Raw genomic sequence first — 72,089 nt, 5'->3', positions numbered from 1 at the left:
ACAACTCAGTGCAGGACAATTCAACAATTCAATTTAATTATTTAAAATAATTAAAACAAATATTTTATTTTTTTGTCATTCACATTTCATTTTGCTCCTCCTTTGGCATCCTTTTTTAAATGATTCTGTTCCAATATTTCTTTGCTATTAGTGTAACTCTTGTCCTGCAGTGAATTGTCCCATGGTGAATGGTGAGTTGTCCTGTGGTGAATTGACCACAACAAGTTGACTGCAGCAAGTTGGTCACAGTGAGTTGGCTGTGGCAACTTGTCCCGTTCCACTGTCCATATGCCTGAGGTCATAAGGAGTTCTTTAACACTATACTGAGGGCCATCAGGGTCCCTGGCAGAATGCTGTTCTACATCTCAGGCACAACTCCTGGGACCCACAAAATGACACTACTTAATGGAACATGCTCATCCACTCAGTTTTGGCAGGCAAGTGGAAATAATTGGAGACACACAGTGCCACAAATAACCTGATAATGTGCCATGTAGGTTTTAATAGATTATTGCCAGCACCTTTAATTGCACCTGGGAGTTCCCTGGAGGAACAGTTCCCAGCTTGTGGAACAATAATGGTGTATGGGTATACTGCAAAACACCCCAAATTAGCACACACAAGTTGATCCAACTGGAAGATTACTATGTTATGAGTTACTTATGAATTGTCAGAAATGAATGCAACTAGTATATAAGATGAACCTATCCAAAGACTCTCCTAGCCATGGCTACTACCTAGTCTTTGAGCAGGAACCATAAATCCAAGAGGACACACACATATGCCAACTTGTTGCTATTCTCTTCATTACCAGAACCCCTGATTGTGCTGCTGTCCAACCACAAGCCAGCCTGTAGCCATATTCAGCTGAAATGTAGCTTCAATGTCCTTTCAGATCTTTCTGTGATATTTCTTCAGAGCTTCAAGCAGCAATGTTGGGCAAAGTGCAAAGTGCAATCTTGCAGTGTCCAGACACTGCATGGACACAGTTTAACACTGGGCAGCAATCAAATTTTCATAGTGGAAAAATGCTTCTTTATACAGCTTCTTTATACAGTGCTCACTGAAGTATACAGTATACTCACTGAAGTATATGCTCACTGCATATACAGAGGAGCCTCTTGATGCAATTCCATATTCATATTACTTTTTTTCCAGTGACAACTGTATTCTTGGCTGTCTTAATCTGAACATTACTTTTAACCAATTTAGCCTCTGTCTGATTTTTCACTGGAAAATAGAAAATGCATTTTTCTGAAGGAAAACTAGAATTTCCCCGATACAATGTACCATTAAAAGGGGAACATCATGTCAGATTTGATGAAATTATGGCAAAAAAAATTGTGGAGGGGGTTTCTTAAATTCAAGTCACCTATCCGTCTAATATATAAAATATTTTTAATGTTTGTTCTTTCCTGAGGAAAGCAAAATATATCACTTCTTTTTATATCAAAAAGTAAAGCACATAAAATGAGCGAGATAATACTTTTTCAAAGGTAGAAAGACCACATGTCAATAACAGGCAGTTTGAAATAATGGTAACAAGAAAACTGAACAAAGAATCAAATAAGGAAAGATGCTAAGAATCACCATGTAGGAAGGTAACTGGTTGCTATTTTGACAAATAGAGAAGCTCCTGTCCCCTCAAAATATGTTACCTAGGTAGAAATGCAATAGTGTCATGGAGAAAAAATCCTCTGCATCATTTCCAATCGCATGTAAAACCATTTAATGGGAAAGAATTTGCTTTTGACATGTTTTAAAAAAAGAAAAGAGTTTTTTTTCATTTTTTTTACTCATGGAGCATTATTTAAATACAAGTATGCTCAGATACCTGCAAGGGTGATCAATGAAGTCAAAATGGTAAATGCAAGCTGGGAATTAAAGCCAAACCAATTTTCAATGTGCCTTGCTTGCTTCTAACACTTGTAAAATAGGGTAGAGCTTCAACTATCTGGGTGTGTTTCTTGTTTTGATGACTATCCCCAAAAGGTGCCCTAAGTAAGCCAAAGTGATTGTGAGCATCTGGTCTTTCATTCTACAAAGTACAACAATAAAGTAAGCTCACAAATATCATGTTGTTGTTGTTAACTGCGAAGTCGTGTCTGACCCATCACGACCCTATGGACAACGTTCCTCCAGGCCTTCCTGTCCTCTACCATCTTTTGGAATCCATTTAAGCTCATGCCTACTGCTTCAGTGACTCCATCCAGCCACCTCATTCTCTGTCGTCCCCTTCTTCTATTGCCCTCAATCTTTCCCAGCATTAGACTCTTCTCCAGTGAGTCCTTCCTTATCATTAGGTGGCCAAAGTATTTGAGTTTTAGCTTCAGGATCTGAAATATCATGTAGATAAACTCAAAAAAAGAAAAGAAATAAGCTTGATAACATTTCAGAACATGAATTTCTTTCACAGGAAGAGGAAAATTCTGAAAGACTGGAAGACAGATCTTGCCAATGCATTCAGTTTAGTGCAAATCTGCAGGGTCTGAGAAACAGGAGAAATTGATCTATTTAACGCTGCTGACAAAGGCTATTACCAATTTTCAGATGCTGATAAGAATGACAAAAAGTGTAGAGAACACATTAATGTATCCACTGAGAACAAGGGAACTTATGGCTGAGAGGCAAACATGCTTTGTGTGGAGGATCAAGAGTAAAATTCACAGCCGTACACCTTCCCCCGCCCCCCAATTTTCCCATTCATTATCTTCTCTTTAAATATATTTGGAAAACACCGCTGACAGCCTTTTAGTTATAATAAGCAAAATGTATGCCGAACACTTATTGAAGAAGTTTTATGATTGAATTGAAGTTTGCAATATGCTAGCTGAAGAACAGGCTGGCATTAGACCAGGAAAATCTACCATTGACCAAGCAATAATATTACAACACCTAGTGGAAAAATATACTTATAGATCCAAAGGATCTCTATGCAGCTTTTATAGATCTCAAATCTGTATTTAACCCAAGGGAACCATTGTGGAAGAAGATGCCATCCACCTACATAGATTAACAATTATGTTTAATAATATATAAACTTTATAGCAATAGCAACCTGAGGGGAAGATGTGGTCCCCATGGGCAACTAGCCAACATAGTTATAACAGCACCAGGCATAAAGCAAAGTTGGAGAAGTCAGAAGAGGATATAGTAAAGCCTCCCAGTCCCCACACTGATGAGTAGAAAGAGGACAGATATTTTATAGCAGGCATGTCAAACTGCTGGCCTGCAGACCGGGTGCGTCATGCCGAAACTGTGCCTACTCCATTGCTGGCAATGGGGGAAAAAGTTGTAATATGTCACATGACATCATGTGACATCACAAGTTTGACATGCCTGTTTTATAGGCTTCTTGCCAAGCAAAGGAACAAATCACTTGATTAGTGACAGCTGGCTGCAGTCTGCTTTAAGAGGTAGCCCTTACCTTACCCATGTTCCCTTTGCTGGAAGCAACCATCTGGTATTTAATTCTTGTGTACTATTCCTGTGAATCTTGTTTCTGTAAGAAATCTTGAATTTCTGATCTTTGGATTGGATGACAACCTTGATCCAGCTCTTGAAACCTTGGACTGATTTTGGACTATTTTTCTGCACACTCCTATTTAAAAACAAAGCATTCAAGCAAGAAACTGGGACGGTTTGATTTGCATGGTCTGACTGTTTATTTCTTGACCGTTGAGTAAACTGTGAATTACCACAGCAACTGTGTGTGAATCCATGGTCAAAACCAGATGCAGGACAGTCAAGATCTGGATAATTATCTTTAATTACTGACTACTACTATTTAACAGTAGCTGGCACATTTTATTCACAGACATAACTGCCAATCTATATGGAAAATATCCATTAAAGAAACACTGGCAGCCTATGGCTTCTTCAATGAAGCAATATAAAGGATGGATATGACCAGTGGTGGGATTCAGTTGGTTCGCACCACTTTGGCAGAACCAGTAGGCTATATGAATAGACTGTATTTCACCACCAAGCAATGTATTATGGACAATCTCTAATAAACAATAGACATTGTAGAGTATTTGCTGTGGTTATATTCAGTGCTTTCCCTTAAGCAGTTATTGATGGTAAATATAAAAAACCCCTTGTCCACAACTGATTTTGCCTCTTTGTCTTCCACACCATAGAGCAGGGATGTCAAACTGCCGGCCCAAGGGCTGGTTTCATCATACCGAAGCTGCGCCCACCTCACTGCCGGCAATGCAAGAAGAGTTGCGATACGTCGTGACACATCACATGACGTGGAAAGTTTGACACCCATGCCGTAGAGGATGATCTGTTGTACTGTAATTTCTATTTGAACCTGCATGACATATTAATCCAGCCAAGAAGAGATGACCAATAGTACATATCCTAACTTTTAGCAGACAATAAGACCATTACTGTTAATGTTTTAATGTTTTCCTTCCTCTTTTTTCTTCTGTTTTAACACATTTTTCTTCTAATTGCCATTTTAATGTATACTTAATGTATTACACGCACAAAGACCACAATAAAGATTTGTTTGGGATAGATGAGTGATGTGGCTTCTATTTTGCACTAATAGATGAGAATTATAGCACTAATGATGGTGATAAATATGATTACAGGGTTAGGATGATGGTGCAAGGAAAGTGAAAGTTGTTATATCTAGAAGCATGACTGAAATATAGTCTTCTGTGTAGGTAGTTGTTGATCTGTATCCCCTCCCAAAAAAAAGGTGATCTCAACCAGAGAGTTCTGACCTTTTTCAGGCCATGGAACCTTCTAAAAAAAAAATCTCAGAACCTTAGTCAAGAGCAGGCATGTCAAACTCGCAACATCACGTGACATGTCACAACATATCTCAACTTTTTTGCCATTGTCGGCAATGGAGTGGGTGTGGTTTCACTATGATGCATCCAGCCCACGGGCCAGCAGTTTGACACCCCTGGTCAAGAGAGCAGAAATGTATTAAAAAACTAGTAATAAAATGAAAAGTAAACAATTAATCCGGAATATGTTCATCATACATGAAAGAATCTTTAAATTTCCCAATTATTTGGAAACTAAATCAATGTTCAGTGATTGCTGTGTGATTGTTTGCCTTGAATGAAAGTTCAACATTTAGAGCAATTGATGTTACTTGTCAGCAGAGATCATGTTCTATATTTAGTCTATTTCTATACTTTTTTTTGTTGCTGCATAAAAAGAGAAGGTTCTGTCACAAAGGTATATTGCTGTAAGCGACAAGGTATTTCAGTGCTCCAGGAGCAATTTCAGGATGCTCTGAATTTCTGATATTTGTAAGTTCTCTATGAGGAAATGTAGTTTGTAATGTGAAATCAGTTGGGTTTAATTTTAACTTCTCAAAAACTGTGCCATAAAAAGTATCATAACTGTGCTGCCCCACTCCCACCCACCCCCCACACACATGGACATATGGCAAGAATTCTATAGGTGTTTATTCAAACCCCCCCCAAACAGGTCCTCAGAAAGCACCCCTGTTGTGCAAGTCCAGATTCCAAGCTCAGTACAGCAAGAGTCACTAGATAACTGAATCCAATGGGCACACACAAAGTCCAGGAAAGCAGTCCAGGAGTCAAACAGGCTAGGATACATGGTACAACTGGGCATGTTGCTCCAGCAACACTCAAGTCCTCAGGGCAGGGTTAAGTGGGCAATGCCAGTGCAGCCTTTCGTGAGAGACAAGGTTGCCTCCTCATGAGTAGTACAACTAACCAGCATTGTGCCTGTCTCCTCTCTGTTCTACATGTTCTTGGATGAGGAGGAGGTGAGTTACAGCTGCAGCAACTTGGCCAGGAGACTCCGGGCAAAGACAGGAGCAGCTGCCACCCATTAGCAATGAGGAGGTGTGAACTCCACTTCCTCATTGCTAATGGGTGGCAGTTGCTCCCTGTCCTTGTCTGGATCCTCCTGGCCAAGTTGCTGCAGCTGTAACTCACCTCGCTCAGCCTCAGGCTATTGCTCTCCAATTGACCCAGCTGAAGCTGCTCTGTCAGGCTAGCAGTCTCTGAGTCCTGACCAACACTTGGGTCTGCACTTTCTTTTTCCTCTGAACTCATATCTGGAGAGGGGGGAGGTTGGATCCATGACAACAACAATTGTACCAGTTTTAGCCAATGATTCATATCTGCAAAAATGATCACATTATATAAACATTTATTAGGCCTATTTTTTAAAAAAAAGCAAAATAAAAAATAGGTGTAGAAGGATGGGTCTATATCTAGGATGAGTGTTAATGGCATGGAATTTTTGCATTGTTTTTATCTGGTTGAAGCCAGTGAAGCATCCATCTTCTCTTTTTAAAATAGTTTTTATTAAAAGATTTTACATATATAAAAAGTACATTTACAAATATATCATAAATGTGAAAGAGAAAAAAGAAAGAAAAAGAGATAAGAAAAAAGATAAGAAAAAGAAAACAGAAGAACAGAAAACATGAAAAGAAATATTAAAAAATGGCTTCTGATCTTTTCAGCAGATTTATACAACTCTAATCCAACTTCTCTCTCTAAGGTTACATCGTAATTCCCTTTTTTCTACAACCCATTCTTTCTTATCATCAAAACAATAAGTCAAAAATTATGTCCTTTTCTACACAAAAAGTTCATATCAGATTTCCAATAATTAATGAATATCAGTAATGACATTTCTCTAGTCAAAGAAGTCAGGTTTACCATCTATCCCAATTTTATCAATTTCAGCAATCATTTCTCCATAGTGGTTAGTGCAGAATCTGTCCTTCTTTGTGCATATAATAATCTTTCCATAGTAATCATAAATGAAATAGTTTTCCATGACTTTTTTCCAACTGTATATCTATCCTAAAAGGAAAAGTTCTGGCTTCAGTTGAATATCAATCTTTAAACATCTCGATATCAATGTATGCATTTGAATGTAAAATACTCTTAAGAATTTTACATGTCCATCAAGTATGATAGATAGAATATCCCTTCTTGTTGTTCATATTTCCAACATACATCTGGAATGCCTTTATTCATTCTAGATAAGTTCTCTGCCATCATGTACCAATGACACATCATCTTAAAATATTCTCTTTAAGATAATAGCACAATGTAAATTTCAACCCTCTTGACCACATATTTTTCAATTAATCCATCTATATATTATAACCAAAATACTTAGCCTACTTTATCATATGTTCTTTAATCTGTTCTTCTTCCATTTTAAATTTCAATAAAGTTTATACTTTTTAGCTAGTATATGTTCATCAATGATACGCAATTGCACTTCAGATTCTGTCTGAGTTTGCTCCATACCATAAGTCTTTGTAGTGGTCAGTGCTGGTGGGAGTGGTCTTTGTAGTTCCTTAATTGGACTGTTGTTAGTTTATTTGTCTGAGTTGCTCATTCCTAGATTGGCATATTTTTTGCTTCCTGATTGTTGGTTTAATGTTAATATTGGTGTTAATCTCTGTTCATCTGGGTGTTGATTGCTTGTGAGGAGGTGCTTTGTTCTTTTTGTTTCCTTTTTTTGGCTTTTGATTGTCTCTTTTGAATGGCATGTAGATGTTGTTTACCTCTACGTGCCTGTTGATGACCAATTTGTTTGAGTCCCAAGCTTCCAGGAATTCTCTAGTGCAGGGCTGTCAAACTGCCAGCCTGCAGGCCGGATGCATCATAGCGAAACTGCGCCCATCCCATTGCCGGCGATGGCAAAAAAAAGTCACAACACATCGTGACACGTCACGTGACATTGTGAGTTTGACACCCCTGCTCTAGTGTTTTTGGACTAGGATGTTTTCAGGTTAAGTTTGTCCATGTGTTATGAATTTACGCTGTATGTTGTAGATGACTGCTGTTGTTTTTTCCTAGGGATGCTGGGTCTTTTTGTTTACTTAGGATGTTTTGGAGAGCTTTTAGTTGGTGTTTGTGCTACAATGATGTCATGCATTTGTAATAGTCTGTTGGCTTCTGAGATGTTTTTGGTGTATGGTAGTGCTATCTTTTTCACAACTTGTGCTGCTTGTGCTGTATTAGGTTGAGTGGTCAGGCACTTTCTGAAGAAATCACATGAATATTTTGTTGGAAGATGTTGTACAGATGATGTTTTCTGATGTTCAGAGTTGCTACAGTGTATTTGTGATAATCTAAATAATATTCTTATATAGCTTTTCTTGTGGGAGTTGGGTTGTTACTTTGGTAGTGGTGCACTTGGTTGATGTGGATAGTTTTATGATAGATTTGTCTTTTCAATTTGCCATCACTGCCTCTGCTGATGAGGATATCCAGAAAGGGTAGCATGCTATTGTTTTTTTCTTCCCTAGTGAATTTTATCCCTTTGAAGACGTTGTTGATGGTTTCATGTGTGTTCTCTAGTTGGTCCTTTTTATGATGGCAAAGGTGTCATCTACATACTGGATCCATATTTAGGGTTGTATGCATGGGATGCTTCAGATTCTAGGTACTGCATTACAGTCTCTGCTATTAGTCTTGAAAGCAATGATCCCATGGGTGTCACTTTGATTTGTTGATATATTTGTCCATTGAACTGAATGTGTGTGATTAGGCGGCAAAGGTTGATAAGGTCCGTGATTCAGAGTATTTTAATTTTGGAATGTTTTGTTAGGTCAGGTGTGCTGTGTAGTAGTGTTGTCGTGGATTATTTGGCTAATGCTGGGTCTATAGATGTAAAAAGTGCTGTGACATCAAATGAGACCATGATTTCATTTTCATCTATTGTCACATGTTTGATTCTTTGGAGGCACTATAGTGGGGAATTAATGGCATATATGCTTACCTTGCAATGTGTTCAGTCTTTTTTGTTTATTCTTTAGCAATGTTGCAGGTTTGGTAATGATACAGATGAATGGAGAGGTGTGCCTGGCTTTGTGTGTTTTCTATCAGAATTCAGATCTCAAAGAAAAGCTATCTTTCCTCCCTGCAGGAAACATAGAAAGAAAAAGGTTGATACAGGAATAAAAGTGACATGGATTTTGAAGTCCAACATATTTAGAGAACATTAGATTAAGAAAGGCAGCAATAAACAACTGTTAAATAAATCAAATTAAAAGTGGTTGATTCTACTAAGATACAGTGCATTTGCAAGTTCTTAAAAGTGTAGGTTTGGGGCAGAATGAAGTAATTCAAGGGAATCTATGAGAAAAGGAGTCAGCATATATAATACTGGGTGTGGTATGGTGTTACAATGCAAGCCTCATTCCTGTGGTTTGTATGTTGATGTTGCACACACACGCAAAAGGGATTGGGCTTGCATTGTGACCATGCATCCACTATTGTGTTTGCTTCCATTTCCCCCAACCATTCAGACTTCACTGAGCTTGTTAGCTCTAGTTAATCTTGGGGGACACTGATTAGTTAGGGGTTTTTTCATGATGTCCTCCAGATTTACTGGACTACAAATCCCAGCAGGTAATGCTCTCAGCCAGGAGAACAACTTGTTAAAGGTTGCTTTAAGGACTGTCAAAATGAGCACCTACTTAAAATGACAGCTTGATGGGCAGGTAAGTTCTATTGTTTTGTCAGAATATTCTAAACCTGGAGCTCTATGATATGCCCTAAAGCCTCGCCCGCTTCGACTATCAGGTGGAAATGGGGATGGAGAGAGAGAGTGTGTGTTTTCCATTTGCTGAAAGCAGTTTTTTCCCCCCATAATAGACTATAGGAAGGAATAGCTTTCAATTAGCTTTTGAACTAATCTAAATAAACATAATAAATAAACAAAAATATTCTTCAGAATTGTGCAGAAGATCATCCCAGACAACTCCCTGACTTTGGCAGTTTCCAGAAGACATCAACAAGAAAAGGCAGCGGACAAATGTTATAATGTTATGTTTTGGCCATTCCCTAGTTTTGCAGATTTGTTGACATGGTGTCCTATCTTTAGGAATAAGCCAACTATGTTCTATGTCATTCCTTTCCCTTTTTCAGGATGGAGGCTCAACCTGTTTATAGAGGAATCCTGTTCTGTATGGTTATTGTCTAAACATCTATCTCCCACTGCAGAGCAAAGTATTCAAAGAGAAGACGTGCAGTCCACATGAGTCCATACACAGCAACATTTCTTGTGCTGCTAAGCAGCCATGTTGTTTTCGGTGTTTGGGTAGCTACTTCAGAAGCTCCTTCCAGCTGTCGACACATTTAAGTGTGGAAAAAAAGCACACCAGTAGAAATCACCAGGACAGATTCTGAAAGAGCCACACAACCTTTGCAAAGGACATGTCCGCAATAAAGATTTGAAAAGAGAAACTTTGTACACACTTCTATACATTGTGAATCACCCCATTCAGGGATTTTGTAAAGCTCTATTTTTATTCTGAAAAACTCTAAAACAAACAAATGACTATTTTTAAGAACAGTTGATAACAATAAATGGTTGCATAGTGTAAAAAAAACAATAAAACCATAACATTGGGAAGCAAACAATAACTGAGGAAAGCATTTCATATAAATATTGCATTTGAAATGATGATGCATAGACTAAATACAAGCTGTTGAACAAGGACTTATTTTTAGACACATTTAAGTTCTGGGCTTCAAAAGGTATTTGATTCTCGTGTTCAGCTACATTGATTAAATAAATGCCTTTCAATTCTCCAAATGCTCCCTCATGTGGCTTCTTTGTACTAATACTGGAACATCTTTGACATCATGGAGATTGCACCTCTCTGACAGAAAGTAAGCCTAAATAATACGATGTCGATCTGTCATATGGACCTCCTTAAATTCAGGGTTATAATATGAAGCCTTTGTGGGACTCTGTGTAACTTTCACTCCTCTGCAATTGTGAGAAACACAAAGTTCACCTGACTGCAAGTTCCTTCTGACTACAGATTAAAGCACCTACTTTCAAGAGATGTACAATAGTGTATATAGATATTTAACAAACAATGATCTTTTTTAAATAGAGGAACATACTTTCACTCATTTGAAAAGGGATAAACTTGGAATTAAAATAAGCATTAAAAATAAGGCAATGAGAAGAGAGGTAGTCTCTTCTGCAAAAGGAACAGAAAGAATATTCTCAGAATACTAATGAAAATCAATATGTCTATGAGGTGTTGGAAACAGAAATGAATTTTGGCTTTTGGGGAAAGAAAGATTTATTATGTGACAAGCAGTTGTGGTAGGAAAAAGGGTTTATTTCTTAACAACAACAACAACAACAACAACAACAACAACAACAACAACAATAACAATAATAATAATAATAATAATAATAATAATAATAATAATAATAATAATAATAATAATAATAATAATAATAATAATAAAGTTATAAGGGACCTTGGATGTCATCTAGTCCAACCCCCTGCTCAGGCAGGAAACCCTATACCATTTCAGACAAATGGCTGTCCAGTCTCTTTTTAAAAACTTCCAGTGTTGGAGCATTCACCCCTTCTGGAGGCAGGTTGTTCCACTGATTAATTGGTCTAACTGTCAGGAAGTTTCTCCTTAGTTCTAGGTTGCTTCTCTTCTTGATTAGTTTCCATCCATTGCTTCTTGTCCTGCTTTCAGGTCCTTTGGAGAATATCCTGATGACCTCTTCTTTGTGGCAGCCCCTGAGATATTGGAACACTGCTATCATATCACCCCCTAGTCCTTCTCATCATTAAACTAGACATACCCAATTCCAGCAACCGTTCCTTATATGTTTTAGCTTCCAGTCCCCTAATCATCTTTGTTGCTCTTCTCTTTACTCTTTCTAGAATCTCAACATCTTTTTTACATTGTGGGGACTAAAACTGGATGCAGTATTCCAAGTGTAGCCTTACCAAGGCATTGTAAAGTGGTATTAATATTTCATGTGATCTTGATTCTATCCCTCTGTTAATGCAGCCTAGCACTATGTTGGCTTTTTTGGAAGCTGCAGCACACTGCTGGCTCATATTGAAGTGATTGTCCACTAGGACTCTGAGATCCCTCTCACAGTTACTACTATTGAGCAAGGTACCTCCTATACTATACCTGTACATTTAGTTTTTCTTGCCTAAATGTAGAACCTTACTTTTTTCACCATTGAATTTCATTTTGTTAGATAGTCTGTCCAGATCCTTCTGTATCTTAAGCCTATTTTCTGGAGTGTTGGCTATTCCTGCCAGCTTGGTGTCGTCTGCAAATTTGATGAGTTCCCCATCTATCCATTCGTCCAAATCGTTGATCAAGATGTTGAAGAGCACTAGGTCCAGAACAGAACCCTGGGGCACCCCACTACACACTTCCCTCCATGTAGATGCGGTTCTATTGAGGACCACATGCTGAGTACGGCCAGTCAGCCAGCTACGAATCCATCTGGTGATGATGCTGTCTAACCCACATTTTTCTATCTTATCAAGTAGTAGATTGAGGTGTACTTGATCAAATGCCTTACTGAAGTCCAAGTAAATTATATCCACAGCATTCCTCTGGTCCATTAATTTTGTTACTTAGTCAAGAATGCAATAAGATTTGTCTGGCGTGATCTGTTTTTAACAAGCCCATGTTGGCTTTTAGTAATGACTTTGTTTGCCTCTAGGAGTTCGCTGATTCATTGTTTGATTGAGGTCAGGCTGATAGGTCTGTAGTTTCCTGGATCTATTTTTTCCCTTTTTTGAATATGGGAACTACATCAGCTCTTTTCCAGTCCTGTGGTAGTTCCCCAGTGCTCCAGGATCTTTGAAAAATATAGTTCAAGTGGTTCTTAGATCACATCTGCCAGTTCCTTGAGAACCTTGGGGTGTAATCCATCTGCTCCTGGTGATCTGAACTCATCTAGGCTGGACAGGTGCTCACTTACCATTTTCTTGCCTATCTTAACTTGTCTTTCAAATCTGTTTTTATGGTACTGTTTTTGATAGCTTGGACTGTTTTTTCCCTTTGTGTAAAGGCAAATAAAAAAACAAGTTAAATAGTTCTGCTTTCTCCCTGTAGCTTGTCACCTTCTTGCCACTTTCCCCCACTAATGGTCCAGTCATTTCTTTAACCTTTTTCTTGTTTTTTACATGTTGAAAAAAGCTTTTTTTGTTATTGTTGACTTTTGTCGCAAGCCTTAGTTCATTTTGAGCTTTAACTTTCTTCATTTCATCTTTGCAGGCTCGGGTTATTTGCTGGTATTCTGCCTTACTTATGTGCCCCTCTTTCCACTTTTTATACTTGTCCTTTTTATCTTTCAATTTATCAGAGAATTCTATATACAGGCATGCTGGTTTCTTTTGAGAGCTGTTATTTTTCTTCTTTGTTGGTATTGTGCTAGACTGGGCTTTTATTATCTCACTTTTCAAAATTTCCCAAGCTTCTTGAGTTATTTTCCCCTTGACTATTCTCATTCATGGAATCCTTCCCAAGCTCTCTCTAAGTTGAGAGATCCGGAAGATCTTCTTGTCACTGTGAGAGGGTGACTTCGCTCGGGAGTCACTGTCCAGCTCTGTAATTTTATCATCAATTGCCGTTGTATTGATTCCTGCCGATTCATCTCTTCCTGCTTTTAGCTTATTTTATCTTTTTATCTTATTGATGATTTATTCCGCGGGCACATTGCTTGCCCTGAGATTCCCCCTCTCCCAGGTGTGGCCCTCTGGTTTGTGCCGCCAGTTCCTTAATGACGGATCCTGGGATCCCGAGAGGTGGCATGGCACAAAAAGGAGGCTTAGGGATTTTTTATGTAAACTTTTTAATGGGTTAGGGAGGGGGGAGGGATGTAAGCTCCAGCAGAAAGATGGGGGGATTTTGCTGGATCTTTCTCAATCCAGGTTGGTAAATGATCGTGGCGGTGGGGGGGAAGGTCTTGGGGCCTGAGGGGATGGGGTGGGGACAGTGATCCCCACGGTGATTGGGAATGGCGGCAGATGGATGAACAGAGGGCCATATCGAAACTTGGGATCGCGCCCCCGCTATCTTCGAGCGGTGGCACGCTCCGACCCTCTGGCTTCATCCTGCTTTTCCGGGGGTGGGGGAGGACAGATACCTGAGCTCAGGCTGGTTTATGTGAATGCCAGGTCTGTGGTGAATAAAGCTCCCCTCATCAGGGATTTGATTGAGGAGGAAGACGCAGACCTGGCATGCATTACTGAAACCTGGTTGGGCCCGGAGGGAGGGGTCCCTTTGATTGAGTTATGCCCACCAGGTTTCCATGTGCTTCACCAGCCTCGGGCTCAGGGTAGGGACAGGGGGGTGGCAGTTTTTATTAAGGAGGCCCTTTGTCCACGGGAGACCACTGCCCCTCAGATAGGCGGATGTGAGTCCCTTCTCCTGAGGTGGGGTCCTGGGGGTCAGTTGGGTCTGTTGCTCACGTACCTTTCTCCCAGCTGCATGGCAATGGCCCTGCCTGGGCTACTCGACGCTCTCTCGGGGTTGGCGGTTGAGTTTCCCAGGCTTATGGTTCTGGGAGATTTTAACCTGCCTTCCCTGGGTGGTGCGTCGGGGGTGGCCCGAGAGTTCATGGCTTCCATGATAGCCATGGACCTGACTCAGATTATTCAGGGTCCGACTCACGAGGGGGGAAACACGCCCGACCTTATTTTTATCTCTGGGCAGTGGCTTAATGGTCTGGGTAGGGTTATTCCAACATCTCAACCCCTTTCATGGACAGACCATTATCTCCTGTGGTTGGGCCTCCGTCATGCCACTCCCCGCTGCTGGGAGGCGAAACCGACCAGGTGGTTCCACCCCAGGTGCCTGATGGACCCAGATAGGTTCCAGATGGCGCTTGGATTGATTCCTTCCTCCCTTTCCCACAGCCCGGTCGAGACCTTAGTTGACGCCTGGCAACGGGCTTCTTCGGAGGCTCTTGACCGTGTTGTGCCTTTGCGGCCTCTGACCCGGCGCAGATCCCGGCTCGCTCCTTGGTTCTCCGCGGACCTACGGGAAATGAAGCGCCGGAGAAGGGGCCTAGAGAGCATTTGGAGGTCCAGTCGGTCCGAGTCTGACCGAAAACAGTTAAGATCCTTTTCTAGATCTTATCTTGTGGCAATGGAGGTAGCGAAGCGTGCTCACTTCACCACCCTCATTGCATCCGCAGATAATCGCCCAGCCGCCCTGTTTAGGGTGACCCATACCCTTTTAAATCAGGGGACGGGAGAGGACCCCTTTCAGGGACGGGCCGAGGAGTTTAGTGAGTATCTGGTGGATAAAATCGCTCAGATTTGGGTTGGCTTGGACTCCGACTGGGCAGTATCTGACAAAGGGGAAACGATGGGTTTGGCCGATAATATTTGGGAAGAGTTTGATCCTGTGACTTCAGATGAAGTGGACAGGATCATGGGGAAATTAAGTGCCACCACGTGTTTGTTGGACCTGTGTCCCTCCTGGCTGGTTTATGCGGCTCGGGAGGTTACACGAGGCTCGCTCCTGGCAGTTATCAATGCTTCCTTGAGTGAGGGGTGCTTTCCTGCTGCCTTGAAAGAGGCGGTGGTAAGGCCCCTCCTCAAGAAACCTGCCTTGGATCCAGCTATTTTAAATAACTTTCGTCCTGTCTCCAACCTTCGCTTTCTTGCGAAGGTTGTTGAGAGCGTGGTGGCATGGCAGCTCCCTTTGGTCCTGGAGGAAACTGAGTATCTGGATCCATACCAATTGGGTTTCAGGCCCGGGTACAGCACAGAGACGGCATTAGTCACGCTGGTGGATGATCTCTGGCGGGCCCGAGACAGGGGTTATTCCTCTGTCCTGGTCCTTTTAGACCTCCCAGCGGCTTTTGATACCATCGACCATGGTATCTTGCTGCGACGTCTTGAGGGGTTGGGAGTGGGAGGCACTGTTTTACGGTGGTTCTCCTCCTACCTCTTGGGCCGTTTGCAGACAGTGTTGGCAGGAGGGCAGAGGTCAACCCCTAGGCCCCTTAGTTGTGGGGTGCCTCAGGGGTCGGTACTCTCGCCCCTTCTGTTCAACATCTATATGAAGCCGCTGGGTGAGATCATCCGTGGTTTCGGGGTGAGGTATCATCAATATGCTGATGATACCCAGCTTTTTATCTCCACCCCGAACCAACCCAGCGATGCCCTCGATGTGATGTCCCGTTGCCTGGAAGCGGTACGGATTTGGATGGGGAAGAACAGGCTCCAGCTCAACCCGCGCCAAGACTGAGTGGCTTTACGTACCGGCATCTCGACTTGTCCAAGAGGTTCCATCTTTGGTTATGGGAGGAGAGGTGTTACCTCCCATTGATAGGGCACGCAATTTAGGCGTCCTCCTGGACTCACGACTCAGTTTTGAAGATCATATTGGAGTCGTGGCCAGGGGGGCATTTGCCCAGGTTCACCTGGTGCGCCAGTTGCGCCCCTATCTGGACTGAGATGCCCTACGTACGGTCACTCATGCACTCGTTACCTCCCGGATAGATTACTGCAATGCTCTCTACATGGGGCTGCCCTTGAAGACCACCCGGAGGCTCCAGCTGGTGCAGAATGCGGCCGTGCGGGTAGTGATGGGAGCATCCCAATACTCCCATATTACACCCCTCCTGCGTGAGCTGCATTGGTTACCGGTTGTCTTCCGGGTGAGATTTAAGGTGCTGGTACTTACCTTTAAAGCCCTACATGGCCTAGGCCCGGGATATTTGCAGGATCGTCTGCTGCCGGGGACAACTTCCCATCGCCCAGTGCGCTCACACAGAGAGGGCCTCCTCAGGGTGCCGTCGGCTAGACAATGTCGGCTGGCGACCCCCAGGGGGAGGACCTTCTCTGTGGGAGTGCCAGCCCTGTGGAACCAACTCCCCCTTGAGCTCCGGATGGCCCTGGATCTCCGGTCCTTTCGCCGCGACCTCAAAACTTTCCTTTTTAATCAGGCTGACCTGGACTGACGACAGGTTTTTAAAATGTTTTAATTTTTAATTGTTTAATTAATTTATTTTGGGGCTGTTTATTTAATTTCTCTTAACTTTTGTATTGTTGTTTTTATTGTTGTTAGCCACCCTGAGTCCTTCGGGAGATAGGGCGGCATATAAGTCCCAAAAATAAATAAATAAATAAATAAGTTTATTGAAATTAGTTCTCTTTAACTCCGAGACTCTAATTTGACTTTGTTCTATTGCTTGTGCTTCCAGAATGTTGAATTCCAATATTGCATAATCACTTCCCCCCAAGGTTCCTGTGGCTTCAACACCTTCTATCATTTCATCTCTGTTAGTGAGGATTAGATCCAATATGGCTAATCCCCTAGTTCCCTTCTCTACTTTTTGGGAGACAACGTTGTCTGCTAGGTTTGTCAGGAATTTGTTTGATCTTCCACTTGGTGCAGAGTTTGTATCCCATTTGATGTCAGAGTAATTAAAGTCCCCCATTACTATTGTGATTGCTTCCTACATACCTTAGTTAACTGACTAGCAAAAAGTTCATCTATTTCCTCTGTATGGTTGGGTGGCCTATAATATACACCTATGGCAATGTCATTTTCCCTCCTTTTATATTGACCCAAATGCATTCAAGACAGTTTTCATTATTGTTGTGCTCTGTTTCTGTAGAGATGTAGTTATTTCTTATATAGAGAGCAACTCCACCTCCTCTTTTGTTTGGTCTGTTTCTTTTAAAGAAACAAACCAAACCATTGTTGCATCCTCAGTGAATCATCCAACAGGGTTTTTTTAGGTAATGGCCCAACTACTCAAGGTTAATCCCAAAGCAAACTTAATTTATCAAGTATTAGATATTATGATCAAGTAGTAATGCAACTTGAGGGTAAAATCTCTGTCATCAGTCCCTAATAAGATTCCACCTTTCTTGCAGATCTTGATGCACTTGTGGGAGTAATGTCTGGTCAGAGGTTGCATATTTATTTCAGTTATTGGACCCTGGATGCGATGGTATGTAGGAATGACCTTGAGAGACAGGCAAAGATATGCAGCCAAGGGAATGATTAGATAAAAGGAAGATGAACTTGCAGCAGGAATGTGGAAGGGGCAAGAAACTCAGAAGAAACCTCCCTAGTTTGGGAGTTGGAGTAGTTGAATAGGGAAATCGAGTCACTATATTATGGTGGTTCCTTTCCTAGCTAAAGGACCTCCACCACAGAATGGTCTTGGAAATTTCTCTTCAGTCTTCAGTTTTGTAATCTACGAAACTCCATTTTTCTCCTTTTTACCCAAGATCTACATTTATTTATTTGTATCCTTTATCATTTTTATAAATAACTCAAGGTGGTGACCATATGTAATTCTCCTTTCTCCTCCTAGTTTATTCACAACAACAACCCTTTGGGATGAGTTGAGTTGAGAGAGAGTGACTGTCTGAAAGTCAGCCAGCCAACTTTCATGCCTAAGGCAGGACTAGAACTCACAATCTGATATTCAGTTATATCTCTCTTTACTCCTACTCTAATGAATTGGAAAAAGACTAATAATCAGAAACTGAATCTGGCTAAAAAAAGAAGACATTGCAAATAAACAACTCTTACAGCCAAGAATTAGGAAAACATTTTGTATTGAATATCTTTTAAGGAAAAGTTATGCAATTTGGGAATTCCTCTTGATTCCATTCTATGACTAGAGCAGTGGTGGCCTTCATTGACAACTTCAGCTGATGTACCAGCAATGATCCTATCTAGGATGAGTTATCTTAACTTTATGATACATCTCCAATAATCTCTTAATGCACTCCACATGGGCTGAAGATTATTTAGAAAGTATAATTGTGCAGAATGCTTCTGCCAAATATTTGGTGACTATATGGAGCTTCATTACACCAATCTTGAAATTGCAGCTGTGGATTCCTGGAGTTTCTGAGCCCCATTTAAGGTGTTAAGCATAGCCTACAATGCCATAACTGGCTAAGAACCCAGGATTTTTTTAAAAAAAAAATATCTCACAAAACATCCAAATTAAGCTCAACAGTGGTAGACCTACTTGTCCCAAAGGTGCTTTTTCAACTGGATTTTCTTGGTTTATTTTTTTCTTTGAAAACATTTTGCTTGTCATCCAAGAAGCTTCTTCAGTTCAGTTATGCATTGAACTTAATGAATTAAAGAAGCTTTTTGGATGAGAAGTGAAACGTTTTCAAAGAAAAAAAAACACCCAATAAAGACTGTCTGCCTTTTGGAAAAGGATCTGGCAGAAATGGAATTTTACAATCAGCTTTTGAGCAGAGTTATTTATCAACAAAAGTATCTGATGTATCAGCTGGAAGAAAAGGGAGCAAGCTTGGGGACTTCGCAAAACAGACTTCTCCAAATGAAATGGACTACAATTTCAGGGGGGCCCCCCGCCCCCAAGGTGCACTACACATGGGAGCAGGAAATGATGGCAGCTATACAGCAACACAACAGAAAGGCTGACTTAAGTGAAGTAGTTATACTTGGCCATAATGTCCTCCCAAAGCAATCCACTTCAAAAGAAAAAAAATGACATAGTTTCAGCCATGGATTTCAGCTATTTCTCTTTCTTAGACCTTTTGTTTTAGTTTATATTACTGTTTTGCAAGTAACACTGGTTCAAAGATGAACCATTACTTTCTTTATCAGCTATGCTTCTATTCACTAAGCCACAGTGAAAGTTAAATGGAAGCTTATTTGGAATAAAAAAAAGTAATGATAAATGGACATAAGGAGCAAAGTTGAGGAAAAGCCAGCATACTTATCAGATTTAGATCTACATGATCTATATCAGCTCTAATATGGGGGTGGGTTAGCTCTTCTCCCATATCATAAGTGCATTGTTTTTCATTTTATGGGAAAAGTTTATAAATCAACCATAAAATGTAGATATTGGTATTTTAATCTAATAAATAAGTTAATTTAGCTGTCTCTGCAAGTTCTTTGTCTTCACCAACCATTCCTCCATTGGGGATATTATCAGGTTTTTCCACTTTTGAGCATATAATGATCTCGCTACAGTTGTCATGTGTACCAAAAAAGTTCCATGACTTTTTTCTAGTTTTTATTTGTTTGTCTTAAAAAAAATCTCTGGTTTCAGTTGTAGTTTAATCTCAAATATTCTGAATTCGTATGTATATGTATCTGATTTTTTTTAGCTTTTTTACATGTCCACCAGGGATGGTAAAATGTCTCTTCATGTTGTTCACATTTCTAACATCTTAGGGAAGCTTTCTGAACTTAAAGATGGCTGTAATGTCCCTCTCCATATCTTCTACACCTGTTTCCTCCTTTCTGTCTTCCATTAATATACACATTCATATCCACTTCTGCCTTCTCATAGTAACATCCCAATTGAAATCTTCTGCTATCTCTCAATCTTTACTTTACACTGGAGGAAAAAAACTTGTAAACCATTATCTAGTAATATGATTATGAATTTTACATACTACTACTATTTGCAATTCATTAATGAGATATGATATATATACTGTATTATTACATAGCAGGGATCCTACCAATTCCAAGAACTAGAACAAGAAAGCATTACACCAAAGTAATACTGTGTGACCAATCCTATAAATTAATCTGCTGATATTTTCTCTTTTTCAAAATTAAACTCACCTTGGAATATCAGAGGGGAAAAAAATCATAATGACTCTAGAAGTTCATATAAATTGTACCCCCCTTTTTTTCCAAAACATATTTCTTATATCTTGTTAACTTTATTTGCACTGTTCCTCCTATACAAACCTATTTCTAACAAATCAAGATTCAAGTTAATTTGAAGGCAAATAAATAATGGAAGGTTTGTGGTTGCCTTTTTGCAAAATGCCCGCTCACCTGTTCAAAAGCTGCACATTTAGCATTCACATGTCCTATTTCTTCAGTTGACTAAATAGAGTAGGAATGGTACAGAGTTTTTGGTGTCATCCATCTTCTCTTTTCATAAACATGTAATGCATCCGCATGGATTGCTGAAGTCTTTCTTTTTGCTGGAAAACATCAATTGTCTTATCTCCATTATTTTTAAAAAACAAAAATCAGGTAGAAGATGATTGTAAGGTCTTTTGCCTTAGCCCACGAGTCCTGCTGTTTGCCAGAATAGATCATTCTGAGGGGGTGGACAGTTGGACTTGGAATAAGGCAGCATCTTCTGTTGTGGAGAGGGATTACCTTCAGTCGTACAGCATATAAACTTCGCAAGCTGAAGGTCCCAATTTCAGTCACTGTCATTTCCAGGTAAGTGCTCTGAAACCCTGGAGAGCTGGATCACTCAGATGGATCAATGAATGCTCTGACTCAGGATAAGGCAGCGTCAGGTAGCACATATTTTTTGTGTGTGAAAGATGAGTTACACAGCTCTTAACAGTGGCATCAACTTGTCAAAAAAGCAAAAGCAAAACATTCTGATATAAATGTGGCATATAGGAGGCATTATCTGTAAACCAATAACTCATGCATAAATTGGTCTTTCCTTCCAATTTTTCAAAAAAAATGTCTTCATACTTTACTTTCTCTTCATAAAATCAGGAAAATGATCCCCTCAGAATTTGCCTGTGTTCTTAGTAATCAAACTTCTTTGGGTAGTCTCTCTCTATTAAAGGTTTTCTCTAATTCTGCAGGGATATTTGTTATTTAGCTCCAATATTTGTTTTGTGGTTTTTTTTTTTACTATTTGCCAGTTTGTGGCTTCTTAAAATGAAAACACATACAGATATTATTTTACCTTCCAAATCACTCAACTTTTAAATGGTGTATATCATGGGTCTCCAACCCCCAGGCTGTGGCCCATTACCAGCCATGGTCTATTTGGAATCGGGTTGCGCAAGTGGCAGCCCAGCCGGCACGCACACATGCATGGAGCTATAGTTCTTTGCATATATTCAGCACAATCATAAACACAATACAGTGGATTTCTACAACTATTAGAAAATAAGACTTATTGAGAAGCCACATTTTATCATTTATTTCACAATCTTGATGCCCAATCAGAAGGCACCATTTGTTCCTGTCGTGTAAGATGATGGCTTTGCATTTCATCATTATTACCCATCTTTAAACCATTATTGAATTGGTACTGTTCTAGATTTTCTTACAAAGCAAAAGGAACAATTCACATTTTTATTTTTCAGCTAATGGAGTAAATAGACCATTATAGATGCTGACCTGAGCTGGGAGCTTCCAAGCCCAGCACTTCCAAAAGCTTTTTTGTTTCTTTCCTTCTGACTCCAGCCTTGGTTAAAAGCAATACTAACAGCAGAAAAGAGATCTGTTTGTTTATGATTTTCTTTATCATATGTTTACCTGACAGCCCAGTTAGTATGCTGGTTCAGGGGCTAGATCAGAGCGGGGAGACCTATATTCAAGTCCATTTTAAGACATGGAAACCTTTTGACTTTGGGCCAGTCCAATCTACCTCAAAGGTAGTTGGGGTAAAGAAACTAGCAGGGAGGGAATGTTATATGTGTCTCTTTAAAGTCCTGGGGGAAAAGGCAGAATATAAGTCTAACCAAACAAATAATTTGGAGAAAGGTGGCAAAATAAATCTAAAAACATATATACAATACTGGAGGAGATCCCAACAACTAAAATTGAGTGAGCAGAGACTGGGATCGTGAAAAGTTGAGAACTAGGCACATAATCCTGTAGGTAGGGATTTTGGAATAGAGACTGGATCCCAGTCAAGCAGAAGGGTCCCAAAATGCAACTCACCACATTCTGAGGGATGAAGTAATGCCAATTATTCTCTTCCAAAGTCCATTGCTCCAATCCGAGCATAAAGTCTAGAAACTAAAATTGCCTAATACTTTCTTCTGCCAACAAGTTCCCTGGAGAATGTTGTATAATTGGGGCACTATAACAAAGAATAACTTTTCCTCAATCATCAGTTCTCAGAAGTTGAGTCATCCAGAGAATGGCCTTGCAGAACAATCCTAAACAGGAAGACATAACTTTCACTAATTCAAGGGTTCTGAAAATGCCTTGTGTACTAGGCCAAGTCCCACCTGGGAAGGTGAAAGGGTGAAATGGGTCATTAATTGATTAATCCTCCCCTTTAACCACTCTCCCAAACTTAAGAAATACAACATTGGAGTCTGAAAGTATCAGCCCACTTACTAAAGAGAAGGTCTGGGGATTATGAAAGGGATGCTGGGAGCCACCTGCTGCCATAAATTGTGGGTTTTTTTCCCAACTCTGGTGTCAGGGTTGAGCAGGGGAGTGCGGTAATAGGCAGCCCTCCAGATATGGGTGGATTGAAGAGCAACCCCAATTTGGTTCTTCTCAAGAAGTTCAATCTCACCATTATCAAAGAAAAAGAAATTGTACCCACCTTGCTGGGCTTGAGTTTCGTGCTTTGTGGCAATCATCCGATCAGTCTGTGATTAAAATCATATACAATATTCCACTTTAATTCGAGAAGGGTAGTATCAGCATTCTTACAACACCCTTCTCCAAATGCGTGGATCATTCAGCTGTATTATGTAGATGTTAAAGGGGGGAAAAAAGAATTGTGCCAAACCTCACAACAACAACAAAATCATCCTATGCTGTTAAAAAAAGAACCATTTTACAGTTTAATTCCCGCCCCCCGCCCCCCCCATTCTCAGCTATAGAAGAAAATACCTCAATTTTTTTGTTACCATCCCCCTCCCCAACCGTGCTCCAGACTCAGGCACCAGACTGGATTAGCTCCAGAGCAACCCAGACTAGACAGGCCCTCAAATTGGATTAGGTTCACAGTCCCTGTTTTGTTCAGTATTAAATGCTCCAAGTTTCAATGTGGAATATGGCCAGATCATTTTCCTGCCGATTTCTAGCACTGCTGAATAGGTTTGCAAATTTCCTATTTTACATGTTGTCCAACTTGGCGACTCTCCCTCTGTGGTTTGTAAAGCAACCAAATGTGCTACAGGGTCCTTCATTTTGCAAGTTGCATCCAATTCCTCCAGTGATTGAACCAAAAGTTGCTGAGCACAAATAGGAACCTTCTCTGCCTAGGTGATTTTTTTTTCCTCTTGTCTTATGCTTGGTCTAGTACTTTCTTTTATGTCTCTCTAAAGAGAAAGAGGGTCAGTTCTAATTTTAGAGATTGCTTTGTGGATTAGAAAGAGAATGGTTTCCTTATATAGAAGCCTGTGGTACAGACAGATATTAACAAATGCCATAAGCTATTTGGCTGAAGCCAAATTCTTTAGAGAAACCCTACTGATTTGGCCATGCAGAGATAGAATCATGAGCTAGCCATTACTCACAAAGAGTGTAGTGTCTTTTTGTGTCTCTCTGTGTTTGTGTGTGTATGAGAGGGATTTTTGGTGGCCTTTTTTAAAGTAGAGTGACTATAAGACAAGTAAAAGAACAATGAATCTTAGGGATACAGAGCTGTATGTGGTCTGTAGACACTTTGATGGTATAAAACTTGTATTGTGATTCTTAGTGTTTTTTATGGCTTGTCATAACTATTTTTAACACTTTTTTCCAATTGTTCTTTTTGTCACATGAAATACTTTGAGAATAGAGGGTTGTGTCTCCTCTACTGTGTCCCCTGTGCCCCCAAAAGCATGGAGCATGGTACACAGACACCTTTATCAAATTATAATTTTTGATGAGATAGAAGAGGGAAATTATTCAGAATATATTTATTTGTCAAATTTATATGGCTGTCCATCTTACATGACAGATAACTCCGGATGGCATACAAAGAAACCAGCAATTAAAACATTCTATAGAACCAGTTAGAAACAATGAACATAAATAAAGCAAGATCACAAGAGAAAAGATATTACATATAATACAACCAGCATGCAAGCTCCCTGTTATCAATGGATCTTCAGGCTTGTTAGAAAAAAACAAGTTTTAAGAGCTTTCAGGAAAGTCATGAGGGCTGGGGCTAATCTCTCCTCAGGAGGGATGATGTTGTGGGAGGCGGGGTGCTGGTCTCGTGGGTCCCATCAGGTGGAACCTCATAATACATGGGATTTGCAACATGCCTGACCTGTTAGGACAGGTAGATGTAACTGGGCAGAAGCAATCCCTCAGATATCCTGGCCCCTTGCAATGTAGGGTTTTAAAGTTCAAAACCCTCACCTTAAATTAAACCTGGAAGCAAACTGGCAAGCAATGCAATTCACAGTTTAAAGCTTGTAACATTTCTCCATTTAGGGACACACATAACTGCCGTCATATTTTGCATTGTTTGATTTCTGGCTACTCTTAAACATATTGTTCAAGGATGCCCCATGTAGAGCACATTACAATGTTCAATACAATACAAAATTGGAGATGAGCAAGGCATGACTAACTGTGAGCAGAGCCTCATGATTCAGACAAAGCCAGTTGCTCTTGCCAGGGTTCAGTTAAGCCTGAATAGCCTCCAAGCACTAGGACAAGACATCCAAAGCATCATTTAATTTCACCAGAGGAGAGAGATGTAATTTAGTATCATCAGCATACTGTTGATACCTCATCTCAGGGTGATGGTTTTCCCCAGTGGTTTCATGTAGAGGTTAAACAGGAGTGGAAAAAACACTGAACCCTATAGCACACCCCATAGTAGGAGCTGAGGGCAAGATCTCTCCTCTTAATCAACTAAGACCAGCCCCTTGTATAACCAGCATAATAATGTACCACCTTCTCCCAAATCTCAGAGCCAATCCAGAAGCTGCAGCAAGGCCAAGTTGAGCCAAGACGGATGTACCAACTCTGTCCTGCTCCTACCAGAGATCACCCAAAAGTATGACCAATGTCATTTCCCCCCACATCCAGGCCTGAAACCTGGATTGAAAGGGGTCCAGATAACTAGCTTCATCCAGGGTCTGGTGAAAGTGCCACACAATCACCTTCTCCACATCCTTCCTTGAAAAAAAAGGAGATTGGGCAGTGGGCAGACATTGTCCAATACGGTGGGATCCTGTGATGACTTTTTGAGGTGGAGGTAAGCCAATGCCTCTTTAAGAGGTGGAGGAACAATCCCCTCTCTCAAGGATGAATTAACCATCATTAGAATCAGCAACGTCACACACAAACACCCAGGTAGCCTTAGCTATCCAGGAGGGATATGACCATAGACACCTCATCTTCCCTTTGGTTCATTACATTTCATTATAAATTGTGAAGCTAATTCTCACACAGTGCTCAAGAGAATAGCCCATGTAATTCATTATATTCTCTAGGTAGGAAGAAAAAATTTACAAAAGAATTTCACACACACACACACACACGTATATACACAGTGCTTTTTTGTGTAAAAAAAAAGGTGCCGGGAGTCACACACATCATACAACCTGCCTTGCCTACCCTACAAGGTTCCATCCAAAAAAGGTGCTGGAACTCCATTCTGGGCATTCTATGACAAACAAAAGCCCAGTATATACACATACACATATACATATACATATAGAGAAAGAAATTAAGATTTTTCTTGAAACATGGCTGAAATTCTTTGGTTATGGTTCCCTAATTTCTTCCAAAAATATTACTTATCAAAAGAGCTTGGATTTCTAGTGAATCTGCCTAAGTGATTCAGTCCCATCTGTTGGGTGAAGCTTGCCATAAATACAGCAAAATTAGTTATAATTTTGGACCTGGCCCTATCCACTGTTTTTCGAAGTGTAGCCCTAGCATGACATTGAAAGGCAGGCTGGAAAAAAATTAAGCATTTTATATAATTGAACGAGGCTGCTGAGAGGTAAGTGAGGAACAAATGAAAACGATAGCTTTAGAGCCCCTCTCTTATATCGCCCAAGTGTTCTCCATGGATACCTTGTTAGATTAAAATATGTGGTATATTAAAATGAGTGTTCCCTGTCCTTAATTTATTAATAATTATGCATCCCAATTCATATAGTCATTAATGAATTATTTAACAACTTACTTAACTGAATATATCTTAACAGAAACCAAAAGAAGCATAGATCTATTTCAGGAAGTCTCAAATCCTCATGCATATATTTACAGAATCTAAAACTATGGTTACTTATTACTAAAATCAAAAACAGACTTTATCCAATATTCACATAAGAGAAATAAAAGGGTTCTCCTAGTGTTCTCTCAAGGTTCAACTGTAGGTTGAAAAGAATATTAACACCAAGATCTGGTGGATATCTGGATGACAAGGTTATTGCTCTGAGAGATCAGGAGAAAAATGGGCTGCGGTGATCAGAAGTGGATTTTTAATGGAGAAGCACTGGATATTTTTATTCTGGAAAAGGTGATTAGCAGTATTCAGTTTTTAAAAACAGTGGTGTTTGGGGCTTCCTGTGAGAGTCACGATGAATTTTCTTTTATTAGTCAGCTCATGCCTACCTAGCCCAACGAATCAGTGTGGCTTCTTTCCATTTGCTTTCAGTTTTTTAAAATAGCAGGATATGAATGCTGTTTTATTATAAAATCTATAGCAGAAGCCACACCATTATAGAACATGAGTGAAACTTTCTCCCCCCCTCAAACATTCATTTTATGTCTGGGAAATATATATTCCCCCAGATATATGGAAGAGAAGGCAGGGACAACCTAAACTCTGAAAACAGGAAGCTTCCAATTAACACTAAAGTATCCTGGATACCAGAAAGAGATTGCTAGGTGACATTACACTACAGTATATATTAAATACAATGTGTTCATAATTGAAATTGTGGAGAAAGACTTTAAGCTGAAAACATTTTATTAAAGAATTTAATAAGTATTTTAATAATGTCAGGGGTTTTGTTGGTTTTCTGCTTTTTTTTACAATGGTCAATATTTCTTAACAAAGTCAGATTTATTTATTTATTTATTATTAAATTTATATGCCACCCATCTTGCTGTTAAAGTGATTGTCTATAAGCCCATCCATCCATCCATTCAATCTGTCTCCGGATTATTCTTTTTTAAAAAAAAAATATTTATTTATTTTATTTATTTTATTTTAATTCCATTTATATCCCGCCCTTCTCCGAAGACTCAGGGCGGCTTACAAGCTTAGCAGTAGCCTTCATTCTATGTATATGCCTGCTTATTAGGGCTTTCAATTGCTGAGAAGTGAAGGGATTGCTAATTCTGTATTACTATACCAGGGATTTAATCCGAGTTGTTTTCCTGATTAATTTTCTTCTGAAACATCCAGGCAGACTATAATGGAAACTTAGGGGATTTGGAAGGTGGTAGTGATAGATTGAAATCAGGAAGCCAACTGCTGCCTTTACTTTTCAATAATAAAATGCATCAGCCTGTGGATCTTCCATGTCCCTTTTATCTTGGCCCTGTGCCTTGTCATTGGCAAGCATGGCATCCTTTTACCACGCTTGAAATGCCAATATTGCTCTGTCACATGGCTGCCATCATCTGTCAACACCAGCATTAATTAAGGCATTCTTAGAGGGATTCAGGGGGTTGGGTGGGTGAAGGGGGGAAGAAAATCAGATGAAGAAAAGAGAAGATAGTAGGAATGTTTTCTAGAAATATTCTCCACAAGGAACATCACAATCTGTTTTGCTTTCCAGAAAAAGATGTTTTCTTGAAACTGTTTGTGTCAACAGATGAATTTCACAGCTATACTAAGAGTAGCTTTCCATGTATTTGCTTCCCTTATTTAGTTCTGCAAGTTCTCAAAGGTCTTACTATATCCACATAAAAGGAAAATAGAATTTGGCCTAATTTTACAATACCATTTTGAATAATGCAGTTTAGGATGCAGGCTTAAAACTGAATCCAGCTGAAATCATAATGGCTTGAATCTAAATAGACAGGCAGGACTTTGTTATTAGTCTACTTCAGTATTAATTTATAAATATACCTTCAGTGGCATCACATGTTAACAGATTAAATACCTTTATCATTTTAAATATCGAGAAAGCTAATTTACTTATTTTTATGTTGTTGTTGTTACCTGTGAAGTTGTGTCTGACCCATCACAACCCCATGGACAACGTTCCTCCAGGCCTTCCTATCCTCTACCATCTTCTGGAGTCCATTTAAGCTCACGCCTACTGCTTCAGTGACTCCATCCAGCCACCTCATTCTCTCTCATCCCCTTCTTCTCTTGCCCTCAACCTTTCCCAGCATTAGGCTCTTCTCCAGTGAGTCCTTCCTTCTCATTAGGTGGCCAAAGTATTTGAGTTTCAACTTCAGGATCTGGCCTTCTAAAGAGCAGTCAGGGTTGATCTCCTCTAGCACTGACCGGTTTGATCTCCTTGCAGTCCAAGGTCTCAATTCTTGGGAGCTCAGCCTTTCTTATGGTCCAACTTTCACTGCCATCCATTGCAACTGGGAAGACCATAGCCTTGACTATATGCACTTTTGTTGACAGGGTGATGTCTCTGCTTTTTAGTGTGCTGTCTAGATTTGCCATGGCTTCCCTCCCAAGGAGCAAGCATATTTTAATTTCTTGGCTACAGTCCCCATTTGCGGTGATCTTGGAGCCCAGGAAAATAAAATCTGTCACTACCTCCATTTCTTCCCCATCTATTTGGCAGAAATTGAGAGGGCCGGATGCCATGATCTTGGTTTTCTTAATGTTAAGTTTCAACCCAAGTTTTGCACTCTCCTTCTTCACCCACAACAAGAGGCTCTTTAGTTCTTCTTCACATTCTGCCATTAGAATGGTATCATCTGCATATCTTATCTTGTTGATATTTCTCCTGGCAATTTTAATTCCAACTTTTGATTCATCTAGCCCTGCCTTTCTCATGATGTGCTCTGTATATAAGTTAAACAGGCAGGGCGACTGTATACATCCTTGCCAGACTCCTTTCCCTATTTTGAACCAATCAGTGGTTCCATGTCCAGTTCTCACTGTTGCTTCTTGACCCGCATATAGGTTTCTCAAGAGACAAATAAGATGGTCTGGTACTCCCATCTCTTTAAGAACTTGCCACAGTTTGTTGTGATCCACACAATCAAAGGCTTTATCATAGTCAATGAAGCAGAAGTAGATGTATTTCTGGAATTCCCTACTTTTCTCCATGATCCAGCATATGTTGGCGATTTGATCTCTAGTTCCTCTGCCTCTTCGAAATCCTGCCTGTTCTTCTGGAAGTTATCGATCCACATACTGCTGGAGTCTAGCTTGTAGAATTTTAAGCATAACTTTACTAGCATGTGAAATGAGTGCAATGGTGCAATAGTTTGAACCTTCTTTGGCACTGCCTTTCTTTGGAATTGGAAGGTAAACTGATCTTTTCCAATCCTGTGGCCACTGTTGAGTTTTCCAAATTTGCTGGCAAATTGAGTGTAGCACTTTTACTGCATCGTCTTTTAAGATTTTGAATAGCTCAGCTGGAATACTGTCACCTCCACTGGCTTTGTTATTGCTCAGCTTTTCTAAGGCCCACTTCACTTCACATTCTAGGATAGCTGGCTCAAGGTCAGTGACCACCTCATCGTGATTATCAGGGATGTTAAGTTCGTTCTTGTATAGTTCTTCTGAGTAATTTTGCCATCTCTTCTTAATCTCTTCTGCCTCTGTTAGGTCCCTGCCATTTTGGTCCTTTATCATGCCCATTTTTGCATGAAACGTTCCCTTCATCTCTCCAATTTTCTTGAAGAGATCTCTGGTCCTCCCTATTCTATTGTTTTCTTCTATTTCTTTGCACTGTTTATTTAAGAAGGCATTCTTATCTCTTCTAGCTATTCTCTGGAATTCTGCATTCAATTGGGCGTATCTTTCTTTTTCTCCCTTGCCTTTCGCTTCCCTCCTTTCCTTAGCTATTTGCAAAGCTTCCTCAGACACCCATTTTTCTTTCTTGCACTTCTTTTTCTTTGGGATGGTTTTAGTTGCTACCTCTTGTACAATGTTGCGAACCTCTGTCCATAGTTCTTCAGGCACTCTGTCTATCAGATCTAATTCCTTAAATCTATTTGTCACCTCTACTGTATATTCAACAGGGATATGATTTAATTCATACCTGAGTGGCCTAGTGCTTTTCCCTACTTTCTTCAGCTTAAGCCTAAACTTTGCAATGAGAAGCTCATGGTCTTGTTTTTACTGACTGTATAGAGCTTCTCCATCTTTGGTTGCAGAGCACATAGTCAATCTGATTTCTGTGTTGACTGTCTGGTGATGTCCATGTGTAGAGCTGTCTCTTGGGTTGTTGGAAAAGAGTGTTTGCTATGACCATCGTATTCTCTTGACAAAATTCTATCAGCCTGTGCCCTGCTTCATTTTGTACTCCAAGGCCAAACTTGCCTGTTATTCCGGTTATCTTTTGGCTTCCTACTTTAGCATTCCAATCCCCCATAATGATAAGGACATCATTTTTTGGTGTTAGTTCTATAAGGTGCTGTAGGGCTTTGTATACCTGATGGTCATCTGAATTCAATTCACCCATTCCTGTCCATTTTACAGTAGTTTGCTGATTCCTAAGATGTCGATGTTCATTCTTGTCATCTCTTGTTTGACCACATCTGGCATGCCTTGATTCATGGATCTTACATTCCAGGTTCCTATGGAGAAAAAATCTTTATAGCATCGGACTTTCCTTTCACCACCAGACACATCCACAGCTGAGCGTCCTTTCGGCTTTGGCCCAGTCGCTTCATTCTTTCTGGTGCTACTAGTACTGGCCCTCTGCTTTTCCCCAGTAGCATATTGGATGCCTTCCAACCTGAGGGGCTCATCCAGTGTCATATCATTTTGCCTTTTGGTACTGTCCATAGGGTTTTGATGGCAAAGATACTGGAATGGGTTGCCATTTCCTTCTCCAGTGGATCACGTTTTGTCAGAACTCTGCTATGACCTGTCTGTCTTGGGTGGCCCTGTATGGCATAGCTCATAGCTTCATTGAATTATGCAAGCTCCTTCGCCACGACAAGGCAGTAATCCATGAAGGGGACTTATTTTTATAACAATTTTTAAATTTATCGTGAAGTAAAACTGTACATTACCATAGACCAACCTCTGGCTTGATTGTGGTGGGTTATGTCTTGTTAATCAGTGCTCCTGATATAAAACTTAAATTCCCAGAAATTGTTAGTTAATTGTAGATCCATTCTGAAACCTGGAAAAGATTGCCTTTTTTATGTGTGGGTTGAAGCCCTATGCCAAATGCCACCATTTCCTCAAAAGAAATATTAAAGAGCACCTTCTTCCCTCAGCAGAAGTTTAATCAGTATATGTAAAAAGAATAGAGGGAAAGACATTTCAAAATAAAAGTGCAATCAGAAAATTAGCCACAGAACCCAATTGCATCAATTGGGCCTTTCCTTGCCACATTTTGGACAAATCTAGACAGCCTCCTAGCTATGCCACAAACTCCCCCATCCTCTAGTCCCAGAGTACATTTTCTCATTTTTCCTCTGTATCACAAGGTTGGAATTCAAGCAACCAGCAGCTGGAGCAACCCAATCTTGTACTCAGCATGTATAACTGGTGTTGAGGAGAATAAAGAAGGTGCTTATATGATACATTCTGAGGACAGTAAATATGATGACTCCAATTGGTTCTGCCGATACCTTATAACAGGGGTCTTCTAACTTGGCCCTTTTATGACTTGTGGACTTCAACTCCCAGAATTCCTCAGCCAGGGCCAAGTTTGAAGACCCCTGCCTTATAAGATTGTCCTTGTCCTCTCATCCCTGAAGTCTTCTCCTATCCTTTAGCCCTCCTTTGGCCAGCTCCCATCTCACCTTTTCTTTCTCTAAACCAGACAGTTTGTTCCTGGGTTAACACATATTTCAGAAAGTATAAGTGAAATCAATAGAAGAGTGTATACTGTATGTAGCTCAAGGTTGAATTGTGAAGTCCTTGATGCTTTCTGAGCTTGGTTGTTTGCTTTCTTGCTTGCTTGCTTGTAGGGGTTTCATTGCAGATGTGCATGGATGATGTTAATTAGTGGATAATGAAATGTCTGCAAGGAAACAACCAAGCTCAGAGCGCATCAAGGACTTCACAATGTAAGAGAAAGCCTGCCTTGCAAGAATGAATGTGTCTTCTATGGCCATCTTTTCTTCCATTTCATTTATTGATTGACTTATACTTTATTTTGTTGTCATTAAGCAAATACTCAACCATTTGGTGCTACTTGTGCTGCCCCAAGTAGCTCTGCTTTATCCCAAAGCACAATTATTCAGCATGAGAGGAGACAGTCTATATTTATATTCAGATTTCAAGGATCCTGGATGTATGGCTGTGTGGAACATCCAAGTCTGCCCCTTTTTGTTATTCTTTAGCCACTTCAGGGTAGGCTTATGCCTCACAAAGAGGTCCATGTAGAAGAATAGATAGAGCAATACATCTGAACAATGTTTGTAGTTGCCATTTCTTACTTGGTGTGTCAGAGGATCGACTTACCAAGAATGTGCAATTGTGGCACTATAGAAAAATAACTTTATGGGACCTGCAGCATAGCATCAGGTGGCTTTGTTCAAATCCCATAGACCTTGATTCCAACATGGAAAGTGCATTGTATAAAAGTGACAGGATACTCTGTGGAATCCAAGTGCAGAATTGGGGGGGCGGGGGAGAGAAACAACTTACATTATTTCCATTAATGTGGACCTAGAAATGAGAAGTGTGTTTCAGGGGATGACTTTAATGTGGAAGAAAGCTGCTTCTTATGAGAAGTTTTCAAGGTCAGAACCAGCTCTTTGAATTAAATTTTGAAATACATAGGTAGCCTATGCATAAGGAGCTAGTTTTTGTGCTGATTTTTTTTAAAAAAGGGACATCATTAAATATAGGTTCAAATATAAATGCATTCAAAAGAGTGTGTGTGAGAGAGAGGGAGAGGGAGAGGGAGAGAGAGAGAGAGAGATAGACAGACAGACAGACAGAAAGAGAGAGAGAGAGAGACAGAGAGAGAGAGAGAGAGAGAGAGAGAGAGAGAGAGAGAGAGAGACAGACAGACAGACAGAGAGACAGAGAGAGACAGACAGAGAGAGAGAGACAGAGAGAGAGCATGAATGCATGGATTCTCTCAATTTCACTTTAAAGGACAAATACGTCACAGCCTCCTTCTATTGTGAGCACATTTGCTTATTTATTTACTTTTCTCTCTTCTTTCATTCCTATTTCCTGTATTACTTTCATGCCAATGTTAACAATCTCTCCTTTCCTTTCTTTTAAATAAAATACTGAAGTGTCCAATGCAGGTGGGTTGTTCAAACATTTGCTCTCAGCTTACGGTTTTTGCAAGTACAATAACTTTTGTCTTAGAATCCTTTTTTCTGGACAACTTTCCCTCCATTTGCTTCAATAAGCTGTTGTGTACAATGTGCAGGACTGTAATAAGTGCAATGGCACATTGGGGAAGCCTTCTTTAAAAATCCATGACATTACATTTAGTCCAATCATAACTGGAATATTTTCTTAAAAATAAATTGTTCTGAATTCTATGGGCTTAAGTATCTACACAAAGGCTGCCTTGAAATTAGAGCTCAGTGAGGGCAAAGGGAGGGGAGAGGATTAAAGCAGTGTTGGACTTCTGCATCCATGCATGTTAGGGAATACATCTGTCACTCAGAGATGGTTGCATAGTTGTTATATTTATATTTCTGCAAATGATAATGTTCTGCTAGGGGTGTTAAAATATCAAAGCCCCAACAGGAAGTTGGATGAACCAATCAACATGCAGGACACACATCTCTGCAGAATGTGTACAGGTAGTCCTTGAGTTACGAGTATAATGGAGCCTGCACATTCCATTCTTAACCCAAAAACTAGTGGGAATGAATTTTGTACCTCAAATGAGATCACTCACTGCTCATTAAGTGAACATGAGGTATCTCAGGGTGGGGAAGGCCATGGAGGGCCTAGTGATAGAACTGACCCCCAAGCCCTCCCCAACCCACTAAGATACTTCATGCTTCCCCCTCTCTTCATGCCGTGCCAGACTCACCTTGAAAAGTTCCGTCTCCTCTCTGCCATGTTTCCTGCTGCTGCCTAGATCTGAGGCTGGGGGATACTTCTGTATGCCTCTGGAGGCCAGATCTGGGCATCTGAGGCCTTTTTCAGGCTACTGCTGCTCAGATCTGAGGCCAGGGAATGCTTCAGCAACCCTACGGTGCCCGATTCAGGTGCCGGAGTCCTTTTTCAGGCTGCTGCCACCTAGAACACAAGCCTCCGGAGAGCCGCAGAAGCATCCCCCGGCCTCAGATCTGGGAGGCAGTGGCCTGGAAAAGACCTCCAGCACCTGGATCCAGCCTCTGGAGGCATGCAAAAGCATCCCCTGGCTTTGGTTCCATTCTCTGTTGCAGATAACAGAGGCCTAAAGTACCATGAGATCACACGAGATCCGTAGTGTGAGATCTCACGCCACTGATCTCTCATGATCTTGCATTACTTTAAGTCTCCATTCTCTGCGAAGTCACCGAAGGCCTGGAGCAGCCAAGAAAGTGAAGGATTTCAATCTTTGCAGGGTGAGTATTGAAGGCCTAGTGCCTAGGGAGACCTGGGCCAGGGGTGGGGAGGGAGGGAATAACCAGGGTGAATGTTGCAGTGCCACTGCGGTCGCTCGTAAGGGTGAACAAATGTCATGGTACCGCAATATTCATCATTTCAGGATTTGCTCATAAGCACCAAAGGTAAAGGTAAAGGTTCCCCTGCACATGCGTCCTAGTCGTTTCCAAGAGCCAGCGCTTGTCCAAGGACATCTCCGTGGTCATGTGGCCGGCATGACTAGACACCAAAGGCGCACAGAACGCTATTACCTTCCCACCGTAGTTATCCCTATTTTTCTATTTGCATTTTTACGTGCTTTCGAACTGCTAGGTTGGCAGAAGCTGGGACGAGTAACAGGCGCTCACTCTGTTATGCAGCACTCGGGATTCGACCCGCCAAACTGCCGACCTTCTGATCGACAAGCTCAGCGTCCTAACCCACTGAGCCACCGCGTCCCTTCATAAGCACTAGGGGGTGCTTATTACATAACTTTGAACATTTATTAAGGGAATGCTCACAACTCGGAGATTACCTGTAATTTAGATTTGGGAGGTCATTGGCCAATCTTCAACCATATGCAACCTGCATTTACCCATCAATCCCTTGCAATGTATCAATACCTGTGCACAGTTGCAGACAACTCAAAATCAGCCTTAAAATTTTCCTTTCTCCTGCAGGGGAAACCTTCCTTTGAAACTAATTCAAAATCAGGTGCTGGCATGTTATTTAACCCTGTAAATATAAAATTATCTTTAAGTATGAAATGCTGTTAGTAAAGGAAAATGTGACATTACAACACAATTAACTATGCAAATTAAACACAGGATGTGAGAAAAAGCTTACACTGGAGAGGGATAGAGATCATGTTTTAATGGTTCTCTTACCCTCCCTCCCTCAAAAGTGAAGACTTTTTAATAACATTTGGTGCTATCAAACTAATTCTGACTATTAGCTACCTAACCTGGCTCTCCTCCTGCAATCTCAAAGCACTTTGTTCTGGTAACCAAATAATTCCTTGCTATCTGACCTATCTGCCAAATTTGTCCAAACAAACTTGCATTTTCAAACTGATTGCTTTCATCAAGTTTGTAGGGATATTTACTTAGGTAGCAAATGTATCTTTCTTTGAGAATCAGAAAGGTTGGAGTTAGGAGTAATACACAACTACAGTTTTTTAAAAATTCTGTCAAAAATTGTGTTATTAACACAGCATTAGAAATGGGCCAGAATAAACAGCACCCATTAAATGGGAAGCCATAAAGATCATAACAAACTGGTTGCCCATATTTTTCATCTGTCAGAAATCCTTCATTCTTCTTTACTTTCAGTCTCTGCAAATGGTTGTGTCTTCCTCACTTACAGCCTGTAGATCAAGTCAAACTATTCAAAAGTCCTTTGCTCCCAGCCATAGTATCCTACCTGTACAGTATGCCTTACATCTGCACAGCTGAGCAGTTTCTAGGAAGGGAATGATAGCAGAAAATGCGTAGCTTCTCCTGGTTCCTATTCCCTTTGTTTTGTAGGAAGCTTCTGGTAGCCATGTTCACTTTCTTTTGTCTCCTATTTCTGTCCTTTACATAAGTCTTGATCCTTGCTCGACATCCCCTTCCTCCCATTATTTTGATTCAGTTATTTCTGATGATTTCTGTTGAATTTTAGCTATATTGCTTATTGCTTATTGCTCTGAGTCAGGCAAGTTATCTACCTGAGGTTATTTCACTAGTGATTTGAACTCCTGACTTCCGTTCAATAAGACATTGCCTTCATATAACAAAGGCTAAAACCCTTGGCTCATAAAACTGTTGTTGTAATAGGCTGCCTTAAACATTGCTTTCAGGATACAAGGAAGGTCTTATAACCTTGGGAAGGCTTCGTAAGCAATAGATGTTTTTATTTTTATAGCTGTTCAAATTGCAACAGGGCATTTAAACTGTGGCTAAGTAGATTCAACTGATTTAAGCTGGGCTTTAAGTGCAACATTTACTGTTGTTTCCGTCAAAGAACTTATCATTAAAAAGAGGAGAGGAAATGAAAAGGTATTCCATTCTTTCTCCTTTTTTGCTATTTTATTGAGTCACTGTGAAACAATGGATTTGCAGATTCATCCTTTCTGCCTTACATAATATTTACAAATATATGGGATGCTTCACCTTTTTTATATATCTGAATGCCCCCTTTGTCTCTTGTACAGGTTGAAAATTAAAAACAGGATGTCTAAATGAATTGATTTTGGTCTTCCATAGTTTATACTTAGGAAGGCATATATGTCCAGTTTCTGACTACAGTCTGGGTAGAATTTAATTCTACTGTAAAATTGAATTGGGATTCTCTAGGCTTATTTGTCTGTTCTTCCATCTTCCATCCTCAGTTGGGGGATCTCTCACCTTGGTTAATTTGCATAAAAAATAAATGTACAAAGACAGGAGGAGATAAATAGCTCTCCAGAACTGGGAAGGAGATCCTACCATGTTTAGTGAGGTCCTATAGAGCAGAAACACAGAAACTGACCATCTGCGGGGGAGGAAGGAGAGACTGAAATTGACAAATACAAAGAAATAGAGAAGTAAACTGCACCAGCATCTCTCATTGTTTTCTGGCTACCTCAGTGAGGAAAAACAGAACTGATAATTCTTAAAATTCTTAAAACACTGCAGAATATAATATTTAATATGAACTTTCTTCTTCTTTCTCAGATAATGTAACAGAAGCCTGATCTCCTCTCCTCTCCTTTGGTTGGAAGCCTTGAAAGAATATTGATGTCAGGAACACGAAAGGAAGAGAGGTAGGAAATATGAAAGGAACTCAAGAAACAAAAAGCTAATGGAGAGAGCAAATGCAGGGAGACAAATGGTTGCAAGATCCATTCTGGGCCAGTCACCGGGACCAGAGGTTTAGCCTTCTGAGCTTTCAGACTCATGCTGGAGCACATCCTCAGGAAACTTCTCTCTGCCAGAATGTGTGCCTTGGGCTATTCTATGCATATTTATGTGATGCCTTCCTATTGGTTGATTGGTGTGTTGATGGCCAGCAATTGGCTGTTGTTTCCTCATGCTGCCAAGTCCTCATATCCTAAGTAGTTGATAAATTGTTGGTAAATCAGCACTCCTGTTGACTGACAAAGGCCCTGTTGCCCAGGCTTCCATCATTTCCCTGGCTATCTTTGTACCTGTATGGGCAGCAATCTTAGTAGCTGTAAAACTGAGGGGGAAGCTAACCACCAGATTGCAAGGACACAAGAAAGTGGTCAGACGAGGAGACCTAAACTCATTGGTAGCCTCACATTTCAATGAACAAGGACATACTTTCAATTTCACAGCTACTAAGATTGTTGGCTGAATGGTTGTTGTGAAGGCTGACTAATGACCAGAGAGTGGTGGGTGTATCTTCCCCTCATCAGACACACAATCATATCTCACCTTAGATGACTTTCCTTCCAAGGTTGATGATTATGCAAAATAGATTTTACACACCTTTAGATCATAAAGGAACAGTGTTGGAATAAGAAGGGAAATACAACTTTTAATGTACTACACAATTAGCAACAAACTGCTTTACTCATAGGCTAGAGATGAAATAAGGACAATGTTGTGATATTGTGTGGGCATGATTGTGTTATGGTTAAGGAAAAATGCATCAGGACCTTAAAAAGAACAAGGGGAATATTTCAAAAAAGGCTCTGAAATTATGATTACTATTTATAAGAGAAATACATTATGTTCAAAGTTCACTTTCTTTGCTCTTAGAACTTACCTTAACATGTTAACACTGACTATCAATCACATTGACTTGACTATATAGAAATCAGTGTAAAAAAATTAAGGGCAAATAACTTACTACAAGTTGAGCCTAATATGCCTTCCATTCAACACAGCATCAGAGGATATTCTGGAAAATTCCCCCCCTAAATAAACCTCCAATCAAGCAGAAAGATATATCCTGAATAGTGCTTTTATTTGTTTATAGATACATATAAATTAGTAGTAGCTATTCAAGCACCAATGTTTGTAGATGCCAACAATTAGCACAGGAAACATCTACAAAAAATTACTACAGTATCTCAGTTTTGGCTTGCATACATTTCATACAAGAAATGTCACTTGAATGCCTAGATATATGCACCTAGGCTTGAATGGGCAGATTAAAATATAGTGAGCTCAGATTAATCTGTGTCTCTCTGCTGGGTCTGATGGAATACAAGCAAAAAGCCAATTTCTTCAGTGAAATTGCAGTGAAATCGACAAAGCTCCCGAAGCACACATCAATTCCCCATTGGTAAATGTACATTTTTATTCACTATCACCTCTTATGCCAAAAGAAACCATTCCCACATGTTTCTAAACATTAAGACTAGTCTCTGCCTAGAACAGAGGTAGCTGGTTTTTAAAATTGTTATTATCATTTATGGATGGGAGAGAAGCCATAGCTCTCTTGCCCACGATTTGTGTCATTCTAAAAATGGCTTAATCTTCCAATATGCTTCTGCCTCCACACCCTCTGCTGCGGCTGAAAGATGCCATTGTCTGGGGGAGGGACAATCTTCCCTGAAAAGGAGTAGCTATGTGTCAAGTGGAAATCCCTCTCAATGTCCCCTCCCGTGACAAAAAATACTGGAGGTAATGAAGAAAAGAAACAGGAGATTGCAGCTGTAATTCCTGGATCATTGAATCAAACTGAAGGCTAGACCTAAGAATTAAGTACTGATGTTTGTATTATTTAGCAGATCGTTTTGATGAAACATACAACCTATTGTACGTATGTATATGTGTTCGGTCAACATTGAACCATTTATAGAATCCACCTACGCAGAGTACAGGGAAATAAATATTTACTGCAAAGAACAAAAATGTTTTTATTCCATTTATGTAGCAGATTGCTGTCTTGCTAGATAACTTGGATGACAACTATCTTCTCCTTTATGTTTTATAAAGCCTTGAAGTGTGCTCACAGATAATGTTGGAATAGGAACTATTAATTGGTTGAACAGGATTTCCTTAAATCTTACGACAACTTTGCTCACCTAGAAATTCACAGTAGGTATCTCAGATTATTATTTTTTTTGCTAGACATAGATCAACCTATATGTCCCAGGGATGAAGTATGGCTTAGTAGATGTTACTACCAAGAATAAGGCCAGTGCAAATTCTTTGCATTTTAGCCCTTTCTGCAACCATTTGTTTTTATCCTTTGTTATTTTGCCTTTTTTCTTTGACAAACTTATATAATAAAATCCATGAGCAGTTTAGTTCTGTGTATTATAATGGCCACCTCTTCCCCACTTTCCAGTTTTAGGACTGCAAAAATAAATGACAATTTTCCTTCAGTGTGATATTAAAGAAACTGCTTTTAGTCTTTGGCAACGACTAGCACGCATGTGCGGGGGAACCTTTACCTTTACCTTACCTTCCTCATAAAGGAAAAGAAAATTCTGAAAAAAATTATCATAGGGGTATATGTGGTTCCTGCATTTACCTTTAACTGCTTGCTTGCTTGCTTTCCTCCCTCCCTCTGTCTCTAGTTTCCTACATCTCAATGAATCTTGAAGCAAAATATCAGGAGAGAATTCAGTTCCACAATCTTTTTGAGATGGAAAGGGAGGGCCAGTGGATTAATGGAACTAGAAAAAGAAAAGAAAGAAAGCAAATCCAACCATGGCCTTGCAAGAAAACTCCAAATCAGTATTAAATAAAAGGCAAAAGAACTTCTAAAGCATCTTGAAGTAAGAGAGAGAGAGAGAGAGAGAGAGAGAGAGAGAGAGAGAGAGAGAGAGAGAGAGAGAGAGAGAGAGAGAGAGAGAGAGAGAGAGAGAGAGAGAGAGAGAGAGAGAGCATCCTCTTTTCTAGGAGAGAAAAACATCTGAGAAATGGGAAGACAGATTACAGCAAAGTATTAGCTATGACAGCCTTTTCAAAAAACTCATTGAGATTCCAAGTCTATGCAAAGGTACAGTTAGAGAGATGTGACAATGACAGCATAACTGATGAGCATAAAGAAATTAATTCACCTCAATATCAGGATTTAGATATCTGACTTGGGGCATCATAAAAGAAAATAATACATGTATTGTTTTGTATTTTTGTACCTGAAGGAAGGTTAGGAGCACCTATGAGATTTCCTGCGTTATATGCCCAAAGAAATTAATCAGCCTCAAATACTACCGTATGCAATGTGGCATACTGTAGTTCATATACTTCACTGAGAACCAACAGCCAAGACCATCCAATGTATACAGTTTCCATGATATGCCTTACTAGGGTACTTTGGGCCATCAAGATTTTCTATTCAACCTGCTACAGCAATTCCATGAGGTTGACGACACTCCAGAAGTGAGGCAAAGTGTAGCAACATGGTTGCTTTCCTTTTAGAAGTGAGAAAAGGACAAGGCTTTATGGACAAGAGCTTTCATGAACCTTTGTGAAAGTGACAGATCCTTTTGAAGCTCAAGATATTTGGCTGCCTGAACATAATGAGTTGTTCCATTGGTCTGTCTACCCCTGTATCGACTAAATGACGGTAAGCAGCTTTCCAGGGGTGCTGAACTGACTTTTTCCCTGCCAAATCTCTAGAGATTCCAAGAGCAGAGCCCTTTGTATGTTAAGCATATGTTAGACCATGAGCACAAGGGCCAAATGATGTATTATTTCAAAGGCCTGGTGGTTAGCGCCAAGGTTTCTCTTTCTTTATTCTAGTCCAAATGCAATCTCACCCCCAATTTCTTCATTTCCCCAAAGTTGGCCATTTATTACATTGGGTCATGTTTGGACAATGTAAATGTAATAGGGGGTCACAGTTGGGGACAAAGAGCTAAATCTAGATCAAGTCCCTTTTGTGTATTCTAGAAGGAAAGAAGATAGTTGCTGGTTACATATTTAAAGTAATGTGCAGTGTGGCCTTAGGCTATCCCTGAGTGTATGTTTAAGCCATTAAAGAGAACCTCCAAATCCTTACTGCAGTCATCACTTTAAAAATTAATATCAAAACTTTCCTATAGTTCAGAAGGAGGAGGTAGAAAATAGCAGAATTAATAGAAGTAACTAATTCAGATGTAAACAGAGAGGATCCTAAAATGGGAATCAGAATTTATTCCCCATTTCATACCAAGTCTTTAAAAGGAAATTCTGTGGGACATATTCCTCCCCAGGTCATCAGGTGTAGAATTTCTGCCTTTGTTATTCAATGACAATATAGTGTGGCATTTTTTTTTACCCTTTCCAGTTTCCAAAGAAGTAGATGAAATGCCAGAGATTATTAGGCCTGGAGGCTGAGCAGCATGTTTCTCGCTGACTCAGTTTCTGTAACCTAACAGAAGACAATAAAACAGATGCAGCCATTAAATTATGTTGGTGTATTTAATGGAAGAAGAAAAATGGGCTTTTTGGTTGGCCCAGTTCTGATCAGTGGAAACAGCAACTAGATGTGTGTGTGTGCGTGTGCGTGTGTGTGTGTGTGTTCAGCTATTGGTTGTTGTCTAAAACAGTCCAAATTTGGCATTAAATCCACAGTGTAATTTAAATTTATTATGTATTTAATGCATACGTATTTCATCTATCTCCAGGAGCTTACACTGTGTCCATGAGATTTCTCCAATGTTATTCTCATTATAGCCCTCTATGATAGTTTAGACTGATTGACTGGAGAACAGAGCTCCAAATATGGGTTTCCCAAATCCTTGTCCAACATCCTAAGTGTCAGGCCCTGTCAGAATGCTGCCATTCTGAGGGGAGGGGGGATGTAGATGGGAAAATAGAGAGCTTATTGCTTTGATTTGATGTATTGGTATGGGAATTGGAAGATGGGCCATCTGGATGGACTCCTATCAACCAGTTCCACCCTGTTACCAAAGGTTGCAGTGCCAGGAAAACGACTTGTTATCACCTTCTCAGCTCAGAGTTCTCATAACTTCTTCACACCAACAGATTGGCTCCTGGTGGACTGGGACATTGGGGTGGGCTTTGCATATTGGGGGATTTGCTTAATGGTTTGAGCAGGAACTTCAGATTCCGCCTGACTTCCTTGCAATCACTTTCTCTCACTTTCTCTCATCTCCGTTTCAAAGCTGAAGAGCCAGTGCTTGTCCGAGGACGTCTCCGTGGTCATGTGGCCAGCATGACTAGATGCCAAGGGTGCACAGAACGCTGTTACCTTCCCACCAAAGTAGTCCCTATTTCTCTACTTGCATTTTTACGTGCTTTCGAACTGCTAGGTTGGCAGAAGCTGGGATGAGTAACAGGTGCTCACTCTGTTATATATAGGTAATGATTAAAAATAAAATTACAAGAAATATATTGTAAAATGTAAACTAAGACATTTACATTCTCTTGGGAAAGCCTTAATACAATGTGGTCCTGGTCTTCAGCACTCCTAGCAGCAAAATGGAAAGAAAAAGAACTGCAATTAGAAGCAGTTGATTTTCTCCCTTGAAAGGGTAAATTAGCAGTTGATGGTAATATCAAGAGAATTGCAGCATCCATATATGTTGCAACTATCAATGCAACAAGCTTTTATAATGATCCCATCTTCCCTTGAGAAAAAGAGAGAGAGAGTGAGGAGAAACAAACTTGATGATAAACATTTTTACAAAACCAATTTTGTCTGGGTTTTTGTTTTTTTTAACTAGCATCAGTTTTCATCAGGCCAATAATGTGGAGGAAAGAAAGATCTCCCGTTGGAGTCCTATGAAAATCTCTCTTTCTTCTGTTGAGGTCCTATGAAAATTACCTTCTTTCCCACACTACTTCTATCACCATGAATTACCTCAGCTGGTTTCTACCAACCTTGTCTTTCTGTGCCTATAATTATTTTTTTTTAAAAAAGACATGAATAGGATTGGATTATAATCCTTTTCTATGGAATTCAGTGGAAAATAAAACATTTTGGTAGGGTTGGATGTGTTCTTTGGGTGGAAACTGGAAGTTTCCCTGAGCAATTAATCTCCTTCACATGCATTTTATTTCAACATCTATCCACTGTTTCTCCTTCTAAAACACTGGAAGGCCCCCACTTACTGGACTCTAGTCACTAAATGCCTGGGATGTGAACAAATTACATGCCCAAAGCCAAACTTAGCTATTTACTTGTTACCTCCCCTTTCCAGATACAATTGCTTTCAAGGAAGTTTACAAATTAAATCATTACCATTTTTCTTCAAAAAAAATTAGGGAAAGGCAACAGAGTAGTAGCAATATTTTTCCATCCCTTTTATCAGCTGTGGCCAATGGAGGCATCTGTATTTTCTTCTTTATAGTAAAGCTTCATGTTACATTTCTCAGTGTGTGGTTCTGTTCTCCTGTTGTACTGTGCTGTGTCTGTTTATTTGTGTATATATGTAAACTGGAAACCTCAGGGTAGACTCCATACCTGCCAATTTGGGTCATATGACCAGGAATGATGCAGGCTTACAATGGAGCTGTCCACAGCAATCTGAGCAGTATCCACTTGTCTCTCCTTTAGAAAGGCATTAAGGATTTTTTTTTAATCACCACAACACTTACCCTGATCCAGCTCACGTTTTAACTCAGGCTTCACATTGGCTTGCTGTTCCCTACACTATAAATGTAGTCTACTTTTGTTCTGATTTGAGAGAGCTGTCTTGCTGACACTCAGAGTCCTGAACCCTTTTTATAATTTCCATCATTATTCTGCTTTGAAAAGAATAATAAGCCAATTATAGTTAAACAATCCCATCCCAAAATAGAAGTAACCACCATAGTCCACAAAAGTGCAACCTGCAAGATTATTAAAAATAATTGAGTCTTTAGGTGTTCTTTTAGCTTGATTAACCTGACATTTCAGGAGTGTTGGGACACTGCGAAACAGGCCCTCAGTGAGACCCAATAAGAAAAACCTCAGCTTCAGACTTCAGAGGTTAAGCTAGCATTTTTAAATGACTCTGAAATGCACCACTAAGCTATCCAAGTGTTGCATGAACCAATTGCCTACCACTGAATAGCACCCAGGTGGCTGTAGTCTGCATATGTCTAAGTTTCCAATTAATTTTTAAGGGCAACTTCCTTTTACAGTTTGTCACAGTGAACCAGATTTAATGTCATTAGCACATCGATAACAAAGTTAGACCTCAAAACCATACTTAGCCTAAGTATAATTATGGCTGTAGATGTTCAAAATTCACTGTTCATATGTAACGCATAATTGAGTCAGATGTTAAAGTGGACATCATTGATTTATAGCAGCTTAATTTGCTATTGGCACTAAGTAGGTTATGTAATTGATTACTATGACTATAGTGTCACCATGTTAATCCAGCTGACAAAATTATTATGATGTACAAGATCATGTTCATTCTGCCTAGTTATTGCCATATTGTATTCAATATGGAAGAACAGCCACCTCAATGTTTTGGGAGAAGATCTATTTGTTGCATTTTTTTCTGCAATATGTATCTCAGCAGAGTTTCACAGGTTTGTTCTCAAAATAAGGTAATGCTTCTGTTTTGCATTGTAATCAGATTGGGCCACAGGAAATCTAGTTTTCCACATCCATGACAGATGGTCTTCTGCCCAGGTTTGACACTGTGGAATAAGAAGAAACTTAGCCATTTGCTCCATACTGGTTCAGTACAATGATTTATAAACCATGGTATAAATTTCTGATGAACTGTAGTGCTTTGCTGTAAATACAAAGAATTTAAAAGGGGAGACACAGTGTGAATCTATCATAGCATATTTAAAGTGATTGGAAGGTGGTTTTTATACATGATCATATGGACAAGTTATGAGATTATTGAAAAATGTTATTCAATTCAACTTAATGCTTATCTAATGTGGGACTTAATCCAAGGTAAAGCTATGTAAGACAGTCTTGTGGATCAGGAGGCATTCATTTTTAAAATAAATAATTTAATCCAATTTATTTATATAATTTATATCTAGGAAGTTCCACTGAGTTGAGTGAGGCTTGTTTCCAGGTGAGGGAGCATAAAATTGCAAGTTCATTCTTTTACTCCTAAATACAAATGAAGAATAGATACTGCTGGCTTGTTTGTTCTTTATTATAAACTAACAGATGATGAAGTATTAGAACAGCTGAGAAAATGGGACCCAATTAATTTAAAATGGCAAGTAAGAAATCTGTGTTCATTCTTGATTCTGAGCTGTAAATGTGTCATAGGACAATCTTCTATAAAAAGGTCAAATGGCAAATCCCTCCATTACTCAGCTATTGTGCAAGAAATTATTAGGAAAAAAATGGAACTTCAATTTTGTGATTAGTGATGATAACAATATTAAAATCAAACCAGATAGTACACTAAAATGCAACTTAAGATTTCTTGTTAATTTAAGAATTGGTTTTGACTGTTTCTTCATGCTTTTTTCTGGATCAGCCAAATAACCATATCCAGACATCCAGGCCCTGAAATAAACATAGTATGGCTATATCCTACTAAAGCTTTTATACACTGGAGAATAATCTCCCAAACTGTGCATCAAATTATTTGTATGTCTATAAATTATTCTTTTATTTTCACTAATATCTACAATTACTGATATGACAATACAAAAAAAAATGTAAAGGAGTACCTGCAGATTTTACTCCACTAGTCATTGCCAACTATAGGGGGCAGTGCTCATCTCCATTTCAAGGCCATTGAATCAGTGAAGATGTTTCTGTGGTCATGTGGCACGCAGTGCTATTATCTTCCCAGCAAAGTGGTACCTATTTATCTACTTGTATTTACATGCTTTTGAATTGCTAGGTTGGCAGGAGCTGGAGCAAGGATGGTGCCCGGACCTCGAATCTGGGCTACCAGCTTTTCCAGCCAGCAAGCCCAGCATCTTAACCACTGAGCCACCACATCTTATCTGGCTATACCAAGAGTGCATGCAATTTATGTGCTCACTATTGTTTCATTGCATTGACTTTTTTTTCCAAAAAGGGGGGTGAAATTTGAGGACACACTAGTCAGTCCCTGACTCAGGATCAGCTGCTTTTTTCGCTAAGGCCTGAATGTATTCCATAGTAAGTTGTTTGCCTTAGTGAGTCAGCATAGTAGGCTCCTTTTTAATTTTTCTCTTTCACAACATAGCCAAGAAAATCTCCCACCTGCCTGTACCGTATGCTACTGAGATTGTAGTTAGTTGCCATCTTCTAAAAGATAACAGATTTAAATTTAAGCTGGGAACCATGCACGACCAACAACACTTATAATTCAGGCTGAACGTCAGAGAAAAATCAAGAGAAAATGCCAATAATAGATTCCTTGTGTTTGTACATTTTTAAGTGACTATCTGTACCATCCGTGGGCAACAGAGTGCTATGCCAGACAGCAAAGTGTTTAATTTAATCAGTCATCAGGCTAAATCTTGAAGCTCTTACGCAGGTGAGTAGCCACATTCACAACAAATGTCAAGGACCTATTCTTGTCGATGCAATTACACCACCATATAACACAGCCTTCCTCACCATAATGCCCTCTAGATGTGTTGGACTCCTCTCCCACAGTTTATGGCAAGCAAAGTCAATACAAAGGCTATAATCAAACAGTATTGATTATCTTGAAGGACAAAGATACTATCTCAAGAATGAAAACATGAACTTCAAATGAAAAGAAAAGACTTCCACACAATGTTTGTTTGTTTACAATTTTTATAACCCACCTGCTCCAAAAAGATTCCTAATGGTTTATATTATAAAAATTCACAGAACAATTAATAAATAAAACCCAAAATGAATAAAATAATCAGGTTAAATCAGCAATTCAATTCATAGATTTAAAAGCATGTGATTTCAGATGACTCTGGATGCTGTAGATAATAAAGACAAAAACAATAAAAAGAAGCAAAACATAAGTATCCAGAATAACTACATAAAGCCAGAATCCAAGAAACAAAATCTTACAAGAACTTACTCAGTCAAGACTCAGTTGCAAATACTGTATCTGGATAAATAGCCAGGCTTTCAATGCTTTATAGCAGGGGTCCTCAACCTTGGCAATTTTAAGACTTGTGAACTTCAACTCTCAGAATTCCTCACCCAGCTCTACTGGCTGAGGAATTCTGGGAGTTGAAGTCCATAAGTCTTAAAGTTGCCAAGGTTGAGAAGCCCTGCTTTACAGAACATAATCAGGTGGAAGCTATATTACAGTGGTCTGCCACCTTTTTAGCACCAGGGACTGATTTTGTGGTCAATCATCTTTCCACGGTCTGGGGGGGGGGGTAGGAGGAGCACACATCCTAGATCCCGTGCATGGACTTTTGCTCTCTTGACACTCACCTCCATCTGGTGGCCTGGTTTCAAATAGACCTTGGCCCAGTACTGGTTTGTGTCCCAAGGGTTGAGGAACCCTGCCATATAGATCCCTGGAAGAATTTTATTTCAGAGGTTAGATGATGCAACAAAGAAAACATGCCATTCATGCCCCATTCAGGACATCGTTTGATAGAAGGGATTCAAAACACATCACTCTGCTGGTTCTTACTGGATGGGCAAAACCAATCAGTGATAAGCTCAATATGTGTAAGTCTAGGAGAATCCACAGGTCACAGACCTGCTCTTCCCTAATCAACAGTATCCCCAATTCCCAACCTATATAGGTGATTCCAAAAGAATAATGTCATGGTTCCGACAGATGAAACTCTTCAAAGAACTTTGAGGCATTGTTACCTTAAAGAATCTTTATTCGAGTAGCATGGCATCTGCACGTACATGGTCGAAGCCAAAATCTGAATTCCCCTCCCCTAAACACATAGTATCAAAGCACAATTTCCTCTAATTAACAGTCATAAATCACATTCTCCATATAGCTTGAAATGTAGACCTTCCCTCCAGTTCTCCAACTTGCCATTTCTTATCATCTCTTATTTCAAACAACCTTGAAAAATACTCGACTATGATCTTCATATACTGTATTGTCAAAGCAAGAACATCCAATGTTAGCAGCATTGACAAATATCATGTTCAGTGGTATTAAAATTAACTGAAAAATCTAAAATTACCAGGAAGGGTGCACTCCCCCATCTATTCCTAGAACAGGCATCCACCAAGTCTAAAATGTTGACATTATTATTAGCCTTTCTCAGAGGTGATTTAAACAGCTTGGAATAAACATCTCATTTTGCAAACAGTGGATTAGCTTCAAACTTAGCTTGCTGAATTTAGTTCCCCTTGAAATTTGTGTAAAAACTAATTCATTATATTAACCTATATGCCACTGACTTTAGTTCCAGGTCTACTTTTCGAGACATTTTTAGGTATCTTTAAAATCAATGGAACTTAAGTAAACTAGCAATCCTTTCTTATACATTATTGGTAATATGAACAAATCTAAATTCTAGTATATGTCTTCATTCCAAACCTAAACCAAATAATCTATAATCTATATTGATGTGGTATAGTCATGTTCATGTTGTGCTAATGTCACATTGCACATTGGGGAAAGATTCATTTTCCATTCATTCTACATTGTCCTGAAATCAGAGTTCCTTTACTAATTTAAACCATAAACATTATCATAGATATATTGACAACCAATTGGCTATCTGTACACAAACCCAAACTCTCTTGAGCAATGCTATCTTTATATCATTTCATTTTTCTGAGCACGTTTAAAGCATGCAACTCTACAGCCCAACATACATGTGTTCTTTAAATCTCCATCCTTATTTGAGGTTATTATTTGAACTCCCTTTAGAAATCAGATTTATTTAAATATCAATACATTTAAAAATAGAATTAGAGCAAAGGTAGTTTTCCTTACTGAAATATGCTACTTTTTTATACTAGTGAAAGTTCAATCAGATCAGCAGGTATCTTGTTTAAGCTATGCCAACATAAATATTGGATATATGCTGCATGTAGCCATGATAATTGTCCTCTTTCCATATGGACGGTTTCAATTATTGTTCAACATACTGTCAGTTTTACAGCATAATTTATTTATCTCACCTACACAATAATCAACACTAGTTTTTTTAATTAATTGAAAAAATCTAATTCTCTTAACGATCAGGATGGAGTAAAATCAAGATAAGAAATTAAGGTAAAACTAAGAAATAACATTGAACTACAGATTAAACTAATGCACAATTCTAGTAGTAAGTCACATAACACACCAAACCATAATGTGATTTGTCTGACTTAATGTATTGTGTGAATCCAATGGTTATAGTTTGTAAATCATGATCTATGGCTCAAAACTGTGAGTGAACTCAGTCCTCCCAGCTGATTCAATCACTTACAATTGAAACAAAATATGGTTTAGTATAATGTGTTATTATTAATCTAAACAAAAACATGTGCAAGTGATTTTTAGCACTGAAATAAGGCTTAAGTCAGCACTTGGACATCTACAAGGAAGAGGTCGGGATTCTATAATATCAAGGCTGAAAATTTATTTTTCTCTCAGTTTTGTACCCAATGGACCAATCCATACAATCTTGCACATTCACATCCCAGTTTCAACTTCCAACTTGCTTGGGGGCCATTTAGCCCCAGACCTACAGGAATAAAATAGAATTAACCCAAGACCAGGCCACGCCAAGCAGGACTCACCATTTAGCTAACCAATGTCTTTCTTAAAGCAACTTCCCTAAATGGGAGAATAAGCCTTACTCTATATTTCAGTTTGATACTAAATGAGCATGTTGAAGCCAGAGCATACACAGATGTTCTTGTAAATACTGCTGCAAGTACACACACAGCAAGTCAGGCATTGGCTGGCACTTCAGTTCCACAGTTTTTTGCACAAACAAATGGATTGTGGCTTATGCTCATCATTTTGCTCCAGCACCAGCCAAGTGGGTGGGTGGCAGTGTTCTCCTGACTGAATAATGGCAGGCTTTCAACTGCTGAGTTTTTTTTAAAACAACAACAACAACAACTACGTTCTTCTATGCTGGCAAAGCAGCCAGAGAGCTATTGCAAATGACATCCAATCCATCATCTGATCTCCCAGTTCACCGTTACCTCCTGGAACTTTTTTCACTTTAATCAATTTCAAATATCTCAGAACCTTATTACCACTAACCTCTTTGATCATGTTTATTGTTTTCTGAAACTTTGCTTTTACTTTTATCACAGATTTAAATAGAGGTACCTCTGGTAGGTGCAAGGTGTACCAGTGTAGGTGGTAATCAAATGGCATCCCAGAGCTGTCAGTCAGTGCCCAGGGGTTAACATGGCTCCAGTGTGATTTGAAAGCATTTTTTCCAAGCAGAGGTGATGATGGAGACAGACTGTGTTCCAATAACTTAGGTGGTCTGCAGGGTCAATTAGCGTAGAAGACCTCACTTTTCTTATTTTGTCAAAGGTTTTGGGGCAGCAGTCAATAACTAGTGGCCTTCCCAAACAAGTGAAGAGGGAGAGGGAGATCCCTAACTCCTCTTCAGCTACCATCTGCAACTACTCGAACTACTTCATTCAAATTCCACTTCTGTGAAAATATGAGTCCCTGAAGGATCTTCAGCACTGTATTTATTGGGGTGTATAATTCCTGGATAAAAGGGATGCGGTGGCTCAGTGGGTTAGGACGCTGAGCTTGTCGATCAGAAGGTCGGCAGTTTGGCGGGTCGAATCCCGAGTGCTGCGTAACAGAGTGAGCGCCTGTTACTCGTCCCAGCTTCTGCCAACCTAGCAGTTCGAAAGGACGTAAAAATGCAAGTAGAAAAATAGGGACCACTACAGTGGGAAGGTAACAGCATTCCGTGCACCTTTGGCATCTAGTCATGCTGGCCACATGACCACGGAGACGTCCTCGGACAAGCACTAGCTCTTCGGCTTTTTAAATGGAGATGAGCACCGGCCCTAGAGTTGGAAATGACTAGCACGCATGTGCGGGGGAACCTTTACCTTACCTTTTTATAATTCCTGGATAGATAGATAGCCTGATCAGAACATGTGATTATTTTGTATGTATGTAGTGAATCACTCTAGAAATAATTACCCCAAACAACAATTCATAATAACTATCACATCACTGTACTAAGCAATCTTTCATTGTCTCTCAAAACAATAGTGTAAATCTGGTACCTTATACTAATAATAAACTCATTCTCTGAATATGATATTTAATAGAGTTAACCAAATGTCATATTCCATGTGCATAAAGGAAAGGCGTCAGCAGCTTCGCAAGTATCCTATTAGCTGTAACATATTTAAAAGAAGAAAAGCAAACAAATAATCCCAAAATATCCCTAAGAGAATTCAGCCTGCTTGGCTACAAAAAACCTCACTTAATGTTGGAAAGGAAAAAATGCTAAGAGAAGAAAAGACACACTGGAGTATGCAGGAAAAAGGGACAATTGACTGAAATCCTGTACAAACTAATCGTTTCTCATAGGCTCTCTTTGTATAGGTAGTCCTTGACTTACAACTGCAATTGAGCCCAAAATTTATGTTGTTAAGTGAGACATTTGTTAAGTGAGTTTTATGACCTTTCTTGCCCCGACTGTTAAGTGAATCACTGCAGTTGATAAGTTAGTAACCTGGTTGTTCAGTGAATTGACTTTGCTTGTCACAAAAGGTGATCACATGACATTAGGACACAGCATATTGCCAAGCATCTGAATTTGGATCACATGATCATGGGGATGCTCCAAAGGTCGTAACTGTTTTCAGTGCCATTGAATGGTCACTAAATGAACTGTTGTAAGTTGAGGACTACCTGTATTATCATTGCTTTATTATTAGCTAATCCAACATACAGTATAATTCTATATCATTCTCATATCTTAAAGAGAAATTTTCTCTGTTGGATCACCTTCCTTTCTTCCTTGTTCTCGTTTCCAATCCTTTGTGTCATAACTTCCTACTGATGCATTATTTTTCTTCTATAGGAGTGGTATGTCACTTAGATTCACATGTTGTTTAATTCAGAGGTCCCCAAATTTGGCCACTTTATGACTTGTGGACTTCAACTCCCAGGACGCTGAGCTTGTCAATCAGAAGGTCGGCAGTTTGGCGGGTCGAATCCCGAGTGCCGCGTAGCAGAGTGAGCGCCTGTTACTCGTCCCAGCTTCTGCCAACCTAGCAGTTCGAAAGCACGTAAAAATGCAAGTAGAAAAATAGGGACCTCTACGGTGGGAAGGTAACAGCGTTCCGTGCGCCTTTGGCGTCTAGTCATGCCGGCCACATGACCACGGAGTTGTCCTTGGACAAATGCTGGCTCTTCGGCTTTGAAACGGCCCCTAGAGTCGGAAACGACTAGCACGCATGTGCGGGGGAACCTTTACCTTTATATATATATATATATATATATATATATATATATATATATATATATATATATATATATATATATATATATATATATATATATATATATATATATATATATATATATATATATATATATATATATATATATATATGATTTTCTGAGGTATTGATGGCTTATTTCTTTGTTTACTTATTTAGGCTTAGACTGGTTTTCTATAACTTGTACTCACACACCTGCTAGTTACCGGATTTAAGGACTGACTTAAATTATTCCTGACCACAGAGAGCAATTTGTTTCTGCCTTGTCTGAACTTGTAAATCCATTTTTAAAAGTAAAGTGAGGAACTTGTCTAGAAAAAAGAAAATTTACAGGTTTGGGACCTTCTTAATTAGTAGCTAATCACAAGAGTGAGAATCCAGTGAAGGGGTAGTAATTTGGGGGCATCCATACATGTAAACGTTTTGATTTCTTGAGAGAGGGCGGGATAGGCTGCAGTCAAACAACATGTTTGTTTTAAAAAAATAAGTTAAAATACAAAACAACAGAAAGAATTCCAGTGATTTTACTTGCTGTGAGGAAAGAAAGCTTCTAGTATCCAAATGAAATGGAACTGGTAAATTACACTGAATGTGCTTTGTTGTAATTCATGATGCTGGATGAATGTCTTGACTATGATACCAATGAAACTTGTTTATGTCAAGGCTATCACTCTGGATAAGGGTAAGGAGGAATAAGCAGGAGTATAGGAGCAGTAGAGGCAGGAAAATGAAATAGACACACATGTCTCTTCTCTTGGAGATCCAAACCTAATGCCACCAAATCTTCATCACCTACTGATTTATAAGATGATAGTAGAGTATAGATAGTCTTAAGGATTCACTATGTCCACTTTTTTACTACTATGATTCTACTAAGAATGTCAGTCCTTTGAGAAAAACCAGTTCAGGAAAAAGAAATGGCAGAGATACCTGGAACACTCTTAGTTGCAATAAGGTAGAACTACAGAATCATAAAATAGAAATCCAGTGATATCATTTGACTTGGCAGCTCAACTAATGTGGACTCATACTTATGACAGTTACAATGTTCCATGGTCATGTGATCATCTTATGCGACCTTTTGACAAGCAAAGTCAATACAGAAGTCAGGTTCACTTAACCTGTTTCTGTTACTAACTTGACTACTGCAGTGATTCATTTAACAATTGTGGCAAGAAAAGTCATAAAATGAGGCAAAACTCACTTAACAAATATCTCATTTAGCAACAGAAATTTTGGGTTCAGTTGTGGTCATAAGTCAAGGACTAACCGTACAAGAAGGTAAACTCGGAATGTTGTTCCTCACCAGGAATTCCCTAGAATGTTTGCTACTACTCCTTTTCCTCCTCCTTCCTTTTCTTTTGTCTGGTGCACAGGTCTGCAACCCGTGGCTCCGGAGCCGCATACGGGTCTTTCAGCCGTCTCCTGCGGCTCCCAGTCCTCTGCCATGTGCAGTCCAAAAAAAAAAAAAGTGGGACTAAAAATGTTCAACCAATCAATTCAAATATGCAGGGTAGGTGCATATCTTGCCTTGGCTCCACTCTTCAGTCAAACCCTGTTCTGTGCATGCGCGTATGTATGCGCATGTGCACACATTTTTTTGCAGCTCCCAGTTTTTCCTTTTGTGAGGGAACCGGTTCCAAGTGGCTCTTTCACTCTTTCAGGTTGCTGACCCCTGGTCTGGTGGATGGGCTCATTTCCATTGAGACACTTTTAGAATTAAAAATGAAGCTAGGTTTTAGTGTGGCTCATGCTACCTTCTCATAGGAAAGCCCATGGGGTAGAAATCTGATAAGCATCAGTGTTGATGTCATCATGTTCTCTATTTATGATTCGTCTGATGGCTCAACCAAAAGCTCTGGAATGGTTTGTTCTCTCGGAGAGGAAATGCTGCTGGGTCCGTAAATACAGTTATTGGGAAGTGAAAATGAGACATTTCAAGAAACTCTCTGAACAGCTGTTGCTCTGCTTCCCAAAATAAGAAAAACAACCAAATCAATGACATAGAAGGGAACGGACGTTATCACAAGGCCTTATGTCTTCTGCATCAAAAACAAATGTCTTGGCTTACTAGAGCAGCAGGAGGAGACTATTCCGTAATTCAGTTATTACGCTGAACTCTATATTCAGTTCCATTCATATTTATAAAAACTAACTATGCTACTAAAAGGTTTGCAGAATGTTGTGTAGCCCAGAAGCCAGATAATTATTTCAAAATACAGGTGCTACAATGTCCACAAGGATAAAAGAAGCAATAATAAGTTCTTGTTTTTCAACATCTTCACAAGTAAAGATACTCTCAAGTTGAGCTCATGCTTGATAACTTCATGGACACATCCAACTGTGCAAATTTTTTGGGCAAGTGAATGGAAGTAATCTACAATTGGTGTCTTCTTCCTGGATGTTTTATCTTCCCTATCTTGATGCTTTCCACTTGTGTTAGGCTACTACAATTCTTCTCACTTCCAAAGATCCAATCATTGACTGTATTGTAGTTCAACATACTTGGTTGGGACAGGTTGGGTTGCTGTCATAAAGTAAACTAGGGTGAGTAATAAGTTAGTAAAATATACATGGCAGAAAGGGGCTAAGGCTAAGAACCCACTAGCCTTCTTAAGCCTATTTAGTGAAACAATCGTTTACAGACATCTGAACTACAAGTTGTCCATTTTTGACTCCAGCCACAATATAAGGATACAAGTTCAATAATAGCTCATCCTACCGAGGTTGACTTTTGGGGTCATCCACCAGATGAAGCTTCAGAATGCAACTCTGATTAATCCCAATGGGAAAAAATGTGACAATAAAATTATGGTGCATGATTTGATGGCTGCTAGTTTGAAACTACAATGAACACACTTTTTCCCCCAGCTGATAAATATCATGGAATTGGAAAGCACAAAAAGCAAGCGTCCTGTTCTGCTTATTATTGCCCAAATTGAGGGCTGAGGAGTTTGTTTGGCTACTGTGAGAACCAGGTTTTGCTAAAACACAAACCAGGATCCTGGATCAGACCAACAGCCTACTTAATCTGGTATAATTTGCCCATTTCACAGAATCATAGGACTGGAAGAGACCTTGGAGGTCTTCTAGTCCAACCACCTGCCCAAAGCAGGAGTCCTTATACCATCCTATACTAATGGCTGTCCACTCTTTTCTTGAAAGCCTCCAGTGATGGAGCACCTACAATTCTGGGAGGCAAGTTGTTCCATTTTTTTAATTGTTCTCATTGTCAGGAAATTCTTCCTTAGTTCCAGGCTGAATCTTCCTCTAATGAGTTTTCACCCATTGTTTCTTGTCCTGCCCTCAGGTGCTCTGGAGAATAAGTCGACCCCTTCTTCTCTGAGACATCCCTTCAAGTACTGGAAGATAGTTAGAATATCACCCCTAGTCCTTCCCTTCATTAGGCTATTCATACCTAATTCTCTTAATTGTTCATCATATGATTTAGCTCCAGACCCCTTTTGTTGGGACTAGTTGCTTTTCTCTGCATTCTGTCTAGGGTCTCAGCATCTTTCTTGTATTGTGGTGACTAGATGGATGCAGTTTTCCAAATGCAGCCTAACTACTGCAGTGTAGAGTGGTACTATCACTTTCTATGATCTTGATGCTTTCCTGCTGTTGATGCAGCCTTTTTTGACAGCTGAGATACATTGCTGGCTCGTACTTAAGTGTCTGTCTATTCTATATCCGTGCATTTCATTTTCTCTGCCTAAATGCAGGACCTTACTTTTCTCACTGAACCACTGAATATAAGCAATGCTTGAGCAGGGCCTGCAATATTGTCAGGGATGCCACATATCCTCTTCACAACCTGTTTTCCTTGTTACCTTCTGGGAGGAGGCTTCATGGTATCTGAAGCAGAACGTCTAGATTCAGTCACAGTTTTGTTCCATATAACATCAACCTTGTGAACTCTCAAGTTTCCTCTTTCCCTTATGTATTCAAAATGGTCAGTGATTAATATATGTATGTAAGTATATACCATAGCATGTGTATATGTGTGTTATGTATGTATATGGGTAGATATATACTTACTTTTGAGAACAGGCAACATAATTTCATTTTAATGTGTGCCAGTGTGTGTCCACAGTATAAAATGACAATAAAGTGTATCTTATCTTATCTTGTCTTGCCTTGCCTTGCGTTACTTTACATTATCTTCATTTTATTGGGTAGATTTTGGATTTCCTGGTTTAGAAATGTGTGAGCTAAACTCAAATTAACCAGCTCTAATTAATAATAAGCAACTTGGATTCAATTCTATTATTAAGCAACTTAGTTATGGAAAGTCTGCACCTTTGACTCTACAGATATTGAGAAGGATAATATTTGATTACATAATTTCAACTGTATAGCCTAAGTAATTTTTAAGCATAAGATAGCATTACATCAATATAAAATTACATATAATAAAGGGCTGCTAATAAAATGGTGAGCCCAGTTTTAAAACTCAAAACTTTACAAAAAGGAAGACAATTACCTTCAGCCTGCTCTAATCTCTGCATTGGCATAAAAAACAAACAAAAGCTAATTTTTATGTTTCGGGTTTGGACGAGCAGGAAAGACGCCAGGCAGATGAGTAATTTAATTTTAATTTAATTTATTATCATTTCTATACCGCCCTTCTCCCGAAGGACTCAGGGCGGTGTACAGGGCAAGAATAAAACACAGAAATTTACAAAAATTAAAAAATAATTAAATGCATGCCCGATTAAAATACAATTGATACATAATAAAAACCCCAATAAAAATGATAAAAACCCCACCAATCCCCCCTCAGGCCAGGCCGGCTTGCTCGAACAAGTATGTTTTCAGATCGCGGCGAAAGGAGCGCAGATCGGGCGCCGTCCGGAGCTCAACCGGTAACTGGTTCCATAGCTCCGGGGCGCCCACAGAGAAGGATCTCCCCCTGGGGGCCACCAGACGGCATTCTCTGACCGGTGGCACCCTGAGGAGGCCCTCTCTGTGGGAACGCACAGGGCGCAGGGAGCTTGATGCCGGCAGCAGATGTTCCCTGAGGTACTCCGGCCCCATGCCATGGAGGGCTTTGAACGCCATTACTAGCACCTTGAATCTCACCCGGAAGACAACTGGCAACCAATGCAGCTCACGGAGCAGAGGTGTCACGTGGGAGTATCGGGAAACTCCCAACACAACTCTCGCGGCTGCATTCTGTACCAGCTGGAGCCTCCGGGTGGTCCTCAAGGGAAGCCCCATGTAGAGGGCGTTGCAGTAGTCTAGACGAGAGGTCACGAGCGCGTGAGTGACCGTGCATAAATCATCCCGGCTTAGATAGGGCCGCAACTGGCGCACCAGGCGAACCTGGGCGAAAGCCCCCCTAGTCACGGCCACCATGTGATCTTCCAAGGTAAGCCGCGAATCTAGGAGGACTCCCAAGTTGCGAGCCCTATCTACGGGGGGTAATAATTCACCCCCCATAGAAAGAGATGGAATATCCGAATAGACCCGGGATGAAGGTATGCAAAGCCACTCGGTCTTGTCGGGGTTGAGTTGAAGTCTGTTCCTCCCCATCCAGACCCGAACCGCCTCCAGGCAACGGGACATCACGTTGAGGGCATCACTGGGGTGGTTTGGGGTAGAAAGAAAAAGCTGGGTATCATCAGCGTACTGATGATACCCAACTCCAAAGCCACGAATGATCTCACCCAGCGGTTTCATATAGATGTTGAACAGGAGAGGCGAGAGGACCGACCCCTGAGGAACTCCACAAACGAGAGACCTCGCGGTCGACCTCTGCCCTCCTGTCAACACCGACTGCGAGCGTCCCTGGAGATAGGAGGAGAACCACTGTAAAACCGTGCCTCCCACTCCCAATCCCCTGAGACGCCGCAGCAGGATACCATGGTCGATGGTATCGAAAGCCGCTGAGAGGTCCAATAGGACTAGAACAGAGGAATGACCCCTGTCCCGAGCCCTCCAGAGATCATTCACCAGCGCGACCAATGCCGTCTCCGTGCTGTGCCCGGGCCTGAAACCCGATTGGTACGGGTCTAGATAATCCGCTTCATCCAGGACCAAAGGGAGCTGGTGCGCCACCACACTCTCAACAACCTTCGCAAGAAAGCGAAGGTTGGAGACCGGACGAAAGTTGTTCAATACAGCTGGGTCCAAGGCAGGCTTCTTGAGGAGGGGCCTCACCACCGCCTCTTTCAAGACGGCAGGGAAGCTACCCTCACTCAAAGAAGCTGATATAACTGCCTGGAACCAGCTGCGTGTCCTCTCCCGGGCTGCATAAGTCAGCCAGGAAGGGCACGGGTCCAATAAACATGTGGTGGAGCTCAGTCTCCCCATAATCCTGTCCACTTCCTCCGGAGTCACAGAATCAAACTCCTCCCAAGTGATATCGACAAGACCACCCGCGTCCTGATCGCCAGACTCTGCCCAGTCGGAGTCCAGACCGGTCCGAATCCGAGTGATTTTGTCCGACAGATAATTGTTAAACTCCTCGGCACGACCCTGCAAGGGTTCCTCCCTCGCCTCCTGATTAAGGAGGGAGCGAGTCACCCTAAACAGAGCGGCCGGGCGATTATCTGCGGACGCGATAAGGGTAGCGAAGTGATTAGACCTCGCCACCCTTATCGCAGCGAGATAAGACCTAATATGGGTTCTTAGTCGCAATCGGTCGGATTCGGATCGGCTGGACCTCCAACCGCTCTCTAGGCCCCGTCTCCGGCGCTTCATCTCCCGGAGCTCCGCGGAGAACCATGGAGCTCGACGGGATCTGCATCGGGTCAGGGGCCGCAAGGGTACAACTCGGTCAAGAGCCTCAGTGGCTGCCCTTTCCCAAGCTTCCACTAAGGCATCTGCCGAGCTGTGAGTGGGGGAGGCAGGTGGGGACCCCAGCGCTGCCTGGAATCTCGCGGGGTCCATTAAGCGTCTGGGGCGGTACCATCTAACTGGTTCCACACACCCACGGCGGGGGGTGGCAAAACGGAAGACCAGCCGCAGGAGATGATGATCGGTCCATGACAGGGGCATAATAATTGGGGAGCCCCCACCAAGATCATCTAACCACCGCCCAGATAAGAAAACTAGGTCAAGGGTGTGGCCTCCCTCATGAGTCGGTCCTGAAATTACTTGCGTCAGGTCCATGGCCGTCATGGAAGCCATGAACTCCCGAGCCAACTCAGATGATCCTCCCAGAGATGGTAGATTGAAGTCCCCCAAAACTATAAGTTTCGGGAACTCAACCACCAACCCAGAGAGGACATCGAGAAGCTCAGGCAGGGCTGCTGCTGCGTGACTAGGTGAAAGGTACACCAGCAGCAAGCCCAACTGCGCACCAGGGCCGCATCTCAAGAAGAGAGACTCACAACCGACTATCTGTGGAACGGTGGCCTCCCGCGGAGCTAAGGTCTCCCTCATAACAACAGCCACTCCCCCACCCCTACCCTGAGCCCGAGGCCGGTGTAGCACCCGGAAACCTGGTGGGCAGAGATCAGCCAGAGGAATACCGCCCTCTGGGCCCAACCAAGTCTCCGTGATGCAAGCCAGGTCCGCCTGCTCACCCTCGACCAAGTCACGGACGAGAGGAGCTTTATTAACGACAGACCTGGCATTCAGGTACACCAGCCGGAGCTCAGGAGGCTGCACATCCTCACTCCCGGGACCTCGGGGTAGAACAAGAGGGTCGGAACGCCTCACCGCTTGCAAGTAGCGGAGAGGCCTTCCCTGGAGTCGATACGGCCCTCTGTTCCTGCACCTGCTGCCATTCCCTAACGTCGTGGGAATAGGCATTCCCACGACTTGCCCTGGAGCCCCGGGGGCGACCGACCTCCGCTCCTCCCCTCCGCGATCAATCCCGGCCCTGACCTGAACAATGGTTGCTGGACTGCCCCCCATATCCGAACAACCAAAAGAAGTTCCCACCCCCCTCCCTAACCTCCTAAAAAATTTAACCAAAAAACTAACCAGGGGCCTCCTATTTGGCTTATATCGGAGGCCCCTACCCATGCCCAGCCATCTCTCAGGGTCCCAACACTCGGGCCCTTCATCAAGAGGAGGTGTAACAAGTAAGGCGGGTCGCTCCCAGGATGGGGGGGCCCCCCTGAGAGCGAATAAAGTCGTGCTCGAATAAGTCAGACGCATGATCTTAACAAGTCCGACAAAAAAAACAGCAAGGCAGACCAGATCAAACTCAACATGGGAGGATCTCAAAATAAATAAATCGAAGGCAAGTGTCCAGGGAGCCAGCCCAGCTCCACTGCCACTGGAGCTGGGAAATCCCGGGATAGATCGAATCCCGCCCTCTCACGGCGGTCAAAGCCGGGGGGCAACCTGATACATACAAACCGGGGGAGCAATACCCCCCAGAGCTCTCACCTCTGGGAGGCAGCAGATGTAAAAACCTAACCACTCTCCCACAGTGGTTACAACCCGGGCCTTCTATTATAGGGGAGGGGGGAGAAGGGGAGGGAGTTAGAGCAAAGAATCTATGAAATACATCAGGATTAATAAGCCGGCATGGTCACAAAATGGTAGGAGAGATTCTGGTTACATAAGTCACTTCCATGTTGCAAAAAAAGACTGGATGATAGTCAGTCAAGAAGGGAAACCACAACATGGTCCAATGATTTTCTGGCGGCGCAGAGATAAAGTTTTGCCTCACAGATGTCCGAGGCAACAGCGTCCGCGTTCCACCACCAGGCCAGGTCACCATATCAGAGAGGCCCACTCCCTTCACCGTCAGCCATCTCGGAAACCAGCTAAACGACGTCTCCCCCACTCCAGCATTTTCGCGCCCCCGCCGCTCCAAGCCGCGATTCATAGTCAATCTAACAACACGCAGCTCCCCAAGCAGCGGGAAGGCGTTCCGGGGCATCACCGAGCTGTAAACAATTAATCCGGGCGTCACAGATCTCAGGAACACCACCAGGCTCCGTGGAAGGGGTCTCGGGACCTCCGATGCACAAACGGTCAGCCGGTCGGAGCCACACTGAGCGGAGCTTCAGCAAAAAAAAATCAAGTACAGAAGAATAGTTGCTTTAGTCATAACTAGAACTGTACTGAGGGTTAGGGGTAACCATGCAGTCTTTAGATAGTTTCCCATAGTCTGAACAACCAATCAGATTGAACCCATCATTCCGGCCAAGTTGACTGCAGCCTGGACTGGAAAGTCCCATCTGTGTTGCTGGAGAACCGTTAGCTTTCCAGCGTACACATGATAAGGTCTTCCCAAAAGCTCAGTACATAACACTAATACTGGTGAATTCCACCGGGTATCAATTTGAACCTTTAATTACTGAAATTTATGAGCAAGGACTGAATCTCCACTTAAAATCCCTTTCTGATTTATTTTGGGTTTTGGTTTTAAAAGAAACATGATGAAGATTTAATGACAAGGTATGAAGGCACATTTGAAAGCAATAAGTGCCTTTTCCAACTGCCTGTCTTTCATTCCTCCCCAGCCTAGGCATGAGTCATTGAACTGCAGCTGCTGTTATTAATACATGGCCCTGCTGCACCACCTCCCAAATGAAGATCTTAAAGCTCTTGAAATTCAATGGAAAGAACTCTGCTGAGACTGCTGCTGCTGTTGTTCCCATTTCCCCAAGGGGAGAACCAGAGAACAAAAAGGGGAAAATATGCTCACCTGGATTCAGAAGAGATGGATAAATTCAAAGTTTTATGGAATCAGCCCAGTAGTGGGCATCTTTCTAACACAAACACACACACACACACTTCATATTAATTGCACTTTGTTAATATGAATTAGTTAGTAAATATAATTTACTTGAACTACATTTAGTTTAAATTGTGTTTTCATGCTGGACCAGTCCCCATCCTTTGTCTTAGCACAGTACAGCTTTTGTTAAGACCTCAAGAGGTCTTAGTTGGGTTTACGCTGGGTTGGGGTCTGGATGCTGAACACCTTTACTTGAAAGAGGATACCATCTTGGTTGTAGAAAAAAAATATTATACATTGCAATAAGACAAAAATGTTAAAACATAATAATAATATGTATATGCCCAGCTAACTCATTCTCAGCTATAATATATTTTTAACCATTTGAAGAAAGAAAGGACAGTTTGACAGTTAAGTAGGGCCTGATGTTTTTGTGGACATCATTTGGGCTTTCTGGGTTGTAGGGACCTGAATTTGGTTATGATATTATTGGTTGAACCAAACCTACAGACAAAGAGAGTTAACCCATTGCATAAAATAAACACTCCTTCATGGATTCTTTTTCTGCATTCTCTAGTAGATAATATTTCATAGTCACATTACAGAAATATCTAGTTCTCTGGAAAAGACTCTAATGCTGGGGAAAGTAGAAAGAAAGAGAAGAAGACAACAAGCAGCAAGATGGATAGACTCACTGTAATGTTGACTGAAAGAGCTGAAGGAGTCTGATCATCATGAAGAAAATATATATATATATATATATGGTCACTAAGAATTGACAATGACTCAGTGACTCATAAACAAGCATCAATCACTCTTTGAAGTGTTTTCATATTGTAATGCATTAATTAGTAATAACCAGTGCCAATGGACCACATAGGCATGTCTCTTTAACTAAAATACATAAATAATATCTTTCCAACTCAAGAAATTATAATAACTGCAAGCAATATCTATGATTACTAAATTTAAGAAGGGAAACCATTCAATTTATGTAAATATTAACCAGCCTTATTTATACTTAATTTTCTTGCAAATCTGTTCAACCATTTTTTGTAGAGTAGCCTCCTTTGATCCCTTTCAATGAAAAACAGAGACCTCAAGAGTCTAGGCTAATGTACTAAATCTACTCTCCCAAATGCCAACTCATTTCCTATTTCTTTGTTAAAAGAAGTTTCATATTCATTTCAATCCTTTTTTGAGTACCAGTAAAGTTAAAACAAATACTTAGGAATGACATATCTTTGGGGAGTATATTTTTTTGGGAGTGGGGTAGTCAGTATTTAATTCTAAACATGTGATTACTGCAAGTTGATGCTGTCAACTGAGATATTCTGCATTATGCCAAAGTGCCCTCTTTAATTCATCAGAATCATCCCTAACTTTATTTTCACTTGTATTTTCATTCATTGTTCATTTGTACTTCCATTACAGACTTAGAATTTAATATCTTGCCTGAACCTCATGCCATTCCAAAACAATATTATCTACTGGAAAATCAGAAATAACCAACTGCAGTTCGTGTTGGTTAAAACATCCACAATATTTACATTTAATCTGTTACTTAACATTAACAATCTTGCAGAAATATACACATTACCATAATTGCACCACAATTTCTCCTCTTTCTAAAAATTATGATTGGATTGGAATTTTGGAAGTATGTATCAGGATCCTCTACCATAATGCCTTCTAGGTACGTTGGTCTACAACTTCCATGTACCCAACTAGAATTCATCAGAAATATTGTATTATTGCATTAAGTTTCATTATATAAAGAGCTAAATTTTGTTCATTTAGCACTCATTTAAATTCCAAAACCCTCTCTCAATTTCATTGGTTGATTTCACCAATTAACTAACTTGCTAACTTGCTAAAAACAACATTCCTTTGCTTGTGTAAATTTTTGCTTTCCTTTCAGGATATATAAATGAAATAATGTTTGTATGTTTAAGCAGTACGTATCAAAACTTTGGTGTACGGTAAATTATATTTCAACAGCCATTTTAAAAATAGTCATGGCATTTAACTAAAACTTGCAAACCCATCTCTTCATATAAAAGATCTGAACAATAATCAAGTCATTCATAAAGTCCTCAGACTCAAGGCGTAGATTCTGCTTTCATATTTGCAATAAAAAGAGAATTAGTCAAGATAAAGAAGGAGGACATAGTAAAAAATGTCAGGAAGAACAGGAGAGATGACTATTAAGAATTTGGAAGAAAAGGTACATTTCAAGAGGACTTTCTTCTCCTTCTCCTTCTTCAAAATATTGCTACCCCATACATCTCCCAGGGGGCACCTAAAGCAGCCAAGAAATAATTAAAATTAAGATCACTTTATATAGTTAAAAGTATCTAAGTACTTAAAAGCTGAACAAATCAAAACCAGAGGGACTTTTGCATAAGAATATACAGATAATATTGATGAAGAAATGCAAGAACAGAATCATAAACAGATAATAAAAGAAAAAAGGTGAATAACAACCCAGTCCTGAGAAAGGACACAAAATAACTGTGCCTCGATCATGTAAGGCAGGAATTCTGGGAGTTGAAGTCCACAAGTCATAAAAAGGCCAGGTTTGAAGACCCCCTGCTGTAAGGTATGACAGAGGAAAACTCTAATAGACTTTCAAGATTCTGTTACTTTGTGTAATAGTAAAGCAGAGCTACCGTAGTCCTTGCAAAGTTTGTTTCTTGACTTGGCTTCTCTTGAAGGGAGTTCATAACCATGGGACATAGATGCCTTAAAATGCATTTAGAGATTGAAGTCATAACCAGAATTGCATGTACAACCAAACTAGTAGTCACTGCAGATGGCACAAATGCAAAGCTTAGCAGCAAGTTCTCAGACAACTGTACCTTCTAAAAGGTGACCAAGTGCAGTCCCATGCAGAGTGGATTACAGTCATCTAAATGTGAAATCATGAGAATACAGCCAGGTCAGTCTATGAACAATTGCAGTTGCTATATCAGCCCAAAGTTATGGATTACATCTGGTGTACAGCAATCTTCCATATGTCAAGCACTGTCACTGGGTCAATAAGCATTCCCATCTGTACAGCCACCTCTTTAGCTGGATGCTTCACCCCCATTCTAACCTCCTAATCATGTCCCTTGGCTACTTCTGTCAATATTGAGCAGCACAGGGAACAGAATAGATCCCTGAAGGATGCCACAAGATAATTCATCCACCTGCAATCTCCACGTTTTACACTAGTACTTTCTCTCAGTGAAAATTGGTTTCTACATTTGCTTGAAAAGGAGAGAAGAGTCAAAGGGGAGAAATAGAAAGAGTAAAAAGAAAATAAAGGAAAAAAGAAAAGAGAAAGAGAAGAGAGAGAGAGAGAGAAACAAAGGAAAGTGGGTTTTAACTTCTGTCTTGTGGAAGTTCCAGTGAATATTATTATAACAATTTTATTTCTATTTACAATTCAAATGTATTGTGGCAAACTTTTCTCTTTTTAATTCAGTTTTGGAAATTGGGATATAGGGGAATATTATTTAGGTGATTACAGGGAGGAGAAGGCATGGGCATTTGAAGGTAATGTTTGCCAGAGAAATGGGACAACCAAAATTCAGTACATTTGAAAGAGATGTTTTGTTCAGTAGAAACTGTCAGAACTAAAGACAATAAGAATACAATAAAGCAAAGGAAGACCAAAAAGGACAGCAAATAGTAATGAGATTATTTAAAATCAAAATGGAACAATTTCAACTAGATTCAGTAAGGAAATAGAAACAAATGGATGTTAAAGAGGAGAAATATGGTTAGCATGTGTTACAGAGAAACATAATCAGAATAAAATACAAGAAAAAATACAATAGCTGTTCTAGACTACTTTGTGCGTGTGTGTGTGTGTGTGTGTATCTATATCTATATCTATATATCTCTATCTATCTATCTATCTATCTATCTTTTTTATTGAAAAGTTTTACAGTACATTTTATCTTTAACAATCCCCCCTCCCCCCACCCCTACCTAACCCTCCCTGTCCCTCCCCCCATTCCCCCCTCCCCCCCCGACTTCCCAGAGCTAAATACAAGGTATAAAAACAAAGAACAATCATAAACATCCATATGCTAACAACAATAAACTATTAATTCTATCGCCCTCTAGCTCATATAAGATAACTACAAACAATATTAATATTACATATAAAAAGAAAAAGAAAAGAAAAAAAGAAAGGAAAACTTATTCAAATGCTAAATGAAACTTTTTAGTCCCATATTTGTTCTGGATATAATCTATCCATTTTTTCCACTCCATAATATAACGTTCTTGCGAATGATCTTTCAAGTAAGCCGAGATCTTTGCCATTTCCGCCAGGTCAGAAACCTTTAGAGTCCATTCTTCTATAGTCGGCAGTTCCTCCTTCTTCCAATATTGACCTATTAAAAGTCTTGCTGCTGTAATTAAATTCAACATCAACTTAGTGTCCACAACAGTAGCATCTGCAATTATGCCCAACAAAAACAATTGCGGACAAAACTTTATCCTTTGCTTGAAGATCTTCTGCATATTCCACCAAATTTTTATCCAAAAAGCCTTAACCTTTTTGCAGGTCCACCATATATGAAAATATGTTGCATCTTCGCCACCACACCTCCAACATTTTGGCTGATAATTCGGATACATACTTGCAAGCTTTTTAGGATCTAAATGCCATCTATAAAACATTTTATAAAAGTTCTCTCTTAGATTTTGGGCTTGTGTAAATTTTACATTCCTCACCCAGATCTTTTCCCACGTGTCCATTGTAATAACTTCTTGGATATTCTGAGCCCATTTTATCATACAATCTTTAACAAGCTCTGTTTCTGAGTCAATTTCTATCAATGCAAGATATATCCGTTTGATATGTGCTGGACCCTGATTTCTAATTTGCTTTATCAAATTTTCATCCGTCATTGCAAAACCAATTTTCTGATCCTCTTTCCACCTGGCCCGTAACTGAGTATATTGAAACCAAGTTTGAACAATCTTCTCATCTCGCAAGAGGTTGTACGGCTTCAAACACCAGACATTTCTTTCCAAGCTTAAAATCTCCTTATACGTAGTCACATCATGTTTGAAGCCAACATTTATGTTTTCTATTGCGTGTTTTGGAATTGCCCACAACGGCATCTTGTAATCTAACTTATGTCTATACTTCTTCCAAACTCTCAACAATGCCTGTCTTAAAATATGCACTTTAAACACATTATCTACCTTCTATCTATCTATCTATCCCTGCAAAGAAAGCAAGGGGATGACTTTTGTAACAAATTTGAAATTTAGAAATTTAACGTCTTTGGAATAAAATAATCATATAAGGTTTTAAATTTCTCTATTTGAGAGATGAAAAGGGGAGTTAAATACCAACACAGAAAGATGCAAAGGAAAAAAAATGGTCCAAGAATTCATTACTAAATAAGTTAAACTGCTGAAAGAATGTAAGCAAATATAACCCCAAAAAAGCACAGACGAAGTAAATAAAGGCAAGGATAATGAAAAGAAAAGAAGTTTAATTGGTTGCGTTTTCCTAAAGTGGTTGTTTTAAATAGATAGATCTGCTAATAGATCCATTTTTATCATAATTATTGTTTTGTTATTCATCATTACCATAATCACCCAAAGTGATGGCATTCTTTTTCACCAGTGGATATCACAGTAAACACAGAGGACAGATGGAAACAAAAGCTGAATATTTACATATTTAAGATGGAATCTCAGCATGGAAAAGGGGTAAAGGCATGCTTGTCTTCAGCAGTGCTGCAACAGGCATGAGTTTGAGGCAGGCAGTTATAATGTTAGCTTGGTAATTCTTCCAGACTTCACAGTCCTGTATTCAGACAAATATCATCTTGATACTTTTTCCATTTCAGACATTCTAGACACCTGTATCTAGATAAATCATGTACAACCTTTGCATGTACTAATAATCCTTGTTTTGGATCTTTGGTGCAACCATTTAGCATGCTGAAACAAGACAAAAAGCAGTGGTAATGTGGTATCATCTTTCTTCCAATTTTCCTCCCAAACATCTTCTAAAAATCATTTTAAATGGGTGGTGTGATTTACAAACTGTCTATCTATCATCTATCAATCATCGATTTATTCATCCATTTATTCATCTATTTATCCGTCTATCCAGCCAGCCAGCTAGCCATCCATTTATCCATCCATCATCTATTTATCTACCTACCTTTGGAGATGAAAGAACTCAAAACTATTTTGTTTTGGCACTTTGACATTGTTACATATTCCTCTCTTTCAACAATAGTCATTCAAACATTTAAGAATTTTGCAGCTAAAATTTTCTATACTGTTACAGTATCAAGTGAAAATATTCTTGGTCTGCATTATGGAATGTTACTGCTACCTGTTCAGTCCCTATGATCACACCATTCCTATAAATCAACAAAAAGGGAGCATATTATATTGCAAAGCTATAATACATGCTCCTTTTTTCCCTGCTTTAGGCAAATATTCTGCCCTATACCAGGTTAGATGGCATTTATCTTGCCACTGATCTCCCTGGTGGTAGACTTCACTGTTTGTTCTAGCCTATTAAAAAATGTAAGAAGTCAGTATCCTTTTATACAGCTGATGAGTCAATGTTATGATTATTTCAGACATTGTATAACATCATTGATCTTCTTGGTGCAGTCTGATTGTGTGACATGTTTAACTGTTATTTTGTTACTTTGAAAGTAATTCATTTACTTTGATTCATAAAGTGATTAAATTCATTGATTGTTGTTTCTCTCTTTTACAATGGGAGGGAAACTCACTAATCATATTATTCACATGGTTACATTTAACATATTATTCACAATTATGCTTAACTGTATTGGTACTTGCAGTGACAACAGTCCATAATTTTATCTCCTCGGAATTGGGAAACCTGTTTTCCTGCTTGTGAAGTTAACAGTCCTCAACAAATAGAAGAGGCTGTCCACTCCAAGTCTTTGCCCTCCAACTGATTATTGAAATAGATCACTAACTTGCCTGCTTGAATAATTTGCTCTAAGGATGAACAAGGCATAGTCTGTACAGAAAGGAAATTTATGTTGTGCTATATTACTTTGCACTAATTAATTGTTCCCCATTTTTGATGTCATCTTGTGCTGCGATACTGAATCATGGTCACCACAGCTTATGTAATAGCAGTATATTTTATAGGTCCGTATAAAAGTACACAAATAATAAATTAATATTTGCATATTTTAAGCACATTTAAAAATGATTTGCCATCATTATAAATAATTGCTAGTGTTCCATTTCTTTCCAGAATCCCTACTCTGGCCATGTTAGTCATTTTAAAAAAATTGCATAACTGAGTGTAACCAAAGAAACAATGATGATAAAAGAAATTACTTCCCACTCTTAAATACTTAAAAAGGGTTGCTCCTGCTCTAATCACAAGATTTATTCTCGGTACTCACCAGCTTTCCTACTAGTTGAAAAACTGGATTTCCTTTGAATGTTTCTACAATGCTTTATATGGATAGAGAACAAACTGAAACCTCAACTTAATGATGCTCCAGATCTGACAAAACCAAATGGCTTATATTGAGATTCAAAGCATCTGTCCAAATTACCCTGCTTTGCCTCTGTATTCACAGATAATAAGAATCCAATGCAACTCTTTTCCTAAACTCAGTTGGGGCCATTGTTGACTAGCAAATTTTTCAATAAGAATAAAGGTAAAGGTTCCCCCGCACATGCGTGCTAGTCGTTTCCGACTCTAGGGGCCGGTGCTCATCTCCGTTTCAAAGCCGAAGAGCCAGCGCTTGTCCGAGGACGTCTCTGTGGTCATGTGGCCGGCATGACTAGACGCCAGAGGCGCACGGAACGCTGTTACCTTCCCACCGTAGTGGTCCTTATTTTTCTACTTGCATTTTTGCGTGCTTTCGAACTGCTAGGTTGGCAGAAGCTGGGACGAGTAACAGGCACTCACTCTGTTACGCGGCACTCGGGATTCGATCCGCCAAACTGCCGACCTTCTGATCGACAAAGCTCAGCGTCCTAACCCACTGAGCCACCATGTCCCCTTATTCAATAAGAATAGCAGCCTGTATATCCCCAAGAACTCTGTTTGGAGAAATATATACCAAGATCAGAATCATTGTATACTCTTTTCAGAAACTTTGGAAAGTGAAAAGGATAGATTCTAAAATATCCTTGTACATTCTTAAGGCATTGTCACTTTCTGTCAAATATATCAAGCATTGTTAAACAAGAATAATTAACGATGGACACATATCACACTGGCTTTTACATACAATCCTATACATAATATAAAGCCATTCTTCCTGAAACTTACATTTTCCCTAATAGGGTTGACTTCTATTCTCCCCTAGAACTGATTATCCATCCCTCATATTCATAGGAATAGTATATTACTCCTAGTATACTACTCCATATACTACTCTAGCAGTATATCTGAACATTTTGTGCATAGCTGAATGCAAGCTTACTCTGTTTAGTATTTTCAGCTTAAGATATTAATTAAAATGTACTTATTCATAATTTCCAGATTCTTGCCCTGGAGTTTTCCATTTCTTTTATAAAAATGAATTTTAGGAAAAACCTATATAAAACTGCATGTAATCGATGAAAAATCCATTATATTAGGGATTTCCCTTATTTTCACTGTAAACCTGATTGACATGTTACATATAAATTTCATTATAGAGATAGAGAAGAAAATGAGCTTTGTTGAGTGGTAGTTTTTCTTATTTAGTATGGTTCTTCATATCTTAGTGGCAACCATAGGAAGTTATCTCACATGTTTTCAGGGTTTCTTGATACATAGACATCCCACTTGATAGAATGGAGAAAAGTAAGTTGACTTCCAAGGTAGGCTTAAGATTAGAAAGCCTAGTTGCATAGAATTCTATGAGTATGCTTGGGGAAGTTGGTTGTACTCAGGGCCAAAATTGGCCAAAATGAGCCAAAATGATCAGAACTGTCCTTACTATTGGCAGGGATACTACATAAGTTTTGCATATGTGTTCTGCCATATTAAAAATGTGTGATCTCCTTGACTGACCAAAAGTTCACAAAGATTATCTGATTTTGTGGAGAGTACATGATCAATGCCACAGGGAAGTTAAAAATTAGGTTTCATTATAAATGA

Source organism: Vipera berus (genome assembly GCF_964194415.1).
Source record: "Vipera berus genome assembly, chromosome: 1".
Classification (NCBI taxonomy): Eukaryota; Metazoa; Chordata; class Lepidosauria; order Squamata; family Viperidae; genus Vipera; species Vipera berus.
Note: the sequence above shows the minus strand (reverse complement) of the source record.